Source organism: Spea bombifrons, chromosome 2 (assembly GCF_027358695.1).
Source record: "Spea bombifrons isolate aSpeBom1 chromosome 2, aSpeBom1.2.pri, whole genome shotgun sequence".
NCBI classification, from domain to species: domain Eukaryota; kingdom Metazoa; phylum Chordata; class Amphibia; order Anura; family Pelobatidae; genus Spea; species Spea bombifrons.
Window position 1 is genome coordinate 131,794,789 of NC_071088.1, and position 72,089 is coordinate 131,866,877.

At 44.3% G+C, this 72,089-nt stretch overlaps 3 protein-coding genes across 4 annotated transcripts in view; 1 reads left to right on the top strand and 2 right to left on the bottom strand.

The window, feature by feature from the left end:
* Positions 1–1,173: 1,173 nt before the first annotated feature.
* Positions 1,174–12,879, bottom strand: ENDOD1 (endonuclease domain containing 1). The gene is made up of 2 exons (XM_053456527.1): positions 12,419–12,879; positions 1,174–2,563 (listed from the first exon to the last, which is right to left on the bottom strand). The coding sequence occupies exons 1-2, from the start codon at positions 12,704–12,706 to the stop codon at positions 1,502–1,504; spliced, it is 1,350 nt and encodes a 449-aa protein (XP_053312502.1). The 5' UTR covers positions 12,707–12,879; the 3' UTR covers positions 1,174–1,501.
* Positions 12,880–37,058: 24,179 nt separating this feature from the next.
* Positions 37,059–44,100, top strand: CWC15 (CWC15 spliceosome associated protein homolog). Its single transcript, XM_053457889.1, has 7 exons — positions 37,059–37,290; positions 38,415–38,556; positions 39,425–39,537; positions 39,857–39,939; positions 40,525–40,629; positions 43,067–43,185; positions 43,807–44,100. Exons 2-7 carry the CDS (start codon positions 38,426–38,428, stop codon positions 43,931–43,933), a joined length of 678 nt encoding a protein of 225 aa, XP_053313864.1. The 5' UTR covers positions 37,059–37,290; positions 38,415–38,425; the 3' UTR covers positions 43,934–44,100.
* A 6,069-nt stretch (positions 44,101–50,169) lies between these two features.
* AMOTL1 (angiomotin like 1) overlaps positions 50,170–72,089 on the bottom strand; it is a 32,053-nt gene continuing 10,133 nt past the window's right edge. The window contains exons 1-12 of one of the 2 annotated variants that reach the window (XM_053456530.1): positions 69,691–69,876; positions 64,541–65,453; positions 61,549–61,825; positions 56,705–56,849; positions 55,937–56,026; positions 53,635–53,780; positions 53,312–53,461; positions 52,804–52,994; positions 52,482–52,607; positions 51,409–51,656; positions 50,711–50,983; positions 50,170–50,288 (exon numbers count right to left, since the gene is read on the bottom strand). In XM_053456530.1, coding sequence (XP_053312505.1) covers positions 50,179–50,288; positions 50,711–50,983; positions 51,409–51,656; positions 52,482–52,607; positions 52,804–52,994; positions 53,312–53,461; positions 53,635–53,780; positions 55,937–56,026; positions 56,705–56,849; positions 61,549–61,825; positions 64,541–65,397 — 2,613 coding nt within the window. In that variant the 5' untranslated portion in view covers positions 65,398–65,453; positions 69,691–69,876 and the 3' untranslated portion in view covers positions 50,170–50,178. Of the gene's footprint in view, positions 50,289–50,710; positions 50,984–51,408; positions 51,657–52,481; positions 52,608–52,803; positions 52,995–53,311; positions 53,462–53,634; positions 53,781–55,936; positions 56,027–56,704; positions 56,850–61,548; positions 61,826–64,540; positions 65,454–69,690; positions 69,877–72,089 lie in introns of those variants that run through there. The other variant, XM_053456528.1, reaches the window with a different exon arrangement.

Below are 72,089 nucleotides of genomic sequence, written 5' to 3' on the forward strand. Positions count from 1 at the left end.
TCAATATCCAGTGAAGGTACCCGTGCAGTTGCGCATGCACTATTTCTTTTAACCGTGACCGTTCGATCACAGTCCTGGTTGTGGCCGGCTTAGTAGTCATCAACCCAAAAAGTTCAAATGGCTGGAGATTGGTAACCCCCCCCCCAAAAAAAAAACCCAAAAACAACCAAACTGGTGAAAAAAAAATTAAAATGGCCTTTTCCCATAATAATAAAACACTTCTGAAATCCAATTAAAAAGACACCTTTTAGTTTAGCATTTTGGATGAGACCGGTCCCCAAATTCCTTTATTTCCTATTTTATAGATCACGGTTATGTAGTAAACATTCACAAAAGAGAAAAACCAACAATTTATACATGAAAACCTCAGTTTATTCTACCGTCTCCGCTACGACCTCCAGCATTACTCGTGATTTCCCGATTCCCAGCTGTCCGATGAGACGCGCCGCCGTCACAACACGGAACCGCGTTTCCAACTCCATAATTAAAACCCGTACTTTGTCACCGAACACCTCTAAAAACCCATTAACAAAATACAGCACAAGGTCCGTCATCAACCCCTTCAAAACACACGTCAATGCTACCTAAAAACACCCCCCCCCCAACAATACTGCTCGAGACACAACCGGAACAAAAAATAAGAATGTTTAGACTGGGTGAAAAATTGCACCTTTTGTACATCTCCTGGATATCTACATAATTACGACAGCCAGTACCTAAAACATTAAAATAAAAAAACAAGCGCTTAAGCATACAATAATATAATACATCATTCTGTATTTGATGCCAGGTTCTCTGGAGCTAATGGAACAGGAGCATTCCTTTTCTAGACCATATTATATCCCGTATTACATTTCTTAAGCTATCAACAAATGTACCCGCAAAAGTCGATTATATATACCGCTAAAAAAAAAACCAACAAAACGTATAACATGCTAGATGAAAGCTGGCGACTGCTGGTCATCATGACATCATGATTAAAGATTTTTTTTAGCATTGGTGAATATATCAGATGGTTTATGGGTACTTGCCTTCTTCGCATAGAGCGGTCTAGAAGCACAGGACACGCTCTTATCGGCCTACATTTTCCGACCTTCCATAAGATTTCTTCTCAGTTTTGGAATTCAGCGGTCTTATTATTGCACATTAATTTTAAGTAAAAATTTTTGAAAAAAAGGATGATTTTTCTCAAAAGGCCAAACTTTTAAATGGAAGTCTGCGTGACGTTCTTTGTTCCTCAGGGAATGTGTAAAAAAAATGAGATTGAAAGCCAGTTGGTAGCTCTTGGGCAAAGTTAATTTGAAGCCAGCATTAGTGATGCATCTAAACAAGTCTAATCCCTGTGGATTTTACTAAAAAAAAAACAAACAAAAACCACTCATAGACATGGTAGGAACTGAGGGTATTTTGGTATGGATTCCACTGGAATTATGAATGACTTACTGTAAAGTGCTAGCACATGAAACTCAATCAGCAGTATTGTTACCGTGTATATAGTAATTCAGTCTTCGTATCCTCCTGACTGTCCTACGAACCTCTGGAGGACACTGCTACCGGCAAACGACGCAACAGAGAAAGATCCACCAAAAGCGCCAAAGATGGCATTCAGACCCAATGCCAACACGCCCCAAAGTCCACTTAATATTTCTAAGCCAACATCTGGAATGGCACAAAGTGTGTAGTAAGGAAAACTAGCGATGTCACTGAGAAACCTCAACGGTAGCCTAAGTACGAGACACACAGCAGAGAAGACATTGTTAATTATTCTTACAAAGCCACAGATAACGTTTCCGATAACACGAAGGACATCATAAGGGATACCCAACAAGACTTTGCACAGTGCAAAGATATAGGTGGTAACGGCGGTCCAGATCCAGTACAACCTCCCCAACACCAGGTTACAGACCTGTTTTACGAGGAACCAAACCAGATACAACACACTTTTCAAGATTTCATATACAATACAGATAAGGAACTGAACGAATCTGAAAAAAGGTCCCGTCGCTGCACCGGGGGGTTCTGTGTCGGTCTGAGTTGAGGCGTCGGAGGTTGCTTTTCTCTCCGGATGGGCAGCACCTCCACCGCATTGATTGGAAAACAGCTTGGCGCCACCAAGATACTTGTTCTCCAGCTCTTCCACCGTTATGTCCTCCAGGTTATCCAAATCTCCGGTTCCCTTAACGATTCCAGCAGACCAGGCATTGGGGACGTTACAACAAGCGGCAAGCCACACAAACTCTGGAACGGACACCTTGTCATTTAGTTTAACGCTGGATGGAACGGCACCGGCAATAAGGTGCAGGTTCTCCCCGTTTTCACAATAAGGTAACAAGCTTTCTTTTACAAATCTGTCGGCATCCGACACCCATTTTTCCTTGAAGCTACTTGTTAATGGCACGGCGTTAGTAAGCGTAGAATGGGCTGAATGGAACAGAGACCCTGGTTGGTATTCCGAGGAGGAATAGTCTTCTTCCAAGGCTTGGTTCCCACCAAGACCACTGATCTGATTAGAGATCTCGTTCCCGCTTGTAGCTTCATCCAGACTGCTTCCTGCATCATCCAGCTGAAATAATAAAATAAAGGGGTTTATAAGCATTAAAAAAAACATAATAGATTTTTTTCTTTGAGCAGAGAAAAGTTTATTAATATTGTTTATATTATTTATATTGTTCTAACTTCTTTTATCTGCACGATTAATTGGCTGTAGCAACATTTTGGGTGACTTTCCTTGCTAAAGCTCATTCTTTACGTCAATGAAGTTCTGCTTCTCCAATGAAGTCATTACCCCATCATCTTTCATTATTCAAATTATTAGGCCAGGTTATTAAGACTTTATTTATTTATTTATTTATTAAGTAGCCGTCTAAAATAAGTATGTGAAAAGTAGATTTGGTATAAAACAGAAAAGAATACAATACATTTTGAAATCACCTTTCAAAAATATTCTTTCAACAGACTAATTACACGATAGAAACGTCTAGATCATTTTCTAAAATCTATATGTAATACAAAATATCAGTTATCTTTAGTATCAGAATCTTTTACTTAGTACAATCAATGGTCAATGTATGCAGCGCTCTAGCAGCAGCAAAACCGCCTTTACTAAATTTACTAAAGGACCGGATACAACCAAAAGTGGTGCAAACTTTTCATAAAGGTAAGTGCTCTGTTTTTATAAATCATATTCAACTTAATAAACCTACATTGTGGTGGTTAGAGATTTGTTGGATCATATCCGTTCCTTGAAATGAGGTGCATCCGTACACCCAGGCTGCCCTTGATCTGCGGAGTGTTTATATGCAAAATATTCCACATTAACTTTAATGGGCTTATAGACCACTATGTCCTATGAGCATCTGCCTTCCAGCGTCATTACCTCTTCCCTCTGCCACGTTCAGGATTTCCCCCGCGCTGCGCCCTATCGCTGGAATGCCCGTCCCGTCAGACTTTATCCGCCAGACGCAAGTTTCAAAAGCTTTCTGAAAAACCCGCCTGTTTCGAGAAGCGTACAACTTTTCTTCCTAACACTCTCAGCCATCATCCTATCTTCAACAGATCGCCCGGACCCGATCAACTCACACCCGTTCCAAGCCGTCCTCTCCTACTGTTTCACTTCCTCCTCAACCACAGACTAGATTGCAAGCTCACAAGAGCAGTTTGTTATTGTGTGTGTGTGTGATTTAAAAAAATAATAATTCAGACCCTGTTGTAAGGGCAGAGTTCATCTTACGAGCACTCATCTTATGTAGCCTTTTCAATTATCCTTAGAGTTTATCGTCCCAATCTCAGTATTTGTTACTAGACGATGTTTCTCCTTACGGATCTGGAAGGGATGCGGGCTTCGTTTTGGTTCTTCATTTCCTGCTCTTTTGCATCGTTTTGCTAACGACCTTGGAATATGACTGGCTGTTCTCTGTGGCCAGGAATCGATCAATAATAGCCATTATCACTGGGGAGGACACAAATGAATCCAACGCCAGAATTAGGTTCGCGGATGGAAGCTTTCTAAATCTATTCTCAATTCTTCTCCACAAGGATGTTCCCAACAACAAAAATCCACAATATATATATATAAATAATTGTATAGATTTATACAAGTTTATCACATTTAGATACAAGACTCCTGTGTGTGCGTTCGGCACAATGTCCCGGATAATATTAACCCCTTAATGACAAAGCCTGTAAATGTACGGGCTCAAGATGCATTGTTTTCAATGGGTTTAGGGACAGCCCATTGTCCTTAAGGGGTTAAAAACGAATGTAGTCAAACTACGAAACCAAGCCAACTGCTTGTTGTGAAAATAAATGACTCAATTCAGGGCAACGTGTTCAGGGTTTGGAGCCGCATTTTTTTTTTAGCTGTTGCTTAACTTTTTTTTTTTTTTTTTTGAATACATTATTTTAGAAATTTTATTGCCGTCAAAAACAGGAAGCAGAATTATTTAATAAAAAATATTTGAAAAATGTTCTAAAATAAAAAAAAAAGGAAAAAGCAAAAACACTACAATTTGTAGATATTAAAATATTCACATAAATATTCACATAATTTTCCTTTCTTTATTTTCTAGGTTTAGTTGATTTGGTTAAAGTTTTTTTCCATTATATATAAAACAAAAAATAACCAAACAAATTGGATAAAAGAAATGCTGGCTCTTAGCTTTATTTTAAGAAGCGTTTGAAAGAGGTAGGAGTGACTCGCGAGGTTTCTAGCGACATCTCTGTTGTAAACGCATCTAGTCTTACATTCATCTCAAACTCGATCCCATAATGCTTTTCTACACAGAGATACAAAGCAACTGCACTGCAGAGATAAGACTATTACTGAGAAAAACAGGAATCCGTAACAGAAAGAGAAACACAGAACTTAACGGCAGATCAGACCCATCCGGCCCACCTAGTCTGCCCGTTTTTCCCCATGTGAAGACTCCGACCTTAATCTGTCCTTAGTCTTGTCTTAGATTCTGGAAGGCGATACCATGTATCTACCACTATTTATATTGCATGCTCAGGGTAACTGGTTCTAATGGTGGGCTTCCAGACAGCGTAAGGTAGAATGATTGGGAGCAGGGTCTTCTTTACCTAATGTATCGGTTTGTATTAGTCTGTCAGTTTAAGACCCTTTGAATGTAGGGACTGTAAGAAGTGCTGCGGAAATTGTTGGCGGCATATAAATAAGAGATAATAACAATAATGTGATGTGTGAAAGATTTAAGAATGTAAGAATAAAGGGTGACACGTTCACTTACACCTTGGATTTAAAGGGGTGGAAATGAAGACAATGAAGTCCGGGATGTTTAGTGAATGAATGAATGAATGAACACAAGGTCTTCACATCAGTTCTGCTTTTTCAATCGTACATAAAGGGACATTTTCAGAGCACTTCCAGGAATAGGTTCAGATACTCTTCTGCGCTCCCTTTCCGGCATGACGAATAACTAGAAGTCTCTCGATCAGTGCTGTCTCAGACAGAAAGCATCGCAGAGAAATGAGACCGCTGGCCAAAAACCCACTTATGTACCGTCAGTCTTGCATTGTGATCATACACCAGGAATTATCTCAGCCAACCGGGGGCCTCAATTCAGTTATACATTAGAAGAAGAAAAAAATTAAAAAAAACTCTCTTTATCTACTCATAGGCTGTGTTCTCGCTAGGGTCAGGCAGTGCTGCTGGGTTTTCTGCGCATGCACGCGTTCTCGTGCTCTCAATACATTCTCCTCTACTGGCAAAGTGCCAGAGTATATTAATATAAGCAACAGCCATATCAAAAGCTTTTGTTTAACCAATATGTAGAGTTCAGTCCATTCGGAGATAGGTGTACCGCTGGTCAACAGGCATTCCCTTCCGGTAATCCGGTAACGAGACAATGCAATCCACGGGCGCAGCCGCCCTTCAGAACGCTCAGTTGTTACAAACATCAGAGAGCCCGTAGTTACAATGTTACCAGACGGGTTTTGTAGCGTAAACTCAAGCCGTCTCAGAAAACAGCCAACGGCACAGAAGTTAAGCAAATACGGCAGATAATTGCCGCTCCTAACGACTGGTTCTTTGCCACGGCTTCAGTCCATGAGAATGCGGCTTGTAGATCTGTGGAACCTCGCGATATCCATGGCTGGCTGATTTCACTGCATAGCTGAACACGTTCAGAAAGAAAGCTTTTGCATGTCGGTTTATTATTATTTATTGGTGTATATATCGCCATCATACTGCGCTGTACAAACAAGACATGACGTAGCGCATCATGTAACAATTTGGACGCAAGAAGGGCTCTTATGGTGGAACCAGGGCTGGAGGATTTCTGTATCATTTGGGAGCCACACAAAAAAGTTCATGGGAGATCTTAATATTCAGGTGGAAGGAAGGTATACAAGATGCCCCATAAGGTGAGGACCAGCAGGACCAGGTCCGTGGCCACCTGACCCCTGTGAGTTGTCCAGCTCTAGTTAAAAGTCTTAAGGCACCTAAACATGCCAAATCTTCATTCTGATGGAGATCATTGGATTTAATTCCGTTGGGCTGTAAATTGGTGGGACCTCCATGGATATGGTGTGTCAGGGAACACAAAGGAACACATCTGGAATAGCCGTAGATGATGGAAAAAGGTCCCAGGCTATGTATGACTGGATGGTGCGCAGGCCTCCGGGTCCAGGCTGTGATATAATTCTCAGTCTCAAACTTTACAAGCTCTATAACTGCACAAGAGGCGATTGACCACATTAAAGCGGTTGATGAGACCCATCACAAAACAAGGACTCTCATTCCAGATGCACTACAATGCATATCATGCCTATACATGGGGTGGCTGACAATCATGAAAGTTGTAGTTCATGATCCTCAACTTTACTGAACACCTTCAACAAACATGCGAAACCGGCTACATTCCACAGACGTGCCTTTATTGCATTGAGGGCCAAAGGGAGGTCCTGTGGGAGGCCAGGCTATAGTTATATTTAAATGACAAAAAAAACACCTTTTATTTTACTTTTTTCATGTTTCCATGGATCATGCAGAGGAACTGATCTACCAATAGATCAGCTGCCAGCATGCAGTGTTGTTTTTTAATACTTGCTTACGTGGCTCAGATCATCTTTTAGTCTTCAGAGAAGGTCTCAGGGCATTTGACTTGCTTGTTTGGACACGCGAAGCTCCTGCGTACGAGGAAACTCTTATAGTATAAAACAATGCAGGACTTTCTCTGAGGGTAAGGAGTGCTTCACTACACTACAGAAGTAGAACTGTGTTTAGTGTGTGTTTGCTTTCAGCAATTGCAGAGATGGCCACTTAGACACCTTTGCCCCCCCCCATCTCCTCTTGACCAGCCATGGGTTGCCAAACACCGCTGGCATTTAAATAATGGATGCATTTCAGCATAAGCTATTCATTTAATTTACAGTATGTCTGATTGGGCACAAGTAAGTCCATGGCTGACCTTTTTTCTTTGTTACAAATGCTCCCAATAAAAAATGCAGACTAACCAAGCTAACACATTACGGCTTGAGGTGCCTGCCCTACCCTTTGTCTGGCTCTTGCGCATGCCTCTCCAAGTAAGCAGCCACTAATCAACTACTTTCAATCAAGCCGGACTAGAAAGGCAAGTCAATCAGGCTTTCTGACCAATGATAATTGTCTAGCACCTGATCCCACGATGACCACCAAAGGTCTCACGGCTGTATCCATGGACAATCCCAGTCAACTAAGAAGTCCTCATTTCCCATGTGATTTCTCTCCTATAGAATGTATGGTCTCTGTGGTGCTCTCTATGGTGCTCAAGGGGTCAAACTGAGCATATATGGTCCACACTGCATCAAATTGGCTTCTACAGTAATGAAGAAACCCATAAAGGGCAAGTTCTTACCCCCCTGTGGCCACAACCTCACTGACATGGATCAGCTGTAGACCCTCTTAACCCACCAAGTGATACATTACAAACCTAATTGAATACTGTGTGATTCAATGATCACTAATGGAAGTCTTGAAGTGTCCCATCATCCATTGCCCGGTCTCCTTAAGAAATAGAATAGCTCAATATAATAACCTAAAACATCTGCCCCAATAACATGGATTTCTAGAGCTCTCAGTGAATAGCGATACGGCTCTCCAAACAGGCGATCAATGATGGTGACATCATCTGTAATAGCTGCTGTGCACTTAAGCTTCTGACATACATAAAAAATATGCACTTTCGTTAAAATTACAGCTTCCTTGCGGACTCCTTTGTCTAGCAGAATTCCTAATTGGATTTATGGGACTAAATTAATTATAAGCATATGGTAGACCAATTCGCCCCTGAAGAGTTCCTTACATTATGTAGATACCCAATTTGCACATTAATAAAAAAAAATGACATCTGTATGAAGACCTGAGCCAGTGTTAAAATTAATATAAGAAGGCATTGGTGGAAATAATGAATTTTAATCTATTTTTTATATTGCAGCCATTTTTAGAACGCACAGATGGCATATTGGAAACCGCGAAGGCTCGTAATCATTGGCTTATGGATACAATATGTTAGAATATTATATAATGTATACAAAATATCAAAGTGGTATTAAATTATGTTTGCTCAATGGAAACTTAACCTTAATTAGTGATGGGTAAATGTATAAAAAATATGGAATAAATTCTAAATTTTAAATATTAATACTAATAATAATTATAATATATATTAATATAATATATATTAATATAATATAATAATAATAATTTATTATTAATAATTTTGCTAGTCTTCTTGAAGAAGGCGATGTTGTATATGTTGTAAATGTTGTATAATGTTGGATAAGGGTGATATGTTTACAAGAACAAAAGATCAGCAGATACTGATTCTTGATACAAAAGCGACCCTATAGAACGGAAGACAAAAGCTTTCGGTCCCCGGAGAGTCGATTCCATCACGTCTATAAACTGAGCAAATGCTGACTGTCAGGGTGGGGACAGAGCGTGAAAATCTTAATTTAAGCAGAACAAGCAGATCATTAGAGAGACGACACTCCCGATCTGCTGCCTCTAGAACCCTGGAACCCGTAACACCGCTCGGGAACTCTGATACCGGAGCTGAAAGGGAGTCTGGATGGGAGAAGAACGAGAGGCTGGATCTCACTTGCTGCATCATAACAATAGTGAATAGCACAGGCCTGCGCTGCAAAAAGACCCACAATGCATTGCTGCACCATGAACGTAATCTTAATAATGTAGAGGGACACGGACCAGACCGATGGGATTGTGGCTTCAAATACAGAACACACGAAAAAAAAAACCAATGCATTGTGAGCCTGTACATGTACAGGCTTTGTCATGAAGGGGTTAATATCTGAAAATCTATATTATTGCAGCGGCTCATATAGATATTATACTATTTGATTTGTATAGCACCATCGTACAAAGTAGCACTGTAAAAGTCGCAGCGAGTGGTGTATCACATAACATTTTGGATACAAAAAGGTAAAAAAAGGGTTGTGCTCCAAGGAGCTTACAATCTATTATCTTACGCCGCATTCCCTAGTATATGGAAAAGCACCGCATGGTAGGAGGCATGAAAAAATGTCTATTTTTAGAAACGGGTTATTTGCCGATTTGAAGCCCGTGGAGATTCTTTCTATTTTAGGGCATGATGCAAATGGATGACTCTTATGTTACTGAAACGCCATACAATCATATCCAGCATTTCACGGGGCAGGACGTGCCTGCATTAATTTGGGCGTATTCGTGGGTTAACCCTTTAAATGTTATTTGTTGTCAGGGGTTATAACATGGACAACCATGAAATTCTTCCTCTTCTGGGGCTGCACTTCTCCATGAGAGGATTTGTAGCCCCTTCCTTCTCTCCCTGGAAAGCCAACGGGGCAGCTGGATCTTCGTGGCCTTCTTCTTCGTCCAAAAAAAAGGGGGACCACTTAAGTCTTCGAGAGGATATGGGAACCAAAGGCTTAATCCACATCCCCACCAAAAAGGGGGTCTTCAGGGGGCCAGGCTCCATTTTTTTGCATTTCCGATGCATGCAAGTTCCGCGAACAATTCAAAAAATAAAAAAGGTGGCACAAGTGGACAAAAACAAAAAAGTGCGGTGCGTCTGGAAAAACAGCGTAAAAGGCCCCGGGTCGTTACTAATGACAAATTTTGGTGCCACCAAGTAACCCTCCTTCAGGCAAAACAGTGGCGACAATGCCACTTGTTCTCAGACAGACCTCTTTCATGGAATACAAGGAGTTAATTCAGTGTATGGATCACGTGTACGTCACTGTCTGATACACAGAATTTATCTTATGTGATATGATTCGCTGTCGCTTCGGCTTCCGTCACAGTCCGGGCCTCTAATGATGAGATTTATTAATACACCCTATGAAGGCCTATAAAATCCCAAAATAGCAGCAATTTATATTTTTTATTATGTTGTTAGTTATTACCAACGTGTACCGCCAGAAAGCGTCGTCTGGTAGTCACGCTAATGCCGTGTAGCAGCACAGGATTTTATTCAGTTCCACGTTTATAAATGTAAAATAATGCATTTGGGAAGAAAAAAAAATCAGAAGGGGGACACTGTGCTGACAGCAGTAATATATATATATAATGCTGGGTTGTATGGTCGGTGGCGTTAGTAGTATAAAAAGGGGTTCCGACGCTTTATAGATCTCTGGTCAGACCTCACCTAGAGCACTTGTGCCGTTCTGGAGACCCCATCTTCAGAAGAACATTGACACATTGGAGAGAGATCAGGGGAGAGCTACAAAAAGGTAAAAGATTAGGGGGCAGCACCGGAAGTGTTATTTATCCCAAAATGGAGAAACGCAGCCCCAGAACAGGAAGATCTGATCTCCACTGTGACCACCTGCCCACCTTGGCCGAAGAGCCACCTTGCGATGCTCAGCTTGAGAGTGTCACGAGGTGGCCATGTGGGAGCTGCAATGGAGGTCTATGCTGCAACAGTACAGATTCCATTCAATTTACAGCTCCCTGGACCAATCCGAGGAGATCAGAGGATTCCCCCCCGACTGGCCCATGATCCCCAAAAGTGGGACAGGTAACCGTGACAGCGCCTAAACATTGTGACTGTCTCACAAAAAATTGGGGGTATTGGAAGGTATTAATAGCTATAACTTGAGGAGATGAAAGAAGAGAGAGAGGGGATGGGATCAATATATTTAAACACATAAATTTATTTAACATAAAGTTAACAAAGCATTAGGGAGAATTACGTTTCAAAGGAGGAGAGATGTAAGGACAAAAGGCCATGGTCTTAAACAGAGGGCCATATGCTTAGAAGTAATGTAAGGACGTTTCATGTTACTGAAAGGTTGCAAGATAAGTGGAACAGCCTTCCAGCAGAAGTGGCAGAGGTTATAGTAAGGGAATTTTAAGACAGACATACAGCTACCTGAAGACCAAGGGCTGATTAATCAGGGGCAGAATTAATGGGCAGACCAGATGTGCCAAATGGTACTTATCTCCTTTCTATTAAACACAGTAAATTACCAGGTAAAAAGGACATAACAAGTAGGGCATCACATACCAATTTGGACAGAAACAAAAGGCGAGGAGCCCTGCTCAAATGGGCTTCCGATCTAGAATCAACTATACATAATAACACCCAGCGCTGTCATTTAGTATCTTTACAAAGGGCCAACGCCGAGTTTTCCTCTGCAAGAACGGCCCAAGAAGAAACTAAACTGAGAGGGTGGTAGATACACGGAACCTCCTCCCAGCAGAATCGTTAGAGGCTAATACAGTCAGGGAATTTAAACACATACGGGACAGGGACACGGCTCCTGAATCTACGACGAGACCGAGGACTGATTAAGGGTTAAGTCTTTGCAGCAGGAAAACTAGGCAGACTAGACGGGCCGAATGGGGCCGATCTGCCGTCACGTTCTATGTTTAACCCTGGCACAACCCTCAGTGAATTCAGGCTCTTGGAGATAACAGGGAGGTTGCCCATTAGATGCCACAACAAACACATAACACGTTAGTGCATTCGGTGGACCATCGTGTTTCTCCGTGACAATGGCTGACGTGGGGAGGGGCAGAGCCTATACCTGGGGGGCAATTCCGATAAATCTCGCCCTGCCCGGGTGACTATGTAACAAACAGGCTGAAGTCTTTTCATAATGGCAGCCATTCACCGAAATACCCCGGGCACCTGCCTAACACCCCCAAAATCATACTACAGATTTAACCCCTAATATGCCAGATAACCCTTGACTGGCACAGTATACTGTCATATATATGGTACAGCACTGAGCATTATAAAGGCTGCTAATGCCCCAAATCTAATCACCTAACCCCATTTGTTTTCCCCTCTACCCTACACTCCTCCGCAAAGCATGTTGGCACATCTCCATTTAACCCTCTGATGAGGGCATGGCACTCAGAGGGTTAAATCAGACTTAAATACCCAAATGCCCCATTTCTGATTAAGACACTTACCTGGGGTTCAATCAGCCAGCCCCCCGGGCCACCGGCAGCCCCCTCTCTGTAGGTGAATGCAGAATACACCGGTGTCTTGTCTTGGGTGTTGTACAATGTCGCAAATTGCTTGTCCCCATTGTATTTCTGGCAGATCTTGGCAAAGGAGGGTCCGCTGAAGCCTTGGGGTGGGCTACCCTGGTAAAAGTAGCCATTACACTCCGCAAAGCCATCCTCGCCCTCCGGCACCAGCCTGGCATCCAGCAGGCAGGGCAGCGCAGCCAGGCAGAGAAGCGCAGCAGCCTCCATGCTGTGAGAACACTGCGCACACACACACTCGCACTCACCACCTGCCCCGGGGATGCAGCTACTGGGCGACGGCTGGGGAGGAATTCGGGGAGGGTTTGTTTAGAGGAATGAAATGTTAAAAAGCCTCACCCCTCCCTGGGAGAACGAGGCAGACCTGTGCTGACTGCTGCAGTGTCAGGCTGACTGCAGGGGCGCAAGGGCTGCTGGGAGATTCCTCCCCACTCACTCACTCACCATCAGGGAGTCACCGCTCACACGATCCTCATGCCCACTCATCAGACCCTGTAGTGCCCCCTTCTATACCTGCTCATATTTATAGCCATCCAAGGGTGGGGCAGGGGACAGCCAACAGCAACAACTCCTATGAGGCTCAGCAAGCCTAGGCAGACAGGATGAGACATGTGGGATTTGGAGCTACCTGGTTATACTGGGATTATGTTTATTGTTCTTTTCATGAGCTGGTTATTTTATTAAGTGTATATATCTATAGTAATAACAAATATTATTCATGCACTCTGGTTCACAGTTCCTTTGCTCATCAGGGATGCTGGTGTTGAGCCTGACATCCCAGCCAGGGGACAGCTGGCACCTTCTGGCTCAGGAGGCAGGTGAAGGCAAGCAAACCACCGGCCCCTTGACTTCCCCACCCCTTCCCAGTAAATAATATACGCAATAGCACACACGCTAACACACATATGTCCTAACACACTCACACACACTTACTCTCACACTGTTACACTCAAACTTAAAGAGCCTTATTCTATTATCACACTCTCACAGCCTTACATAAACTTGCCTGGAGCTGTTCGCAGACTTTGGGGTCACATATCATCTCTTAACGTGACCCCGCTGCGCTCCCGTAGCCGCCGAGTCCAATCTGGACCGCTCCTGTTTGAGGGGCCATAGGCAAGCAACAAAAATAAGCAGGCTTTGTAGGCATAGTGCATATAAGAAAGGGTTAGAGAATGGACACGGAATTATAATTACCCGCTCCCAGTTCTATGGCCCCACTGAGTGAGTGAGTGGCTCTCTAGGAGTCTTCCTTACTGGCCTTATGGGAAATCCAGACTTACTCCTTGTGCATCTTTGGCACCTGGGTAGGGCAATTTTCTGCATGTGGAAGCAAGCAGAGGCAAATGGGCCAGTAAAGCCCCCCCTCCCTCACTGAAAATATAGATATAAAAAATGCTTGCAAAGCTCATCAATGGAGCGCAGAGGTGGTTATTCACCAAGGAAGGAGTTAGCAGGAGAGCTGCAGTTTTATCTCAGAGACTTCATGTTACATTATGAATGACCAAGAGTAGCTTAGATGCCCTGTGTAACAAATATTTAAACCGGTAAGAGTTCTCAGCCCTTCTTGCAGATAAAGTTGTCCCTTTCTAATGCATTAAGATTTCAGAAAATTGAAACTACAACTCCCCTGCTAAGTCCTGCTTTAGTGAATAAAGCCCAGAAAGGATCCATTGATTCCTAATAATTCCTTCATGTAGCCCCCTAGTGGCAACATGTGGGCTTGCAAGTAGCCCAAACTCCTAGTAATAGAACAGGGGTTTGGGCTGATCCTAAAGCTTTGCTTGTCATGTTTGCATAACGGGCGCACTTTGTAGACAGTGATATAGCACAATAAAACGACACACATATTTTTAGGATTAATGGAAATCCTTTGTCACAGTGATAGCGACGTCATTGATAATTCACTTGACGCACATATAAAGTCTTCTCTACAGAAGAGCAAACAGGTCATCATCTTAAAACTGTTGTCACGTTGTGATGTGACATCAATTACCAACCAATATTTTGTCATCAAACCAACGTCTCTTATTTGAGATGGATTAACAATGTCATTAGCTGGTTTTAGGAACAAGGATGATCCCACCAGGATGCTCAGGATTCCATAGAAGAAAGATCATCCAACCAGAATGCTCGGGATTCCATGGAAGATCATTCCACCAGGATGCTCGGGATTCTATGGAAGATCGTTCCACCAGGATGCTCGGGATTCCATGGAAGAAAGATCGTTCCACCAGGATGCTCGGGACTCCATGGAAGATCGTTCCAGCAGGATGCTCGGGACTCCATGGAAGAAAGATCGTTCCACCAGGATGCTCGGGACACCATGGAAGATCGTTCCACCAGGATGCTCGGGATTCCATGGAAGATCGTTCCAGCAGGATGCTCGGGACTCCATGGAAGAAAGATCGTTCCACCAGGATGCTCGGGACACCATGGAAGATCGTTCCACCAGGATGCTCGGGACACCATGGAAGATCTTTCGACCAGGATGCTCGGGACTCCATGGAAGATCGTTCCACCAGGATGCTCGGGATTCCATGGAAGAAAGATCGTTCCACCAGGATGCTCGGGACACCATGGAAGATCGTTCCACCAGGATGCTCGGGATTCCATGGAAGATCGTTCCAGCAGGATGCTCGGGACTCCATGGAAGAAAGATCGTTCCACCAGGATGCTCGGGACACCATGGAAGATCGTTCCACCAGGATGCTCGGGACACCATGGAAGATCGTTCCACCAGGATGCTTGGGACTCCATGGAAGATCGTTCCACCAGGATGCTCAAATCTTAATGGTTTTATTTTGCTTAGTATTTTACATTCTGAAATACTTTATACAATATCTCATATAAAACACATAATAGCTACAAACATATCCGGTCTGGAAATGAGGAACGTTCCTTGAATCCATTAGATGAAGGGAGCTCTCAGGGGAAAGACAGCGTACATGCCTCATTCAAGCTAACAAATGGCCAGACGTCTAAAGCATATGTCACAGCTAAGACAAATGCCCTCGGCTACTGGTAAATTGGTCTGCTACAGAAGGCATCAGACAGCGCTAGCATAGGGGAGCATCATCTGCTTACAGTAATAACCACAAGTCATTATACTGAGTATGAATAATGTATGTCCTCGCTGTCCCTCGTGCATGACTCGATTTAATTGGTTATGGAAGTCTATGCTTCTCCTAATATATGCTGCTTTCAGTCGCTAAAGTCAAGCCAAAAACAGCGATTACTTTGTGATATTACAGTTTATAAAATGGACCAAAGTCAACATCAAGATTTCTGTGTATATAGTACATCCATGGCCAGATTAAGGCGTTTGGGGCTCTGGAGCCCCTCTCGTAATGCACCAAGTCAATCAAAAATATCGTAAATATAAAATAAAACAAAAACATTGCAGATTCCTCTACATTTCTTTATGTCACACACTGTTAAGCATTAACATCACATTAAGTCCCACCTTATCTTACGCCTGGCCGCTGCGTAAATCATGTTTCACGGTAAAATCACCTCATAACGCCCGGTCCAGACTGTCCCATTCATTTCAGGACAATAAAATGACAGAACGAGATAAAATGACCCAACGACACTGAAGCTTCTCTATGGACTGATTTCTCTCGGCATACCTGGGAACTCTCCAAGTTTCGCCCCGGAGACTCCGCGTGAAGAGTCGCTTCGGGTCACTAGGCGGAGCAGCCTTGCGGCGCGCCCCACTCCCAGCCCACTTCCCCATTAAAATGGTATGTGTCCCGCGGGGCCGCCTGATGACGTCAGCAGGGCCACCAACCTACATCAGCAAGACCACCTACCTGCCCAAGGTCCGGGTACCCAGAGCCAGAAAGTTCCCAGTTATATCAAAGAGCAAAAAAAGAAACATTAAAAAAACTTTGATAAGGGGGAATGAAAAGGCCGGGATGGAATATTAGAGATTCTAGAATAGAAGTTAAATAACAAGAAGTGAAGCACTAATCCTTAAAGGAGACTTTACAGACCAGGATGAGCTCAGCTCCCAATACAGGAAAATCGCTAATTGGACATTTCCTGACAGTTTATCCTAACAATAAAATTTACTTTACCGGAAGGAAAATCCATACAGCCGCTACCGTCTGCCTTTCTGTCGGGGACGGAATCCTATACGAGAAATATTACGCAAAACCATAAAGAAAGGGGAGAAGATCAATATTGTCTATTAGATATATTATATATGTTTATGTTATGACAGTTATGCAGGGATCCATACCCTACATCCCTACCCCAATGGACCCGTGTTATCTGCTTATTAGTCTTTACCCTTCCTGCTCTTGGGGAATCCACACCGCTCTATCACCACTGGGAATAATCTATGTGAGCTGACTCAGTTCATCAATATTCTATTATTTTGACCCAACGCATGAATTGTCAATTATAGTAACCAAACAAATGGTAACAATGTTTTTTTCCCCCTTATGCGCAAATACAGCAGGCATCACTTGCACCCATAAAATAAATTAATGTTAAAAATGTCGGCAGCGCATGGTAATTTACTATTAATCACTATACTTTAATCACCCCACAATGTCCCTACAATAAATAGCTACTCGGCACAGGTCTCGCTTAGGGTGACCACATCCGCCAATGTTTTCCAGGACACATATCATTTTTACATATTGCTGACCAGCTCAGATAAAATGCTGCCCTGCAGTATGGAGGATGTAGAACCGACTAATGGTTCCCTTCCAAGAGTCTACACATCCGCCTGGAAAACATGGCGGATGTGATCACCCTAGTCTCGCTATCCTGTTCTGCTATCAGATTTGTCACGCAATAAACATAGCCACATACACAAGGCCTTCCTCACCTTTTTGTTTTTGTAAGTCGAATTGTTATGTTATATACTAATTGTTATGACCTGTCTACCCATTGTACAGCGCTATGGAACATGATGGCGCTATATAAAACAATAAATAATAATAATAATGAGTCATACACATAGCTGAGAGCTTCCCACAAAGTCTATCCAGAGATCTCTCTTCTTCTGGTGACACTGGTTGGTGAAGCGGCAGGGACAGCTGTGCGTAGGGGTGGAGCTAGCCCCATACAACCCTTACTTGGTGGTGGAATAGAAGGGAAAGTGGGCAGGGAGTAGGCAGGGAGTGGGGGAGTGGGTGTGGCCAAATGCTACTTCCTGCCCGGTGAAAGGTGAAACTGACCCAGGGAAACAGGGTTTTCAACCAGACGCTCCGGGTGAACCCTGAGAGGTCCCAGGCAACATTTTCTCCAAACAATGGACTCGGGAAGCTTGCTGTGACAACCGATTAGACAATAAACACAGTGAGATTATGTTGAGATTTATGATGAAAATACCTTGGTTTCTGGAGAAATTCCAGATGATAAAAAAAAACATGCATAATGGTTATCCATAACTGGACCATAATTACTTAAATATTTACAGCGTGGATTTGGGACAGGGTGGCCCAACGTAGCCTTATCTACTGGGAACACCATCACTTCCTTAGAGAGATAAATCGCAAATTGAGATTCGGATCACTTAGGAGACTAATAAAATAATAGCAGGGAAAGAGGCCAATCGTGCAGACGGGTTACCAGGGCCTTTTACATGAGACGTGTCCTGACATTCAGTGTGTGTCTGCTAAATACATCAACTCGTGAAGAAGGTTGGCCGGGGTGCGTGCCGAGCAGTCATTAAAAGGACGGTTTTATTCTAGGGAGATGTCAAGAAAACAACGCTAGGATCCTCGCTCATCTAGACCCCCATACTTAATGTCGGCAGTAGCTGCGCATGTGCAATGCCTGCTTAACCCTATTGGCGCTGTGCAATGGGACACTCCCATGCGGTCCTCACACACTGCCTGGATCTGAGCGTTGGGAAGTGACATCATATCTCGGTGGTCAGACTTAGCATGCAGGAATTGAAGGAGCGTGCCTCTCCGACCCTGGGTGGAGAGGGATTTGGCATGGCCTGGGAGGCATTGGGTCCACCTGGATTGACCCCACTGGAATGCAGGGGCTGCGGAAGCCTCTGTTATGCCAGTGCTAAGAGGAAGAACAGATCCCAAAGCTGCCCGTCGTTGCCACCTTCCTCGTACCCTGAGCTGGCTACAGGGGTAAGATATAGCGCCTCTACTGAAAGTTTCCTAGGAACCAGGTCACAAAGAAGAGCACAACATGCCAATCAGGGCATGCAACAGGAACCCTCTTTATCGGGGAAATGGGGGGCTTCTTATGAGCACTAAGAACAATGTTACTGGGGAAACCTTATTCGATGCTTGGTCTTATATTTAGGATAGAGACGTGCCTATCCTGCGCACGTTCAAATTCCCTTCATGTGCCGTTATGAAATCAGACCTCAGCAGCACGTGAAGAAGAAGCGGTCATCCAAGATCAAAGCCTTCTGATGTTGCTGCTCTTTGGGTTTTGCCATTGGCCGTGCTTGTAGCGGCCGATACACGCTGACAGTATAACAGACATGTGCACACAGCTTCCTGACCCTCAGTGACCCCTCCAAAAAAAATTAAACATAATAGATCCCTCTGCTATAGAACGCATTAAGTGAAGTGAAGTTTGGAAACCTGCCAACCTCTGCATTAAGCACAAGGCAAGAAATTGATATCCAGAACCACAGTGATGAAATAACAGAGCAACGGCTGGGAGGTAGTAGCCAGGTCATGCGTGCGACAATCAAGTTATAATGATGAGACAGCACTGAAGAATATGATGGCGGTATATAAATGAATTAATAATAAGCAGAGAACATGCCTCATAGCCCATACGTAAGCTGTAATATAATAAATAAATCACACACGTATAATGGCGACAGTATAGAATAGAAGGTTGAAAAAAAGACTTCAGTCCATCGAGTTCATCCTTCTTCCATGTACCTTCTTCTAAAGTAATAAGGAGAGTATCTAACGCAAGTTCATTTATAAGTTCCAGCTGTTGAAACGATGTCTGCAATACAATACCGAACAAGTGCCCTTTTTTTAGGACATAAATGTTTCTTTCTTTCTCTTTCTTTCTTTTCCTAGAGCTCTATAACTCCAATTATATATAGAAAGAAGTTTTATTAACAGTCATCAACATACCTGGGAACTTCTGGGCTCCGGCTACCCGGAGCCTTCCCTTGCGGGACGCGGCCAGGACTGCCCACTGACGTCAGTAATTAAACTAATCGCTATGTCCTGATTACCCGTTGTACAGCGCCGTGGAATATGATGCTGCTATATAAAACAATAAATAATATGATTTTAAACTAACGATTGTAAGTTCTTGTGTAGCTGAACAGCACCCACAGGTCCGATCTTAGTCTCGATTCATCTGCTGAAACGTGATTTAAAGACAGAGACCCGTCGCCGTGTATATTTATTTACTTGCACAACGTCTCACTACCAGGGCCTGACCGTCTGTGGGCCGGTCGGCAGATCAACATTCATTGCAGCTGCACGGCAAAAACACAGTTCAAACCAGCTGCTGAGCGGCTGCCAGCACCTAATGAAATTAAAGGGGCTGGCGTGCATGCACCTCGCCGCCCAATGGCCGTGCCTCAGCACTTCGCCCCACGTATTAGGTGAGGCATCACATAAATCAATGCTGGGGGGCAATACACAAGGGTGTGGCAGAATAAATGCACAAAGAGGCAATACACACGGTTATGTTGTTGGGGGAAGACAGTAATTAATACTAAAGGGGGACCTGGCTGGGGCATCAATACACAAGGGGACAAAAACACAATAGGGGGAGATAATGACAAAGCAGTGTAGAAAATACATTTTTATGCTTCAGTGTGGCAGAGCCTGTCCTGGGATGTATTTGGTTGTCTGTGAGGAAGAGCCTGTCCTGGTATGTGTGTCTGGGTGTCGGTGTGGCAGAGCCTGTCCTGGTGTCTGTTTGCATGTGTCGGTGTGGTAGAGCCTGTCCTGGTGTGTGTGTGTTTGGGTGTGTCGGTGTGGTAGAGCCTTTCCTGGTGTGTATTTAGGTGTCTGTGTTGCAGAGCCTGTCCTGGTGTGTGTTTTGGTGTCGGTGTGGCAGATCCTGTCCTGGTGTGTGTGTTTGGGTGTCTTTGTGGCAGAGCCTGGTGTGTGTGTGTTGGGTGTTGGTGTGGCAGAACCTGTCCTGATGTGTGTGTCTGGGTGTCAGTGTGGCAAAACCTGTCCTGATGTGTGTGTCTGGGTGTCGGTGTGGCAGAGGCTGTCCTGGTCTGTGTGTCAGTGTGTGCACTGTACTTAACAGTAGTAATAAATTGATTTATTTAATGTTTACTTATCCAGAGATAGAACGCCCTCCTGAATTTGTAGTCACTTCAGAGGACAAAACACTCTAGGCCCAGAAATCAGTGAGAGGGAAAGTAAAGGTATTGTGTTATTTACTCTTATTTCAATCTGCATATCTTATCACAAAGGACTAATCCCAGAAACTTGAATGGTGGTTGGGATCTTCAGAGGGAAACCCAATTTAGTTGCAAGAACCGATTTCATTATTCCTGTTGGTTTCACAGTCCTTCCCCCATAAACACACCGCAGACCACCTTGCACCATGAACTCTGTGCGTTTAAAAAAATTAATGAATAATGTATCTGGGATGAGGTATTCACTGGATGATGCAGCGCTAGAACAGTTGTGGTGGTATTAATAACTGGGAAAAGAAGAAATGTCGGTGCGCTAAGCTAGTCACAGGCTCAAATAATACAAATGTATAATACGAGGCCTACCAAACGGGTGTAATCATGCTGCAAGAAACAGTGTATTGGCTGTACAATGTAAACAAAAAACAAAAACTGTCTGCGCTTCTTACCCTAATAAAGTTGGCAACAAATATATAAACATAATATAAATGAGAGGTTTTGGTTATATGAATTGGCCAAAGCATAATTAAGCTCAACCGTCACGGGTGTTAATAACCAAAAGATTCTTACAAGAATATCGTGAAGAATAATGTGATTATTACTGTTTTGTTCCACTGAATAAAATGGAACTTTTTTATCTAAAAATGTTTGCAGTAGCAAATGTTTTGATTCCATTATATGTAATGTATTTAATTTATTAGGGCCTTTTAACACTTTTGCTTTCTGGCATTTTAATACAAATAATGTGATAAAAAGAATGTTTTATAGTTATTTGTACGGCGAATAGTGTGACTCGGGTATGTATAAGGGGTGCGTGTGAGTATTAGAGCGCGACCGCGAGATAAACTATATGGGGCCGGTCTCCAAATGTTTCCTGCTTTTCAGTCCCAGTCCGGCCCGGCTCACTACGCAGAATGACAAGTGAGAAGACAATGAATGCCTTGTTACCCTATAACAGCGCTAGTTACCCAATGACTCATCTGCGGGTATAAATAAACTGCAAAAGTAACTGGGATATTAATAACAGATCTAATTAGCAGTTATGCAAATTGCCACATTAATTATTACGCTTGCTGATTATTGTTAACGTTTATTTATATGGCGCCAGCAGTCTCTGCAGCGCTTTTTACAGTCCCTATGTAACGATTATGGTGAGGTAGGACCCCAGATGGCAGAGTTAGCCAGGCCAAACAGGAACCAGAAAGTCAGAGAACCAACCGGGTCAGACAGGTAATCAGGATAAGCCAAATCAGAATCCAGAGACGAGGTCAAACAAGCCGAATCAAATACCAGACGAACAGGAATCAGGAGCCAAATCAGGAGACAGGAACGAAGTCAGCAAGCCGGGTCAAACGAAGAAATAGTCACAGCAACTCGTACAGGAAAACCACAGAATACACCAACCAAGGGTGAACCAGAAGAGGAAGTCCAGGTTTAAATAGGGACAGGTGGAGGTGTGTCCTGCATTAAGGAGGTCACCCGAGGCTATAAGAACACGTTATGTATGTAACGTGTAATATTACTTTTTGGCCACACGGTGGCGCTGTGCTACCTGTTTGCCGCGTGGTCGGCCACGCGGTGAAGACGCCGACCGGGTAGCGGTGGTACTAGCTGCCCGGGAAGCCGGCTGAGGAGGCAGCGTCGCGGGACCAGCCACGGCGCGGGACCGGAGAGGCAGGTAAGTCCTTACAGTACCCCTCCCTCGAGAACCGCCCGAAGGGCGACCAGGACCCCTGCCAGGCCTCCCGGGGTATTTGGAATGGAAGAGGCGAACCAGCCGAGGCGCGCGGACTTCGGAGGCGGGCACCCAAGATCTTTCTTCAGGTCCATAGCCCTTCCAGTGAACCAGATATTGCAGAGCACCCCGGAAGATGCGGGAATCGAGGATGGAACGGATCTCGTAGTTCTCCGAGGAAGTGACAGAAACGGGACCAGGGCTGGCCAGAGGACGAGTAAAACGGGAGAACAACACTGGCTTCAGGAGGGAGACATGAAACGTGCGAGGAATACGAAGGTTACGTGGCAGGTTCAGTTCATATGTGACAGGGTTGATACGGCGGATGATGGAGTATGGTCCAATAAAGCACGGTGCTAGTTTTTGCGAAGGACAGCGAAGGCGTATGTGACGGGTAGAGAGCCACACCTTGTCTCCAGGCATATAGGAAGGGGCAGGTAACCTTTTACGGTCATAATACCTCTTTTGTGTCTGAGAAGCAGCTATGGACGCAGAACGGACAGAGGACCAAACAGAAGACAGGTGTTTTAGGTGTGCGTCCAAAGCAGGTACCCCTACCTCTGGGGTGTCTGTAGGCAAAACAACCGGGTGGAAACCGTAGACACAATAAAAGGGAGTGTGTTGGGTGGAGCCTTGCACGGAGTTATTGAGGGCGAACTCCGCAAGCGGGAGGAGGTCAGCCCAGTCGTTCTGGTTGTCGTTAACAAAAGCTCGTAGATATTGTTCAAGGCGCTGATTAGAACGTTCCGCTGCCCCGTTGGTTTGGGGGTGATAAGCCGTGGAAAAGGACAGGGTGATACCTATGGCTTTACAGAAGGACCTCCAGAACCGGGAGATGAACTGGACTCCACGGTCAGATACGATGTCCTGGGGAATTCCGTGGAGTCTAACAACTTCTCTCATGAAGATGTCCGCGAGTTCTCTGGCTGAGGGAAGTTTAACTAGCGGAACAAAATGAACCATCCTGGAAAAGCGGTCCACGATGGTGAGTATGGTGGTGTAGCGGCGGGATAGAGGAAGTTCCACTATGAAGTCCATGGCAATATGGGTCCAGGGACGACAAGGCACTGGAAGGGGCCGTAGGTGACCAGCTGGAGGAGTCCTGGGGGTCTTGGTAGTGGCACATATGCGGCAGGATCTGAGGTAATCAGCCACGTCTTGTCTCCAGGAGGGCCACCAAAAACGGAGGCCTAGGGCCTGGCAGGTGCGTCGAAGACCAAGGTGGCCAGAAAACTTTGTGGAATGGTGTAACTGAAGTATCCTTTCACGGTACACAGGAGGCACAAACAGTTTGCCAGGTGGGGTATGGGCTGGAGCAGATGGTTGGCTGGCTTGAATGCGTTGCAGGAGGGGAGAAGCAACGGCTAGAGATACAGCGGAGATAATACGGTTAGCTGGGACGATGGGTTCCGGGTCTGGTTTCTCCTCTGTGGCTGTGCAGAACATACGGGATAAAGCGTCGGCCTTGGTATTTTTAGACCCCGGGCGATAGGAAATAACATAATTAAAACGGGATAAGAAGAGAGTCCATCGTGCTTGCCTGGGGGTTAAACGTTTGGCATCAGCAATATACTGGAGGTTCTTGTGGTCTGTGAGAATAGTAACAGGTATGCGGGAACCCTCCAGGAGATGACGCCACTCAGTAAGGGCGAGGATGACTGCCAGTAGTTCCCGGTTGCCGATGTCATAGTTCCTCTCCGCATGAGAAAAGCGTTTGGAAAAGAACCCACAAGGATGTAGCGGCCCTTCATATGTTTTCCGCTGAGATAAGACCGCTCCAGCGCCGATTTCTGAAGCGTCTACTTCTATAACGAAGGGTTGAGAGACATCAGGGTGAACGAGGACCGGAGCAGACACAAACAGATTCTTCAATTTCTGGAAGGCCTGAACAGCGGAGGCAGGCCAATTATGACAGTCAGACCCCTTTTTAGTGAGCGCAGTCATGGGAGCCACAACCTTAGAAAAGTCTCGGATAAATCGTCTATAATAGTTAGCAAAGCCGAGGAACCTCTGGAGGGCTTTCAGTCCTTGTGGTTGAGGCCATTGCAGAATGGCATGCAGCTTGTCAGGATCCATTTCAAACCCTGTATCGCTAATGACATAACCAAGGAAGGGTACGCGGGAAACTTCAAATACGCATTTCTCCAATTTAGCGTATAAACGGTTTTCACGAAGGCGTGCCAGGACCTTTTTAACGTGTATCCGATGTGAAATAGGGTCCGGCGAGTGGATAAGTATGTCATCAAGGTAGATGACAACGAATTGGTGAAGATAGTCCCGGAAACAGTCATTAACGAATTCCTGAAATACTGCTGGGGCGTTACAGAGCCCAAATGGCATTACTGTATACTCGTAATGGCCAGAGCGGGTATTAAAAGCTGTCTTCCACTCATCGTTCTGACGGATACGAATGAGGTTGTAAGCACCACGTAAGTCCAATTTAGTGAACACCTTTGATCCCTTCAGGCGGTCGAACAACTCGGTAATGAGTGGCAAGGGGTATGTGTTTTTAATGGTGATTCGATTGAGGCCCCGATAGTCTATGCACGGGCGTAGACCGCCATCTTTTTTAGACACAAAAAAGAAGCCTGCACCGGCGGGAGAAGCGGAGCGGCGGATAAAGCCCTTTTGGAGGTTTTCTTGGACGTAGGCCTCCATGGCCTCAGTCTCGGCCGGGGATAATGGATACACTCTGCCCCTTGGGGGTACGGTGCCAGGAAGCAGGTCAATAGGGCAATCATAGGGACGGTGAGGAGGCAAGGAGTCAGCCTCTTTCTTATCAAACACGTCAGCATATCCCTGGTATTGCGGAGGCAGGGTGGTGGTATCCAAAGAGGCGATTTTCACTAAGCATGGTTGAGGGAACATGCAGGAGGAGCACCGCCAGGAAGTGATCTCACGGGTAGACCAATCGATGTCAGGGTTATGCAGCTGCAGCCAAGGGTAGCCCAAGACAATGGGGGCAGCTGGAGTAGTTATCACATGGAGCGTTATAGTCTCTGTATGGAGAACCCCAACTCTGAGACGAAGCGGGATAGTTTCGTGGGTCACCGCTGCAGGTTGAAGAGGTCGACCGTCAATGGCCTCCACGAAGATCGGGGAGGTTTTCTCCTGCAAGGGTATATTGTGGAGCCTGCAGAAGTCATGGTCAATAAAGTTTCCTGCAGCTCCAGAGTCTATAAGGGCTGGAGCCAGAATGGTGCTTTCCTGAATAGTGAGAGATGTAGGCACAAACATACGAGGCGCCCGGTCATGGGGAAAGGCAGCAGAAAGGCCTAGAGGAGGTACCCCAACCCTCCTTAGGCCTTGTAGTTTCCCTGCTTCACAGGGCAGGAACGCACATAATGTCCTTGTTTGCCACAGTACATACAGAGGTTCTGTTGCCGCCGCAGGGATCTCTCCTCCTCAGAGAGACGTGTGGAGCCGATCTGCATGGGCTCCTCAGGCGGAAGAGAAGCAGAGTCAGAAGAAGCCGGACGTGGAACAAAACGTACTGGAGCCCTCCTTTGGCGATCTCGCTGTACCTGGCGTTCCCGGAGGCGCAGATCAATGTGGCCAATGTAGGCGATGAGTTCTTCCAAATCCGTGGGCAGGTCCCGGGCAGCCACCTCATCTTTTAGGCGGTCAGATAGGCCATTAGTGAAGGCAGCAACCAAGGCATCGTTGTTCCATGCCACTTCTGCAGCCAGGGTACGGAACTCAATGGCATAGTCAGATAAACTGCGTGTACCCTGACGCAGTGAAAAAAGACTTGACGAGGCAATATGGCCGCGACCTGGCCTATCAAACACTTGACGGAAAGTGGTTACAAAGTCAGTATAATCGTTGACCACTGGAGAATTGCGTTCCCAAAGAGGAGTTGCCCAGGCCAGAGCCCTGTCAGTGAGTAGGGAGATGACATACCCCACACGAGCTCTGTCGGAAGGAAACAAGTAGGGAGACATCTCAAAGTTAATGGAGCACTGATTGAGGAATCCACGACAGGTAGCAGGATCTCCTCCATATCTGGGAGGAGGTGGTAAACGGAGGGTATGAAGACCTGGATCAGCAGGCGGTGGAACAGCAACAGGTGCAGCAGCAGGCACAGGAGGAGGACCACGTGCTGGATCGGTCCTCGCCAGGAGTGTTTGCAAAGCCTGCGTAAACTGGTCCATGCGATGATCCAGACTTTCAATACGGGCTTCACAGGTAGACATCTTCTGGCCAATCTCCGCGGGGTCCATGGTGACCCTTGGTACTGTAACGATTATGGTGAGGTAGGACCCCAGATGGCAGAGTTAGCCAGGCCAAACAGGAACCAGAAAGTCAGAGAACCAACCGGGTCAGACAGGTAATCAGGATAAGCCAAATCAGAATCCAGAGACGAGGTCAAACAAGCCGAATCAAATACCAGACGAACAGGAATCAGGAGCCAAATCAGGAGACAGGAACGAAGTCAGCAAGCCGGGTCAAACGAAGAAATAGTCACAGCAACTCGTACAGGAAAACCACAGAATACACCAACCAAGGGTGAACCAGAAGAGGAAGTCCAGGTTTAAATAGGGACAGGTGGAGGTGTGTCCTGCATTAAGGAGGTCACCCGAGGCTATAAGAACACGTTATGTATGTAACGTGTAATATTACTTTTTGGCCACACGGTGGCGCTGTGCTACCTGTTTGCCGCGTGGTCGGCCACGCGGTGAAGACGCCGACCGGGTAGCGGTGGTACTAGCTGCCCGGGAAGCCGGCTGAGGAGGCAGCGTCGCGGGACCAGCCACGGCGCGGGACCGGAGAGGCAGGTAAGTCCTTACACCCTACATTCAAAGGGTCTGACAAAACAAAAGCTGATGGACTAATACAAACTGATAAATTAGGTCAAGAGGACCCGGCTCACAAGCTTACAATCTATATAATTTATGTACATACCTGGGAACTTCTTGTCTCTGGCTACCCGGAGCTACTGGTGGGCGGTCCCACTGACGTCGGTGGGCGGTCCTGCTTACATAGGGGAAACACCCCCATTTCAAGGAAAAAATGGGCGGGGAGTGGGGCATGTCAAGACCCCGCTCCCGCGACCTGGAGGATTCGGGTCTTGACCCGGAGAACGGAGGAGCAGCTCTCACTCAGCAATCTCCAGGTCAAACCCGGAGAGTTCCCAGATATGCTTATTTGAGAGTTTGTTGACTTTGAGGAGCTAAAATTGTCTGGAAGCCACCCCGCAATGTTGTTGTAAAGCTGGCTGAGAGTATTGTGACTTTACGCCGGGAATGACTGGAAAATCAGTAGATGCTGAATCTTAACCCGGATCGCTTCTAAGTTAAACAACAGGGTGTATGGGCTGTGATTGTTTGTTCTTCACCACAGACCTAGCAACGTTGGCCCGATCTGCTCCCAAGGATGCCTTCTGGTTTTGTCCGAAACCCCGTCCTGCACCATAAAAGAAGCCGTGGATCCCTAAAAGCAGCTTGAATCGGCCGACCGCCATCAACGCCTTACAGGGGCACTCAATGTTTTCTTCTTTTCAAGATCTGCATTTATTTTTGCTGGTACAATATATCTTTATTGTGTTTTTATAATGACAAAATTAAAAATAGTCAGGAGAACATCTTGTCCGCTGTAAGGTTTGATGAAGATAAAGAAAACATAGACAGAGAATAGGAGAGAAGGGTTATATACATTGCGGGCATATAGATGACCTCTTTGGTTGTCATTAATTATAAAAGATTGTTAATACGATGAACGGTTCAAACAGAAAGCTTCGACACCAAATGCTGATACAGAATCGTAATACAAATTTACAATTTCGATGCTAATGCAGAATAACATCACTCGGTTCCATCACTTCCCGCAATACAATTATCATCACGTTCCAAATTCACAAAGAGGGTCTAAACTCCACCAACTGATCAGGACCCCATCACACCACAAATTGAGATGTAGAATACCAGACACTGAATAAAATATAACATAGTTACAGTATCTCACAAAAGTCACTAAACCCCTCACATTTTTGTAAATATTTTATTATATCTTTTCATGTGAAACACTGAAGAAATGACTCAGTTACAATGTAAAGTAGTGAGTATACCGCCTGTATAACCGTGTAAATTTGGTTTTCCCATCAAAATAACTCAACACACAGCCATTAATGTCTAAACCTTGGCAACAAAAGTGAGTCCAAAAACCTTTTTACATATTTTCTCTCTTTTGAGATTAAAAAAATATGTATTCATGAATATTCTAGAACTAATTAGCGACGCGGCCGGCGTATGTTCCCAATGACGGTGAATGATAGTTTTAGGGGCAATATAAACTATTGTTTTTTTCCTCACAGATGCGTAGATTTTGGGACAGGGTATTGAGGAGATCCAAAAGTGGAGAAGCGGACATTTCTCCAAATAGTTTGACTATGAAAAAAAAATTGCCATCCGGAGTTTGTTAATGCAGGGGCCGGACCACCATACATGTAGCATGGTACCCACGTTGCCGCATTGTCTCCGGCATAAATTACTAGTGTTTGGATATATCTCGGCCGGTTTGGTGGGAACGAGGTGCCGTCTCATGAGGACTTCAACGAGTGACGCCCCAGGAATCTCTAAGTGATTTTAGCCGTTCTTACTCAGAGATGGGAATCTCAACAAACCCCGACTCATCATATCAGATCATTTATCTGTGTTTGATGTAAAAGAACTGTTAGCTCTTTAGTACAGTGCAGATCTGTTTCAGAATAGGGGTTAGAGGACCCCTGTCACCAACAGACCCCCGTCTAAGGTAACGTTCACCATCCGATCTAATACGAATATAAGTAAAGCGATCGCACCCATTCAGCCGGAATCCAGCGATAAGAAGCGGAAATGGAACAAAAGAATCTTTAATGAATCTGTAATATCAACATCTACATTTTATTGATTAAGAATACAAAGTCTCCGAGGAAAACTTGTGTCTGATGCTCCTGCAGGGGTCCAGCTGCCTCTCGTGCGTCCTGAGAATGAATGATATGCGAGTTCACAAGCGAAATCAAGCGATAACGTCAAATTAAAGTCAATTTAGAAACAAAAAAAGGATTTGATTGATTTTCGGGGCATTTGATTTGTGCGGCCCGACCACCTCCCGTCAGGACACTGGCAGCGCTCTTCTTTCTCCGCTTAGACTCTCCGCGGATCTCTTTCTTTTAAGAATGACGTAGAATAGCATGATGCAGGAAGAAACGAGGTGCAGGATCGCGGTCACTGCGGCCATTCCATATGTCGCGTATAGGACAACTTCATCGGAGATCTTCCCGGTTTTTACTTCCGGATCTCCTAAGGAAAGATTTAAAATTTTTATATTTCATTAATATTAAAACCCAACAAAAAATAGCACATTTATACGGGGAGATAATGTCTGTATAATCATCGCTTACAGAAAAATACATTTCCAAATCCTAGCTGAATAATATTTAGATCAGTCCCGATATTACTTTCCTCATCTGGGCATCAGATATGGATTTCATGTTTTTCTATCAAATAAAAGTAGAAATATCTTTATATATATAATTTGTTTCATTTAAAATACCCAACTAATGTTTATGAGACTTGCTGGGTTTCACTTGGAATCCAAACTTTAAAGATAAAAAAGGTAAAACTGAAAATAAGGTTTATTTAGTTTGAAGAAGGAGGGAAAAGCTATAAAAACATAAAGAAATTCAACGTAAATTAAAAGCCTCTTTACCTTTAGCGCTGGAGCCATCGTGCGATTCTTGCCCTTTGATGGAGGCGCAAACACCGAAAAAGAGAAAACACAGCAATAGGATTTGTGTAGACATCATGCCAACAACACGGGTCTATACTGACTGTCTAACTCACCGTTTACTGCGCTGCTATTGTGACATCACTGTCGTCATGCCGCAAGCTATCCTTGTAGCTGGTAGTTTATGATGTCATGCAGCTGCAGATGTTAAAGTGATATTACCAGCAGTAATAGTTCTCGGTTCATCACTTATTAAATTTTAAATGTCTCTGAGCTTTGACTCCATCTTCTGTTGGACCAACACAGCTTTATCCTTTTCCCAAAGCAGTCCGTGACATTGTAGCGGCTCCCTGACTAATATCACAGAAACATAGAATTTGATGGCAGATCCGGCCCGTTTGGCCCATTTTTCCTGGTGTAAATACTCTGACCTCAATCAGTCCTTGGACTTGTCTTAGAGTCATTTGCCTATCCCATGCATGTTTTAAACCCTTTACCACCACTGATGGATGGCTGTTCCACTCATCTAATCTCAGCAGGGATATAAGTAAGTGGAAGTTTTAAATGAAAAGTATCTCTACAACAAAACCCATATCTGCAAATGCAGTCAAATTAGTCTTTGTAAAATCTACAGCGGTGACATGTTTGGACATTTAAATTGTAAGCTTGTTTGAGCAGGCCCTGTAACAAATTAACTTGTTTTCTGTGATGATGTGAAAACATTCTGAGCTCCTAGTAAAGAGGGGCATCAGGGAAGGAGGGACTGTGCCTCTTAAATAGGGACACTTTAGAGGTATGGTGAACGGATTTCCCATTACCCAGGCTAGACATAAGCCTAGGCTAACACGTTTTAGGGACCATGGAAGGCAAAAGGGATGCAGCTGCTAATCCTGACCGCATTCTATTGCCTAAAATCCATCTAATAAAGCCATTTTTTATGTTTTTTTAATATGCCGCACACGTGCTCCCTGCCTACAGCTGCTATGGGTGTCAATCCAACCACGGCCCTCCTTTTCTCCCCAATATTGCATTTGACCTTTTAGTTTAGCTTTCATTTTTCCCTATGGGACCTGCATTGGATTAGGAAAGGTTGCTTTACTATAACATTATCTAGGTAGAGCCTGATGAGTACACAGACTGTGATATGAACCATAATATGTTGCCCATTGGTTTTATCCACCATTGCTCTGTAAAAATGCCCATGCGTATCAGGGGAGGGCTGGCAAAACTAAAAACTAAAAACACCCAAAAAACACGTGTAAGGTGATGGTAAAAGAATAGGAACCAAAAAATACTTCTCTAATGTATCACTGCCGCAGCCCAACCAAAACGCTCCTCTCCGCGTTCAAACACGTAACCAGCAAAATTCGGGGCGCATGTGTACATAGAAAAAAGAAATAATCTGATAGTGTAATATTGTCAAAAACAATAAGATATGTAGAAGGTGTAAAATGCACTCACAAACAGTGCCAGCACAACAGGCTCGTCTGAGGTATGAAGACTGTTCTTTATTCTTTAAAATCTCTAAGAGCATAAAATAAAGAAAACAACCATATGGTGCAGTATCTTCCTTAATAGTATGTGCGCAAGTTAAAAAAGCACTTACAGGATGGTTGAATTCAAGTCGCTATTCAAAATAAATGTCCATTGAAGTGGATCAGGAACATGCAGATTAAAAACTTCTCAACGCGTTTCGCCGCTCACTGGGCTTCCTCAGGAGAAATAAATATCAATTGATGTCATCCGCTATGATAATCCGCAATCGTGGTGAGTAAAAATAGAATAAAACTTGATTGTCGCCGTCCGCTTTAAATGTCCTCCAGAATGCTTTTAGTCACGGTGCATGTTGGGAAAAAACGTCATCACTTCCTTGAGTCGTATCCTAGCAACGGATCAAGCTCCTCACAGTGTCACGGTGCATGTTGGGAAAAAACGTCATCACTTCCTTGCGTCGTATCCTAGCAACGGATCAAGCTCCTCACAGTGTCACGGTGCATGTTGGGAAAAAACGTCATCACTTCCTTGCGTCGTATCCTAGCAACGGATCAAGCTTCTTCTTTCTTCTTCCCTGGATGGGCGTGGTTTACATTCAGATGTTGATGCGTCAATGGTGGGCGTTTTTCGGTCTTCTGTGTATGACGAGGTGTATCCAGGCAACGTATACGCTGAGGCAGTTCTCGGCTTGATCTCTTTTCAGGAGCTGGATGTCGGAGCTTATGGAAAATGATTCTGTGAGCTATATTGGAGATCCAAGCTCATGAAGGTATAAAGGAGGTAAAGGACGGGAAAAAAATATATAATTATGTTCACAGCTCAAAAAACGAGTGAAAAGATAAATGTGAGAGATATAGGTCATATAAGGTAAGTATGTTAGTGTTAGACAGATGTATGAGAGAGATAGATTATCCATGTATGGATAAATAATTTTTTTTTTTTTTTTTTTTTTTTTTTTTATAAAAAAAAATATATATATAAAAAAATAAAAAATAAAAAAATTCAGTTAACATATGTTAAAAAACTGGAACCAAAAGGATATATATAAGGTACCAAAAAAAATATGTATATAAAGGAGAGTATATATATATATATATATATATATACATGTATAAACATATATCTGAGTGGAAGTGTACAAAACATTAGTAAAAGGACAAAGTCGAAGTACAGGGATTGTTTCTTACTGATGATCCAGTTTGAAATATAGTGGAAATAAAATATAATGTGAAGCAAGGCTAGACTCATATAAAAGTAATGATATCCAGATCTGTATTAAGGCCATCTTTTTTGTATGTTTGGAAATTGAAAATCCATTGTGTTTCTTTTTTTGAAAGTGTAGAAATGATGTTGCCTCCTCTCCAGTGTACCGTTACTGAATCTATCCCTATAATTTGAAAATTCGGTAATGAAAAGGAGCTACATGTATTACAGTGTCTGGGGACACTGTGTTTGATGTTGTTGTTACGGATCCCTCCTAAGTGTTCAAGCGCTCTAACCTTCAGTTCTCTCGTAGTTCTGCCGTAGAAAGCAATATATTGGCAGAACTACGAGAGAACTGAAGGTTAGAGCGCTTGAACACTTAGGAGGGATCCGTAACAACAACATCAAACACAGTGTCCCCAGACACTGTAATACATGTAGCTCCTTTTCATTACCGAATTTTCAAATTATAGGGATAGATTCAGTAACGGTACACTGGAGAGGAGGCAACATCATTTCTACACTTTCAAAAAAAGAAACACAATGGATTTTCAATTTCCAAACATACAAAAAAGATGGCCTTAATACAGATCTGGATATCATTACTTTTATATGAGTCTAGCCTTGCTTCACATTATATTTTATTTCCACTATATTTCAAACTGGATCATCAGTAAGAAACAATCCCTGTACTTCGACTTTGTCCTTTTACTAATGTTTTGTACACTTCCACTCAGATATATGTTTATACATGTATATATATATATATATATATATATACTCTCCTTTATATACATATTTTTTTTGGTACCTTATATATATCCTTTTGGTTCCAGTTTTTTAACATATGTTAACTGAATTTTTTTATTTTTTATTTTTTTATATATATATTTTTTTTTTATAAAAAAAAAAATAAAAAAAAAAAAAAAAAAAAAAAAAAAAAAAAAAAAAAAAAAAATTATTTATCCATACATGGATAATCTATCTCTCTCATACATCTGTCTAACACTAACATACTTACCTTATATGACCTATATCTCTCACATTTATCTTTTCACTCGTTTTTGGAGCTGTGAACATAATTATATATTTTTTTCCCGTCCTTTACCTCCTTTATACCTTCATGAGCTTGGATCTCCAATATAGCTCACAGAATCATTTTCCATAAGCTCCGACATCCAGCTCCTGAAAAGAGATCAAGCCGAGAACTGCCTCAGCGTATACGTTGCCTGGATACACCTCGTCATACACAGAAGACCGAAAAACGCCCACCATTGACGCATCAACATCTGAATGTAAACCACGCCCATCCAGGGAAGAAGAAAGAAGAAGCTTGATCCGTTGCTAGGATACGACGCAAGGAAGTGATGACGTTTTTTCCCAACATGCACCGTGACACTGTGAGGAGCTTGATCCGTTGCTAGGATACGACGCAAGGAAGTGATGACGTTTTTTCCCAACATGCACCGTGACACTGTGAGGAGCTTGATCCGTTGCTAGGATACGACTCAAGGAAGTGATGACGTTTTTTCCCAACATGCACCGTGACTAAAAGCATTCTGGAGGACATTTAAAGCGGACGGCGACAATCAAGTTTTATTCTATTTTTACTCACCACGATTGCGGATTATCATAGCGGATGACATCAATTGATATTTATTTCTCCTGAGGAAGCCCAGTGAGCGGCGAAACGCGTTGAGAAGTTTTTAATCTGCATGTTCCTGATCCACTTCAATGGACATTTATTTTGAATAGCGACTTGAATTCAACCATCCTGTAAGTGCTTTTTTAACTTGCGCACATACTATTAAGGAAGATACTGCACCATATGGTTGTTTTCTTTATTTTATGCTCTTAGAGATTTTAAAGAATAAAGAACAGTCTTCATACCTCAGACGAGCCTGTTGTGCTGGCACTGTTTGTGAGTGCATTTTACACCTTCTACATATCTTATTGTTTTTGACAATATTACACTATCAGATTATTTCTTTTTTCTATGTACACATGCGCCCCGAATTTCGAGGGCTGGCAAATTCTGGCCCAAGGAGAAGATAAAGCTTAGTGCCCTTCTGGCCCCTTCATCCCTTTCTGGTTACATATGCACGTGTACACACTCACACACTAACACCTTCTCGCACAATTCATTAATCCCTCAGAAGGTTTAATCATATATACAAAACACTAAATGTTTTAATATCTTTTCTGTGTCTATGGCAACAGCCTATCGGTATCTGTTTTTGTGTCACGTGACAACAACGTATTCCTAACAAATTTTTACACGATAAAATGATTATTACTGGAAAAAGGTTGTGAACTCCGCAAAGAATGATGTTTCTAATCCTGCATTTAGTTACAAAAGTGTTCAACTCGGCAGAGTAGGTCCAACAGGGGACGGTATAAATTAAGTGATGTGTTTGCTACAAAATAACTTGAGATCAGGACAAAAATGGAGGCATGATGTAAAAGTGATGTAAGTTTATGTCGTTGGTGTGATTCAGTTATCACTTTAATTATTGCGTATAACCTAATTATTAGGTTATGACCCTGGAATATGGTATCATTTGGGTATGGCCAGTGCAGGGTCTAATGTAAAAGATTAGCGGCTAGGACAGAACATTTTAGTTATAAACACGTAAAGACAGATTAACCGTTTGTGTTAAATGGATCTGTAGACATGTCCACAAAAAAAGGTAACAGGGTGCACCTTAGGGTGTACCTTTATGTCCTGACTTTTTTTTTTACTTTTAATGACAGCCTGGACTCAGCTGACAGATCGGGTAGAACTGTGCTCAGTGTAAGCACCGGTATACCGCTACAGTATGAATGACCAATAGTTTCCCTTTCAATAGGTTTCAAGGCTGACACCTGCCGAAAGGACTTTATCGGGAGCTCAGTGATTTCACGAAGGCACCATTGGCCTCCATAAGAGAGCCCCCCCCCAAAAAAAGAATGATAAAAACAATGAAAACATATTTGTTAACATTGCCCCAATATTCTTTAGGGTCATAATCATACACAGAGCCGGCCTTAAGTGTTCTGGCGCCCTGTGCGGACTACTCCTCTGGCGCCCCCCCATCCCCAAAAAAAGAAAGGAAAAAAATCTCCCCCCTCGGCCCCTTCTCACTGCCTTCCCCCCTGCCCCTTCTCACTGCCTTCCCCCCTGCCCCTTCTCACTGCCTCCCCCTGCCCCTTATCACTATCTATCCCCTATCCTTACTTACCTTGTTGCCGGAGTCCTGCGGTGGGAGCGGGAGGCGTCCGTCTTCCCGCTCTGCCGCGGTGCGCGCTTCACAGCTGAGCACCAGAATAATTCTGGCGCTTAGCACAAAACGCCGGCACCGCGACGGAGTCACGGAGAGTGAGGGCCGCCGAGCGGTTGCTGAAAACTTCACGAGCAACCACTCGGCACCCCTGCCTGGGACTTAAATGAAAACCCCGTTTTTTTGTTTGTTTAACTTTATTTAACATCCTCCATGTTAAATAAAGTTTAAAAAAAAACAAACGATGTTATAATTTAAGTTATAAAACTTAAGGCCCTAAGGCCGCCCCTGTTCATAAAAAATAAATTTCAAAGGGCTGCATTGGCTATTTTAGGGGAATAGGGTAAACAAACCTATTAATTGTATTATATATTATAAAAAGTCTAATCCATTGTGCATAGAAAGCATTTTTGCACCCGGACCCAAATTTGATGGAACAGGACCCCCCAAAAAAGGGACTGTTGGCAGGTATGCGCATGGTGTTGAGCAGCGTATCGGGTGAGTATATGTCGGCTGTTGTGTAGCAAATAAAAACTCCACTACGTGTTTATAAAGAGCACGAAAACTCCATTATTTGATAAATAACACGGGGTGACCGATATTATCATATACCGGTATTTTAGGCAGCGCGGGTTTTTGCACTACAAGAGCGCCCACTAGCGGCCACCCATCTACAGTCCTAAATATTTCCTTGGGACCGCCCCTGGCATGCGCAAAGCATATGACTTAAAAACATAGCGACGTACGCTCATTACAACTCCGGCGCAGTGTTTGAAGCTGTATAGAGTTACTCGTTTTGGTCTCACTCGCCGGAGCCATCTTGTTGGAGACAACTGAGTGAACACCAATTAGCTCTGGTCTTCGTAAAAATGGCCGCCCGCCGTAGTGCTCTGTAGCGAGAACACGGAGACGCCGTTTAGAGTCGCTCGGGTTTACGCTCTACGTGGAAACGCGTCGAGCCTGTGACGTAGCTTCATCGGGATACCCGTGTGGCGGGTGCTGTTCCGGGTCGGAGAAGCACGGTTTTGTCGCGGGAGCGGAGGCCTCGGTGGTACGTGGGGCTCTAGGGTAATGGCGGGTTTCACTGAGACACCAGGCCGCAGTGTGTTGATATTGTATACCGTGTGCCTTGTGTTACACGCTGCCATATACCATCGAGTCGCCCTATAATGATATAGACATGATATACGGTATAAAATATACCACGCCGTAGCCTAGTAATTCTGTATACAATACACTTTACTGTACACTAACACGGTGTTGTGTATCACATTATTGTGTTGCTGCTTTATAGACTGTATGTACGTTGTATATAACCATTGGGTTAGTGAATATTGTATATAATCATATACATTATTGTAATTATGCATATTGTATATGAGTAATGTAACACACAAAAACAATATATATGTAACATAAAAGTATGAGGCACAAAAGCCTATAGTGTACAGGGCACTTTACAACGAGGTAACCCAGTATTGTTATACGCAGTGGATAGAACTATATAATGTTACACTCAGCGGGTATAGCTGCGCGATAACGTTACACTCAGCGGGTATAGCTGCCCGATAATGTTACACTCAGCGGGTATAGCTGCGCGATAATGTTACACTCAGCGGGTATAGCTGCGCGATAATGTTACACGCAGCAGGTATAGCTGCGCGATAATGTTATGCACTTTATGCTACAGTAACCCAGTGTCCTGTATATGGTATATAAGGATCCGATACAGAAGGGGAGTCATCTTGTATATAATACTATTGCTTAATAGTGTTGTGTGCCTTACAAATCACAATATGATAAAACATTACCTACTGCGCTGCAGATGACTTTACTCTTATTATTATTATTTATTTACTGGCTTAATGTGTATTCCCAGACTATATATATATATATATATATATATATATATATATATATATATATATATATATATATATATATAGCGAAGGCACGCCTTTCTCCTTTTATCGCGTCACTAAGTGGCAGCGTGTATGTTGCGTAATACATTCGGCCGGCAGGGAAGGTCATGGTCTCGCGGATTAGATGGAGATGAGCGCTCAGTGTTACTGAGACTCCCATTTACGCTCTTCGTTTGTCGCTCTGCTCTGAGTTTTTGTTCTCTGTCCTCCTCCTAACCGGATAACAAAACGCCGATTTCTTTTTTTCATTTAGTTGTTTGAAAGATGACGACCGCGGCTAGGCCAACGTTCGAGCCGGCTAGAGGTGGCAGAGGGAAAGGAGAAGGTGATCTAAGCCAGCTCTCCAAGCAGTATTCTAGCAGAGACCTTCCTTCTCACACCAAGATCAAATACAGGTAAAGAAAACCTAACCCCAATTACCTCTGTGGAGTCTCCTTCACATAAACCTCTTCATAGCTTGCCCGGCATTCACTTCTCTCTACGTCTCGGCAGATCACAAACTGCGTCATCGAAATGAAGTCACTTTGTGATGCTTCCTGTTTTGTGTGAATGTTTTCCCAAGTCAGTGCCATATTCTGTCCTAGGCTGGCAGATCCAGAGGGAATGGCAGCCCCTCTGCCACATAATTGGGGAGCAGGTTGCCCTATTGTGCAGTATGGGCCGGTTGGGGGGGGATCAGATCTATCCCTTTACTCCACGTTGCACGTCTTTACAATGCAGCGCGTCAGAATATGGCGTAATAGAAGACCGCAGAGGGAATTGGCGGAGCGTCTGGGTCAGGCCTAGAGCAGCGCCCGGCCAAGATACGCCACTGACTCCTAAAATCAGAGTTTATTCTCACCAAGTGAAGTAGATGCCGCTTTGGTGCATGTAGCATTAGACCGCGACATATTACATGACATTTGTCACAATTACCGGACTATGTAAAAGCTTACAGCTTTAACGTTATATATATCCTATGGATATACATGGTCCCTGGCTCCCATTAGATAAATCTGCCATTGAATTTTGAAAAATGATCTCTAACCCCCTGCAGGCAGATACAGAGCGATGGTGTCATGCTTTAATGGATTGGAGTTGTCAGTGTTCTCTGCGTTATCACAGACTGTAATATTTCTGCGTGGTTGAAATATTAATGTTTTAAGGACAATATTTGACGTTCAGTAGTCATTGGGCACACTTTCTGTAAGCTAAAATATTAAAACTTTATAACAAAGTGTCCTACGTTGTAAGAGCATAATTTTTATTAACCTTGCTTTATAGACAGGCCACCCAGGATGCCCCTGAGGAGGTGAGAAGCCGCGACTTCAGAAGGGAGCTGGAGGAGAGGGAGCGCACGACTGTGAGAGACAAAAATAGGGACCGACCCACAAGAGGTACGACTCAAAAGCTTAAAGGGATCGATTCACAAGGGGGGGGGGGTTTGCTGGAGATCTGAACATTTCATGTCACTGGTACCAGTATGCGTTATAATCCTCTCCTACAAGATGTTAAACCGGGTTGGTGCATACTGATGTTAGCGAGTATGTAAAGCTGCACTGAATGAAATGGTATTTAATCCTAATTTAAGACAAAAATGTGATTTAAAATGGTTTTAGGAAAATGGAAATCTCTTCCGTGGTATAAAGTAGTGTCTTGTAACAGCAGCCTGTTTACTTTTAATAATAAGTTACCTTATATTTTTTTTCTTTTTAGAGCACGCATCTTCCATATCTAAGAAACCTCGTCTGGATCAGATTCCAGCTGCAAACCTTGATGCGGACGATCCTCTCTCTGATGTACGTTTTCCTCTCCATTGTCGTCGTAATTTGGCTCCCAGTTTTTTGATGCATTAGTTATGGTTACACTCGTTTGTGTCGCACACACCAGCGATGGCTGCATTGTTCTGAACCATATGGTATAAATAAGGCTTTTCTTCTTCTTCTTCAGCCGGTAGTCTTTAGCGGTCTCCATCAGCTTCTGTTTTTCTGTGTGTGGTTTTTTTTCCAATGTCTGGACTGGCAGTGTAACCAGGCACTTGGTCAAATCCACCTCTGCTACCTAAAGTGTAGCCAAGGCTTGACTAGCGGATGGACTGCTCATCTCTACTGATCGGCACGCTAATAAAGCATCTAAATGGACAAAATTCCCTGGGTGTGTTCATGATGAAGACACTACTGAGCTTCATCCTAAGGGTGCATTCATGCTAACATTTTAAACCATGAGGGGATTTGGTTATATAGAGATACAAGCTTTAAATATCTATCCCCTAAGCTGTGAGTAAATTGTGATGTCAATTACCCAAGGTATGGTAAAAGCTGTGAAGCCCCCGTTCCCCTTTAGAAGCATGTCTGAGAATTAATAAACATTACTCTGCTCCCCAGGAAGATGAAGACGACGATTCAGATGAAGACAGTGATGATGATTCTGCTCTCCTAGCAGAGCTGGAGAAAATTAAGAAGGAACGAGCAGAAGAGCAAGCGCGGAAGGTAGGAACCTTTTAATGCTAATGTGGCTGAGACCACCCAAGTGCCTGTTCAGGGATAAGTATGGGTTGGAGAGTCTAGAAAGGGATGTTCCAGCCCTCGTGCGCTTTTAATGCATGTGATACATATGTCGTCTTCTGCAAATGCATGGAGGGATTCATCAAAAAGCATTTGCATTGTTTTGACGCATGCATCTCCTGCTTACCTCCTGCGCATGCATCATATACTCGCTGCCGGCCTGCTCCAGCGCTGGCTTACGCAAGATTTCTAGAGGGTCAGTGGGGGAGCTGCCGCTTCTCTTAAAGATATTTTTATTGATACGTACTAGACATTAGTTACATATAACATATATCTAATGGTTTGTCTTATGGGTATATTAATGTTAGAAACCTTGTTCTCTTATCTGGTACAATATGGGCTCCTTTCTGGTAGGGACCTTATGATTTCTGTGTTCTCTTTTTGGATCTGTTTTTTTTTTTTTTTTAATTTAGACTTCCTTTATCCACAGACCTGGGGGCTGCCATTGTTATTGGTCTTGAGATGTTTTGAGTGACTTTCTTTGCACGCTGAGCTGATTTCTTTATGGCAATTTTACTTTTAAAATTTAAAGTTTAATGAACTTTCATTAAAGTGCCTGGCTGGATGATAAAGACGGAGCCATTCTATTGTTCCCCGCTCCTGGGCAGTGCGATAACGTGTTGGGGTGTTTGTGTAATAGATTGGCATAAATATTGAAAATCTATCCATTGCCTCTGGGACATGTTTTGTGGGTCTTTCTCCACTAGGGGGAGATGTTGTTGCATCTGCAAAATGTACCATCTGAGGACGTTTTGATTGGTAACGCGCATTCCGGTTACTTTTTCTGCAACTAAAGTAACCAATCTGATCACAAGCAGTAATAATTCATAGATTTCACTTTGACAACTATTAAAGTGATTGTCGTTAATTCTTTTTAATGTAGTTTAAGGCAGTTTCTTAATGTCAGTGGTTTCAGAATCTCAAACATCCGAGTTCCTGTTTTTTTTTTTTTTTTGTTTTTGTTGTGTTTTTTTTCCGCTAATGTCTCTAGAGATTATCAACACTTCATTCATCAGAAAGTGTGGGAATGAATGGTAAAACTTATTCAAGGTGACAAAGGACGCCGCGAAATAGAAATAACTGCGCTTAGGGACAGTGATATGCCAAAGGGCATCTGAGCACTCAAAGCAACGAACGTTAAACCGGATGGACATTACTGTATTAGATACATATCTAAGCGTCTATGCCAAATATTAGCTCCGTTTTTGTTAACATGTCACATCTTTTGAGGACCGACACTATTCAGGTAATATAGTATGTGTCTCTGGTGTTGTGGGTCCTTCTGACCGGTGTGGACTTTGTATTCTTAGTTGCTGCCAGGATGAGCTGCAGGATCCCCCTGCTTTCTGCGATTGAGCACCTACGGGACCACGTTAAGCCGGTTAACCGGTCTAAAGGCCATCAAACTGCAGCAAGCGAGTCAAATACAGACAACAAAGTGTAACAATGTTAAAAAAATAACCGGACTATTCCTCATAAGCCTACTGCCCACTTCAGCAGATTACGGGAGGAGAAGAACGAGGCGATGAAACGCATTGGTGGAAATCAGAAACGTGCCGTTTGACAGCAGATAACCGTTCGGCCCGTCTGTTCTTCCCATTTTTTTCTTGCTGTGAAAACCTCTGACTCTATTTGGCCCTCGCTGGACTCCAGTAGGAGTTTTATTAGTACTCGTGGTTGGAGGCTTCCTTGTATGAAGCCCACCACAGGTTCGGCATTCTGGGTGGGACCCCAAGATACCTTCAGAAGGAACTGCTAGTCTGTGGTATGACAGTCACGCGTGGCATATAATGACTGTATGTGGGTCAGGGTGAATGTCGTGTTACTCGCTTTGAGATGTCTGTCGGATGTATCCGCCCGAGGCTGCTGCTTAATTATGTATTGTGCCTCTGTAAAGAGAATAGACGATCAAAGAGCGCGAGTGATCTCCCTCTGACAGCTCGGCATGCCGATCCGAAGCGCTGGCTGACGATTGGGCTGCTGGCAGGTAAAACGCGTTTTATTCTCCGGCTGGGATGGATTCCGGTTGCTTTTGATTCATGTGTTTCTTTTCATTCAATGTAAAAGATAACACTCGGCAGCTTTACTTCCCTCTCGAGTATAAATCTGTTCCCTGCGAACAGGTTAACGGTATCGGCATGTAGAGTTCCAAAACCCTATTGTGTCATGATCAAAGGACGCTTCTTGAGAACAGTTGTTGATGCGTGGTTTCTGAGGCTCTGGGCCATCACCTAAACCCCAGAACAGGCATGGATCTAATTATTAACTAATTGTAGGGATCTGAGAACCCTGCTAGTATCCCGGCTCCCAAAGGGCCGGATGGGACAGCGCTCATTCACACGCGTATCATTTCTGTTAATAGGAGCTGGAGCAGAAGGCCGAAGAGGAACGGATCAGAATGGAGAACATTCTCAGTGGGAACCCTCTGTTGAACCTTGCGGGCCCTGTACAGGCTCAAGCGACTTTTAAAGTGAAGCGGAGGTAATTCATTGTATATTTTAGCGCAGTCCGTTATCGGTGTATCGGGCCATACGCAGCTCTAACGTCACATCGGTCTCTTTCCCGGTCCCACTGTGTAAAGCTGCTTGTGTGTTACCAGCTGAGATTATTGGGGGCAGTCATCTTATCTAACTATTCTTAGAATTCACACCATTATTTCTCTCTGTTAAGGTACTTTTATTAAAACGTCTTACTTTTGCAGCGATGACAGAGGACCTCAGGCTGTTAAATTATGGGAGTTTTGCCTGCTTCGGGTTCCCCTGCTTTAAAACAAACGAAACAATTAAACAAATAGCGATACAAATGAAAATAATCATACAGAGCGTGTGACGTCACCGTAATCGGGGATACCCTGTAGATAAGATTTCTGTGTTGGTAAAATAAACGTGGCAAAGGAGAATCATGGGTGAGCAAAAGTGAGATAATTGGCAAAAGAGCTCTGGCCCTGAGGGTATGAAAAACATTTGGTCATGAAGGAGTTAATCAGAATATCTACTAAACAATTACTTCTTGAATATGAAAGAGTGTAAAGCATAAGCGGTCTCGGTATACGGCGCGTGATGACGTTTGTTGGACGTCCTAACGCGAATCTTCTTCCGGCAGGTGGGACGACGACGTTGTTTTTAAGAACTGCGCTAAAGGCGTCGATGACAAGAAGGACAAACGATTTATAAACGACACTCTACGCTCCGAGTTCCACAAGAAGTTTATGGAAAAGTATATCAAGTAGTGCAGTTTTATGTGCTTCGTCTGTAGGATACTTTTAACTCTGTCCGGACCGTGGAAGGGGATCCTCGCGTCGGCGTCGCCATCTATAAATCGATAATGATGTCAGACTCTACTTTCATCATAGCATGTTTTCCAGGTCATATGTGAATAAACGATTAGTTTTTTCTATTTTGTGTTGAACTATTTTTTTTTCCTTTTTCCCACATTTTCTTTTAATATTTTTGAAAAATACTCAGAAATGGTCAGTGTGTGAATATTATTATTAATGTGCATTAAAGCAGTGATGTCGCTGTTCCCTGTTTATTGTATTTTTTTCTTCAATGACCAGCTTTTACACCGCAGTCAAAACAGACCTTTATCTTTGAAATGCAACCATTTTTTTCCTCTTTTCTTTTCCTTTTCCCATACTGGCTTAAGTAGTTTTTTTTTTTTTTTTTTTTTTTTTTTTTTATTTGAAGCAAAAGAGCAGGAGAAAGATAATGGTTGTGTGTTGCCATTCCTAGCTGGCCTTTAACCCTCAGGGTCCTGTGTCAGCCAGAGCCGACAGCAGAAAGCAGAACCATCGTACCAGAAGGTTCGTCATAATCCAGCAGAAAAGCTGCTGCTGCTATCACTGATGGGCATTCCTAATTTCCATGTAAATATTTTCATGCGACGTGGGATAATGAGTTGGAGATCGGATGTTTTGATGGGGGGTGTTTATTTATTGGGAGTGGAACAGCAGAAGTATCAGAAGATAATATAATAAGAAACGATAACCATGCTGTGTGTCCGGTGCTGAGGAGATCCACAAAGAGACAATCAACTGTCTGGGTGGAACGCTCAGGATCATGCGTATTTAGCTCTGTTCTGAAAGGCTGTCTAAGACAGCAGACATACAAAGGCCTACGTGACCACGGCTAAGGAATCAAGAAGTAACACGCCTTGTGTCTGTGTGTGTCTTGGGCATGTCCACGTTGTGATAATTGCGTTTTTGCTTCCCATGCATGAGATAGGCGTAAGGCGATCCTGGGTATAAGACGAGACCAAACATGTTTAGAGGGTTTGGGACAGGTAGATGCACTGTGTGACCAAAAGTATGTGGAAGCCCTTCTGCGTTATTGACTTTGCTTCAGCCGCACCAGTTGATAACAGCTGTATAAAGGGAGCACATAGGCAGCCGTCTCCATAGACTAATACTGGCTGTAGAATGAGTTGTATTTAAGCGCTCAGTGACTTAAAATGTGTGAATGTCATAGGGTGCCGCCTTTGCTGCAAGTTCATGAGATTTCTGCCCTGCTGGATCTGCCCCGGTCTGCTGTAACGGCCATTACTGTGGAGTGGATGTGTGTAGGAGTTACAGCTCAGCCACAGAGCAGTACCGAGTGGGGCTGCTGAGTGCTGAAGAGCGTAAAGACCACCTGTCCTCTGTAGCATCAATGAGTACACAGATCCAAACTGCCTCTGGGGGCAACATCAGGACAAGCACTGTGCATTGGGGGCTTCATGAAATAAGTTTCCATGGCTGAGCAGCTGCACACAAGCTGAAGATCACTGTGCAGTGTGTGCACAATGATTAGCGAAGGCTGGAGTGGTGTAAAGCCCACCGCCACTGGACTCTGGAGCTGTAGAAATGTCCTCTGGAGTGAGGAATCACACCACTTTTTGGAAGTCTGACGGACTAATCTGGGTTTAGCAGATGCTGAGAAAATGCTAAATACCGTAATGCATGGTGCTTGGTGGAGGAGGGGATAATGGTCTAGGGGTGTTTCTGGGTTTGGGCCCCTTAGTTGCAGTATATAAAGTTGTTTTGGGCAATAGTATGTTCAAACTTTGTTTATGTTCCAGCCTGACTGTGCCCCAGCGCGCAAAGCAAGGGCCGTAAAGACATGGTCAGATGAGTTTGTTGTGGAAGAACTTGGCCGGCCGCACAGAGCCCTGACCTCAACCCCAATGTTCTCATCCAACATCAGCTCCTGACCTCAGAAACGCTCTACTGGACGAATGGGCAAAAATGCTATTATAGCCACAAAGGAGAGGGGGCAATGCCCTATTACTGCCCTTGGTTTTGGAATGGGATGTCCATCAAGCTCACATAGGTGTGATGGTCATACTTTTGATCAAAAAGTGGGCAGATTAGGCGTCTCAAACTATTTGATTCTTAATGTGAAATCTCACATGCATTAGCGGGAGCAACATACGGATGATATTTTTTTGACGTATGTAACTCGATCAGAGTGTTTTTTTTTCCGGGCAGCTTAAATAATTCTGCTTATAAATAAAAGTAGAAAAAATACTTTTTAACGGTTGTCTCTAAAAACCGCCCTGTTCATCTTCAATTGTTACTTATACATACAGACGTATGACTTATATGTGAAGTGCTGCCTCAGGAGATTCCGGATGGACTCAGAGCGATGCGGACTGGCTGTTTTTGAAGATGGGATTCATGAGAATACACGCAGGGATTCATGAGAATACACGCAGGGATATGTAAACCCTTTGAACCGTTCGCTGCGTGAGCCCATCATCAAAAAATGTCTCTGCCAAGAACTCTCGGGGTAATCTTTCCATCTGGTGCGGCAGAAAGCCGGCATCTCGACAATGTCACATAAAGCCAGCCCTTCACATACGCCGTCTACTCCTGTATCAAGCAGAATATCGTAAAGCATTTCAATGCAGATGCTAAAAAAGTTAACTTGACCATAACAAATAAAAATGGGCTTCGTATATTATTTATTAATTATATTCGCTATTTTCTTACCTTTCTTCTATCAATTAAAATCAATTAAATAACACAATTATCAATCAAAATTGTTTTAAGAATATAATGCACCGGTGCAACATATATAGCATGATCAAAGCGTGTAATACGCATGTACCATCTGCTTCCTTTTTCTCTAAAGGCTCAATTGAAAGGTGTTAAGTTGCGGGTCTATTAGGGTATTTCAATTGATACGCCAGCAGGCAGGCTAAAATGATTTCTACCGAGCAACCGTCTGGGGAATTCCGTGCTGACATTTCGCTCTCTCCTTCACGTTCTAAATAAAGAACTTTTCCGCTGTTGGCCGCGTCGCGCATGGAGCTGCATGCCTGCGACATCCATGTAACGACGCACCGCGTATGCGGATTACGATGTCGTCGGATGGGGGACAGGTGCTGTGTGCCGGGAATGTGCCGGCCTCGTTGTGTTTTATGTGTCGGTCCACATCAAAGCCAACCCCGGAATCTTCGCTGCATTCATTCACAATCTACGCAAGGTGCGAAACGCCACATTCACTAAGAAATAGCGACAATCGAGACGTAACAGCTGCTTTAACCCTTTACGTGGGGCTTAAATGTTTTGGGTCAACATCCTCCTTTTCATACTTTACTACTTTTTAATATTTCAAACTTTTTATTTGAGGATATTATTTTTATATTGCTTTGGAGTCTTAGAACCCCCAGAGTTCTCTCTTATAAGCAGACAGTACACCTTATGATGTCATAGTGACCTCACAGAGGGCTGTATATTTATTTGTAATTTTGTTGTATTTGTTAGTCAGGCAGCATGATCTCCTGTGTCCCGACGTTAAAAAAACCATAGTGTAATAGTGCATACTGTGCGTTAAAGGTGCTGTTCCACTTACTACGCTGAATTTAATATTTTCATAAGTTCATTCAGCACTAGAAACACAATTTCCACATCAAATTTTGCCTTTATCATTTGCTGGGAAGAATTAATTGTCATGTGATAGCGTAGCAAGCGTTGATTGGTCGTTGCCAATGTCACAGAAACTGCAAAAGATATCTAACATTCTAAAAAACAGGACCGTACCAATTTACAATTTCGATAAATTTGGAGAGCGTGGGGGCCAAGGAGAGATCTTTTATTAAACGAAAGGCATCATATAGCAGCATTACTTTTAGTGGTCAAACCCATAATATCGAGAAGGCGGCTACATGATGTAAGTCTGAGTCTGCCTTGATGGAACTTGAAACCAGGTCCAAAACGGAGGGATAATGTAAGCGTGAATCGCTGAAAGGTAAATCAATGCAAAGCGAGGATTGGTTTTATAGGAAAATCCATGCAGCTAGTCCTTCCGTCAGTTCAACCACGCTCACTTAACATTGGTAGAGGCTAAGATGAGCCGAATTGCTGTTTCCCGGGTAGCTCGGTGCCAGCTGGCCCGGTGAATGTATCCCTCTCCTGTGTGCACTTCCTCAGTGTCGCTGACAGACGCTTTAATCCTCCCCGTCTTATCTGACACTGAAGGTATGCATGCCTGCCAGGCTTCATTCCAAATAAATCCCTCTCATTCACTCAACAACAATCTCCCCATTCTAAATCAATATTTGCTGGGAGCTCCTACCTTTCATATAAAGCACAGACATTGTCGTGTTATGATGTCATAACTGCCTAACATGGAGAGCAGGAGAAGGGATATCCGGCCCCTGAAATATTTGCAGTCCATGGCCAGAAAAGGTATAATAATGCATGTTGCCGTTAATATGGCAGTTTTGGGTAGCTGCCCTACTGTCATGCCTAGGCAGGCCGGGGGGAGCATGGACCAGTTGGAGTAATCTTTTGATCTCCCCTGACCCTGGCAGGAGACCTCCATCGCAGAACCCGCGAGGTAGTGATGGCACGCTGTGACATCACTAAACACTAAAGGAGCGTCTCCTAATCTGTTGGTGTGGCAAGTGTTTCGGGGGTTTATTGTGGGTTTTTTTTGCAAGTGGAGGGCGGGATTGTATTCCAGGGAGCGTGGGGTGGGTGTCCAGGGTCCAATCAATATTAAAGACGGCCCTGATCGAGCCAAATTGGAAGCTAAACGACCAAGTGAATACAAAATTATGCGAAAAGTAACTTTTTTCCTATTTTTTTTTATTTTCTGGTAAGAAAGTAAGCACCACAAAATATTTTTATTTTATTTTACACAGGGTTCCCGAATGATGGTCCTGACCGCAAAAAATAAAGGCTATAAACATATTTCACAGACAAAATTCAGTTAGCTTAATTGACTCTGCCTCTTGGCATATGGTAATTACCATAATTAAGCTGTCTAGGAGTTGTAGAGATACAGACTCAACCTGCTGACCATGAGACCAATCGAACAAGTGGTATTTATGGCACGTTTTACGTTATCGTTGTATTTTTTGGTTGAGTTAATTTACAAAAATGAGCAGCCAATCAAAATCAAAGGACCGAGTTACCATACATGTTTTAGGGACAAGAATACGGAAATGAAGAAATAAATATTTTATGATATGCGGACACATTTAAACGTTAACTGGCAATTTAACATATTTATCTGGAGACTGGACGGCTAAGAAATAAATAGCAGATAATATAAATCTTTGCGAGTTTCGATTGTCATCAAATATATTGGTTCCCAACAAACTGGAAGCAGAGAAATATTTTTTTTGCCAATGGAAAATTAATTGCTTTGGCAAAATATTACATTTTTTTTTTTTATGCGATTTGACTTTCACTTAATATAAAGCGGACATTTTTTGCAATATTAAAAATTATAACAAAAAAAAGAATAAAAAATTAAACACATTTTGAAATAATAAAGTCAAAAGCTTTTGAAATTTATAAAAAAAAACACATACGCGACAGAAACATTTATTTCAGTGCACCTTTTTTTTTTTTTCTTAAAAAAGAAAATTATATACATTAGAAAAAAAGAATTCCCATAAAAAACCCTTTAGATTAAAAAAAAATCTAAAAAGGTTCAAAAAGAATATATACAAAAAAAACCCCCAAAAAACATTTTTTTCCCTCTACTGCCCAAATAATGTGATCAGTTACATTATCCTATCCTGCACAGGCTCTTCTCCTTTTATTATTTTTTTTTTAATAAATAGTTTGGAATTTAAATTTGCACCATTAAGAAGACATGTATTGTGCTTATTAGGGATGGCAGCTGGGAGCGTGTTTCACGAAAGACAACGCTGAAAATAAATTCCAAAACATATTCCCTTGGGCAGATCGCCAGCGAGTAACGGTCAAGTCTCTAATAATTGGGCCCAGTTTAGAAGAAAACTGGAAATATGGCTGCAAAAAAAACAGAAATGTAAAATACCATCCGAGGAACGAGGTACCCATAATTACTGTAAAAACAAAGTTCTTCTCTTCTTGCTGGATTGCAGCCTTTAAAAAGGTCATCAGAACAAATTCCATCCATAGTCCACTGAAGACATTAGCCGGGAGGTTGGATTTCTCTTTAACCCTTACTTGTCCACCTGGGTAAGACGCGCGGAGCGATTGTGCAGGCGTCCCCTTTAAATAAGCACCTCCATCGTGTTATCTGGTTCGGGGAATTCTGTTTTGGTTGCAGTGTTGCCGATTCTACATTTAAGGTCCAGAGTCTTACCGAGGATAGGGGAGTTATCTGATGAGAGAAAAAAAAATATGGAAAAGGAAGACTTTAGCCAAGCGAGCAAAAAATAAAGAACAGATTTAAAGTCAGTGCCTTTTGTCACTTATAAATAAAAAAAAAAAATGTATCCCCAACGTGAAAATATCACGCATTAGAAAAACGAGCACCAATTAATTAATTTATTGGGGAATTAGCGGCCGATAATCAGAGACAGACCTACGTGCTCCTTGTCTGATCTACTTTTTGCACTTAAGTTATTTAGCATTACATGTAAAACCAGATTCGGAAATGTATAAACCCCGTACAAGTGCTGAGACAAAATTACTAAAGGCAATGTGCTGATTTCACTACACTGTCCCCACCATAAGCGCAGGTGGCTTATATAGAGCTTCCTTTTACTGCATTTGTACGTGTGCTGCGCACCTCACACGTACCTAACTTGTCACACCCCTTGTTGGCGGTGTGCCGTAAGAGGGGGCTGCTGGAGGGCGTCATGTTAACCCGTCCCCTGCCTGGGAAGGAAGCGCTGTTTGGCCAAAAGAGTTCGGGGTTCTTGTCCGTCTGGGTGCTGTTGTCTTTGCTGCCGGTTTTGGCATGCGAGGCAGTCACAGGTGGAGTCGGAGCCGGAGGGGGAAGCAGAAAGGACGGTGGGGGGAGTATTAAGGAAGGAGAGGGGCTTTCATGGTGTTCTCTTCCCTGAAACAGTCCTGGAAAAGATGGAAGGACATCAATCATCTATTTAATCTACGACATACATGAACTGCGGGTGAGCATCAGACGCACGATAAGGACATTTTATGTTAAACGTATCCTTAAACGCCATTCGACATGAAAACTTGCTTTTTAGGTTTTGTTTGTTACATTTCTAACTAGTTTAAATAAATGAATGATACAATATAACTAATCGACATTTTAACATAACGAGAAGAATGCCGGGGTCTATTGAGAACGAGCTGCGATGGTTGCCATGGTAATAAAAACATTTTTAAACTGGATTTTCACATTACGAGTTAAAAATAGAAACACAAAGAAGATTTTGATTGCTCGAAAGGAATTTGTGTATTTTTATAGTATTATTGTATTATATTGCTCCATAAATGCGTCTTTCCGTCGCAGAATCCACACAACCCACCTGCGCTCCCTTTGCGTGGCTTCTCCTCCTTCTTGTCCTCTGGCGCCTGATTGCTGGACACGGAAGTCTGCCGAGAGTGGGACCCCGACGCGGCCGGAACCGCAGCCGCTATCCCCGCTATGGACGGCACGGAGCGCGCGGGACGCAAACTGGAGCCATCGTTCTTCCCCTGATCCTTTCGAGACCGCTGGTGAAGGACCTTGATCATCGCGTCCTGCTCGATTATTTTGGCGTGAAGATTTTTTATCCTATTTTGGCAACAAAAAAAAAAAAGATTAAAAATTGTGTATTTCAAACATAATAGGATACAATTCTGTGATATATGGATCATTCTGCGCCGTTTAATGACATCACAGCACAATCCTATGACACGGTTGATATGGGTGATTTGTGTGCGTGTCGGGATTTGCCTGCGTGTCTTTGGCTTTCACCGTGTATGTGGGTCACACGCTTTATCTTATGGTGACAAACAAGGCATGTGACGCTTCCTTAACGAGGCAATTTAAAAGTGTTTAATTAAGGAAAGCACAATGAGAATTCCCAATTGCAGGCTTCATGGTATAAACACTGATCAGCCCCTAGCCCCCCCCCAACTCATTAGCAGGAACGCCGGGGGCTCTTGGATTCTTCAATCGCAGGTCTCGCCATCGCTCCGCCAATCCTCAAGCAGACTTTCTCGGTGAAAGGTTTCTATGAAAAATTCCCTAACATTCAAAGGATGTTTTTTTAATTACGTTTAATAAAAAAAGAATTATTTATGAGGCTGACGTATTCCGAGCGACGACGAGATAGACGGCTGACCTTCTGCTATCGTTCAGCAACATCTCAAAAATTTCAATCCTGTAACAGATCGATCAAACCAACACGCCGACGTCCCCTGCCTTCTCTCTCCTGGGAGGGAATGGCTGCCAACCGTGTTGCCAACCTAAGAATGCTTACTATCTTACCTAATAATAGGGCTATTCAAAATAAGATCAACATACACCAAGGGGTATTTATTTAATTGGTTTCCAATATTTGAGCTCATCCTGAAGATGGCGGCGTGGCTTCAGACAGGTCATTGTTAACCTTACGTGTGCTCCATATCGTGGAACCTCCGGTTGGCCTGTAAGATCTCCTCCTCGTCATGCCACGAGCGGACCTCCAAGGAGCTATCATTGTGGCTTCCGTTCCGGGAGTGGCTGATAATTGTTGTATCCCTAAGGAGACAGATTAAAAGCACGTAAATATATTTAAAAAAACATACCAAGGCTGTATTCCAGAATATGCTTTGAGAACATATGGATCTTCCATGTTATGGACACCTAAGTGCTCCCAATTAATACAGAGGACCTCAGAGCAGGTGCTTCATCTTTTAGATCTGGAGACAGACATGGTGATACGTAGTTCCCGTACCGTTGTGCGGCTGCCGTCGCGGCAGCGTCCATGGCGAAGTGCCTCATGGCGCTTTCTTCCAGGTACTTCTGCTCCCACTTGGTCACATCGGCTTCCAGGCCCAAGATGGTCTCCTCTTTTTTCCTCAATAAGTCCATCAGAACCGGGGTGTTGTGCTCTGGCATGTTTGATGACTGATAATTTGTTTGCCGCTGCAAGGGAGGAAAATGACCAAGTGTGAGGTGTGTGAACGGGGACAATAACGGGGATGAGAGGACAACGCTTCGTAGGGGAACTCAAATGTCCTCGCCTGGGAGCTTGTGGGGTTTCACCTGGAGCCTCTGGGTGAAGTGTTATTTAGTGTCACTCACTACATGCCCCTCGTGCCCCCTCACAATTAAACTGGGGCCATGACCCCTTATAACAGGTGCCCCCCATTTCCTACCTCGCTGGAAGGAAAGCAGGAGAGTGGGAGTTCGGGCAGCCAATCTTGGAAAGTTCCCAGGTATGGCGGTAACATATACCATACCTGCTGAGCACGAAGGGACTTTAGTTCCGTCTCTAGCCGGGTCCGGAGCCGACGCTCCAGCTGTTCTCTCTTCTCTCCTGCTGCCTGCAGCTGGGTCAGTGCTTGCTGCAGCTTCTCCACCTCTTCTACATACACTTGCTTCATGCGCAACTGGGGTATGAGGGCAACAGAGGAAACAAGTAAGACAAAAGAGTACAGAACGTAAATTTAACTAAAATGTATTAAGTCGGGACATGAGACTGGCGCTGGAGCCCACATCTGCCGAGGGGGACCAGACGCTGGAAAAGCAATGATTCCATATCGTGTCGACGGCCCAATCTCACCTCTTCCTCCAGTTTGACCACCTTGGCCTGCGCATTGTTCAGCGCCTGTTCTAGGATGTCAATGTGTCTCCTCTGATCTTCGTTGGTAGTACGCAGAGCCGACGATTCCCTCTCCAGCCTTTCCTTCTCTCGCAAATGTTCTTTGTCTAGAAACAGAGAAACAAAGCAGTAAGAGAACGCGTTCTATCAGAACCCCTCGCAGGATCTGGGAAAGAGGCCAGCTCCCCTCCGGCTCCAACGAAATTAAATATATATATCCAGATTAAAGAAAAAAAAAAAAAAAGAAAAAAAAAAAGGAGGGCGGCAGATGTTTAGGTGTCCGGGGGGCCTCTGTGTTTCAGTGGCTGCGGTCTGGCAACAATGAGCCCGCAGTGAGACTTGATTACGTACGGCTTTGTTAACCGCATTAAAATCTGGAAAAAAACCCTTAAAACCCAAGAACAGAATAAAAAAAATAAAACACTGGGACAGACACATGGCGGTCCTAGAATATTTTATCCTGAATGAAAAATACTAGGTTTCCTAGAAAAATTTGCTAAAAAAAAGATTTTTTTTTTCTCCCAACATTCCAGAAGCTCCCAAATATCTAAAAATTTAGATTTTCAGTCCTCATCTAGGCCAAAGCACTAGGATGGCACGGCCTGATAATTCCTGAACCGACACCAGTTGCAGTTGCAGTAATTATTTTATTTTGGTTCTACTGAACCAAAGCGGAGTAATGCTTTCCTGTGACCTCGGCATAAAGGGAGTAGAAGAGTCCGGCAGCCCAAAGCCATACAAGTCCAGGAAGGCAACAGCTTTAGAGTATATCGGGCTTTGACCCTCCGATCGAGATGCGCCATCATAACGAAACCCGTTTGGTCGGTGATTAAAGAGCCCCTCTGGCACGGACTCCTTTTTGTCACGTTTAATTAAGTGCCGGCGTTCTTTTCTGCCCGGAGAAACCCATGAAAACTAAAGTAATGAATTAACATTGCTGGTGATGTCTGCATTATTCAACAAAGAAAAAAGAAAGCAAATACTAAAAGTATGAAAAGAAAATCTAACAGAAGCGGTGCAAGCGCGAGTGGCTGGCGGTTTATGCCAATGGATTGTGTGTCATCTGCCTTCTTATTTGTAAATCGTATCACACTGTATATGTGGCGTTTCTCCTTCCAACGTTCCTGTGTTGGTTCACCGTTGGCTCATCTGGATTTAATTGGGGGGGGGGGATTTCTTCCGTGAGCGTTTTATACACGCAGGAGGCCATCTGCGGCAGCTGTTTCTGGGACGGACCCTCGGTTACTAATTCCGAAGAATGTGCACAAGGTAATTCTATCTGCACACGTCTGCTCCCGACCGGTATAACCCCTTCACGACAGAGCCTGCACATGTACGGGCTCATCATGCATTGTCCTTCATGGGTTAAGGGGATAACCCGGCCTCCGGCAAATCCTTTAGAATGTAAGACGCGATGGTTACTACCCCGGAAATATAGGAACTTTGTGGATTCTGGATATTTGTGACCAGAAAGAGACAACAAAAACGAGAAAAGAGAGCTGGGGTTAACCAGCTCCTTAACCCTTTAAGCAATAGTCTGCCTGCCTCCCTGAGACACGAAGGGTTAATATCACACAGCTGTGTGCAGACTCAGCGGGAAACGAGCAGGGGATATGGAGACATTTAGTGCAGAAAGAGAGAAATTACCCACTTAAGTACACTCAGCCAGACTGACGCAACACTCAAACTCACTCCACACGGACGGTTCTTACACCCACTCTCAGACAAGTGTACATTCAAACACACACACACCTCTCCCGGCCAAACGAATACATACACATATCTGAACATACACATTCTCTAACATACACACATCACACTTCTCAACCACACCTACCACTCTCAGCCACATATATACACATACATATAAGGTGCCTTAACACAGTTACTCCTTCCATTCAGAGACAGCGTTCCTGCGTCTGGCATAGAGTCACATGACTCTGCGTCACATGATCCTGCCAAACACTGCCTTGCCAGAAACAAATCTCCCTTTGATGCCGGACCTGGCATCGTGCACACGTTGTGCTTCCCTTTATCCCGACAGCAAAATTAGAGCCATAATTAAGAGATTCTTGCAATCATGACTCAGATTCCGGGACATGGAACGGCCCCTTTAACATTAGCAGAGTGGCTTAAAATTACATTCTAAAGAGAAAGTACAGCGAGAGGATTCTGATGGAAACATGCAGCGTTCGTATGCTTTAATGTGCGTGTTACGGGAGGAGCGTACCTTTAACAAACAATATCCATTACAAATACTCACTTTTTGGTGAAAAATGCCCCTCTTCTGATGAGTCCTCGTGTCCGTTATAATCCCTGTTGGCCAGCTGCCTATTGGCCGTTTCCAGGCGATCTGGACAAACAGAGGAAACCTTGCTTTAAAACGAGATAAGATAATTCAATGCTGAAAATAAATAATGATTGACAGAAGGGAGTCCGTATTTGTTTGCTATGTTGAGAAAGGGCGATCTCTTAGCAGGAGGTACCATCAGTGAATTCCATTTGGACCAAATCAGGAATAAAACCAGGTGGTCATGTTTTTCACAAATTAATTAAAATGAAGCCTGTGCTGGCTCGCCTTAGACAGGCTGAACAAAACAGTATCTGCTATAAGCCTAAACCAAGTCCGCATACGGTGTAACGCGATCTGTAACCTGTTAACACGCGCAACGCATTAATCCACAACCAGACTACGCCGTCTAAACCGAACCGGGACATAGACAATCTTATCGAAGGCTGGCGGCTCGTGCACAGTCTACAGAAACAATGTAGGTCGAGAAAGTATTTTAAAACTTCCGATTTGGGTAACAGAATTCCAAGATATCTTTGCGGAAGGATAGTGGGGAGAGAGGAACATTTACACGAGCTGCTGTGTCTGGGGGAGAAATACTGGAAAAGTTAGGAAAACCAAAGGCGAACAATCTAAAAACCAAATATTATGTTACAGTAACACTAATGACTCGAGGCTTTCAGTGCTGGAGTCAACGGCTTCTCTTTAACGAATGGCTAATAGCCCATCGTCGTCACTTGCCTCTCAGGTCTCGATTGAAGTCGTGCAGTCTCCGAATCTCCCCCTCCAGCTTGGTTTTCATTGCTTTGTCTAGAGTCTCTCTCTTTGCAGAAGACTTGACCAGGCTCTCGTAAGCGTCGGAAATCTTTTCAATCTCGGCTTCAAACTACATGGAAAAAAGAAAACGGTGCACAATTTAATAAAACGTCAACAGCGCATGGCGTTCATATCCAACGTATGGGTTTCAAAAAGCTTTCCGATGCCCCCTCGCCAGTCATAACCCCAGACAGGTCAAAAACTACGGCGTGGGTAAAATCCAGGATACACGAAAGAGAGAAGAGAAAGAGAGGAAAAGAGAGGAAAGGAGAGCGGAAAAGAGAAAAAGAGGGAAAAAGAAAGAGAGGGAAAAAGAGCGGAAAAAAGAAAGATGAAAAGAGAAAAAAAGAAAGACAGAAAACGAGCGGAAAAGAGAAAAGGGAAGGGAAAAAGATAGGAAAAAGAGAAAGAGAGGGAAAAAGATAGGAAAAGAGAAAGAAGTCAGCTAGTGGAGTATTCAGAGATGAGAGCAGAGATATACGGGGTGCAGAGTTAAGGGCTCTGTAGATAAGGGTGGAAGGGTTGGAATTTTGTCCTGGAGGCTATGGGGAGCCGGTGGGACCGGCACGGCGGGGCAGCAGATGAGATAAGAGAATTAGTCTGGCAGAGGTGTCCAGGATGGACCGGAGCTCTGAAAGACTTTATTTCTGTTTATTTCGCTGAAACCAGTCCTATCTCAGAGTGAAATTACTCGTACACGCGACGCTCCGAAGGAGAATTCAGCGCAGCCTGTAAGGGAATCTCTCCTGACCGCAGAACACCGTAGACAACAAAACCTCCCCCATTAACGTGGAAGCTGTGATTGTATCATTAGGGATTCATTAACAACATTCGCTTGAATGAACACTTCGGCCGAGCGCAGTGTCTCTAACTCACTGAATAACTCGCATGAACGTGGGAGCAGCCGGTGAACAAGTAATGACCTCCACCGTTTCTAACACGTGGAAGATGTCAAACTTGACTTCTACCATTCCTTCATCTGTGGTTCCCCGGCTCAAGAAAGGGGTGGCATAAAACAAATAGTTAATGAAGGGGATGCCCTACCTGATTTATTTATTTTTTTAAGAAAATTCCTTTCATCAATTAAATAAATGTAAGCAAAAACCTGATAAACACTCAACTCATTCTTTCAAATGTAAACCCTTGGAATGATGAGAACCAAAAATGCCATTGGGGTCTGTAGCTGCTTAACCTATAATTAGTTTAATATAGATTCCTACAGAATGAATAAACCCAGAGCTGATGCAGAAATGCAGACAAGCGTTTAGAGTGAAAAATCCATACATTATTAGACTCAAGGGACACCGAGTACTGTAAAACCTGGCACAGGATGAATGCCTGAAACGTATTAAAAGGCTGATTCACCTCAGTGTTCAAAAGCCCAACCTTGTGACACCAGCGACCGGATCGGGGTCCCCTCGGCTGGCATATCCGTGAACCAAACTTTTCAGCACAGCGACAAACCGGGAAAGTCATGCAATTCCTCTGACGTAACGTCGTGGGTTCTCTAGCCATGGGGTCCAAGTTCTATAAAGTGATTGTTGAGTATCGCGGACGAGTGCTGTAAGGTTATCCATGATAATAATAACATATAAGGTACATGCGATTGAGGGGATAGAGGGTTTTGACCAAAAAGTCGTTATAGCTCCTAGTGCTATTTGGCATAATAATTTATTTTCATGGTTGGGGGGGTGAGACATGGCACGGGCCAAAAGAACAAAAACAAGGATACCTAGTATACGTAAGCACAATGGGCCCAAACGCGCTCCCGAAGAGGTCTCAGAGCTGGGCAAGACCACCAGACATGTAGGTAGGAGGCCTTTTTTCAGCACAAATCTGAAGACCTGAGACGGATCTGGAAGAGTTGGAAAGGAGTAGCATGCCACCTACGTAGGGTTTCAACAGCTGGCACCTTGTGAGTGACATAGATTGAGGACTTGGAGGTGGCCTCCCATACGGCCAATCCCCACTCTGTAGTGTGCGGGAAAGCTCTTTCTCCCATGTAAAAATATATGCCGATTCTCCTATAGGTGACTTTGGAGTCCACCAATAGAACCTGCTCGCTCCAAAAAAATAAAAAAAACACCACTGGAGTACATATATCTCTATAACAAAGCGTCATCAAATCAACTAAGCTGGAGACGGGGGCAAACTCCACGGAGGATCGCCCCTTTTAATGCATAGCCAGGTCAAACGGCCATTCTTGTGCAGTTCAGCAAATAAGACCCTGTGTGCCAGAAAGCTGCGGGGGGCTAATTTCTTATTTCTCCGGCACGGAGCGTGTGCTACGTGAGCGTGTCCGCGTGCTTCGGGAAGCAGGCTCGATCCGTGCAAATACGCCTCTGAAAGCCTCCTTTGTTAGGCGCACGCAGTCGGAACACGTTCGGCTTTCTCCGCGGATCTGCAATTTCCTTTCAGAGCGCTTCTGTTCATTGATGGATCGCGGCTCCAGCCCACTCACGCCGCCTACGCTGCCAATCGCTTCGGGAAACGGGGCCAAAAAGTATTAATTATGCTTTACGGGGAACGTCAGCCAGAAAACACACACAAAAAAAAAAAAAGAAATGGCATTTTGTGATTTATCTTTGGCGGCGCCGTCTTCTGCGAGATTGAACTTGCAAACACGGCATTTTTCTGAGCTTTGAATAAATAAGCGGAAGGAATTTTTTAAATACCGTTCTGAGGTTAAAATTGTCCTTCTCTGTCATTTTATTGGCTGCCATAATTTATTCATTATAAATGATAACGGTATATACATACTCACAACCCTATCCACCAACAAGAATCGCCACCAGCCTGCCTCCTCTCTACCTGTCGTCGGCGCCCTGAGTCTACCCCTATTGTTTTGTAGGACACTTGTCCAGCAGCTCCATATCACCGACATGTCTTCTCACCGGGACAGCCTAGTACCCTATTAAGCCCTGATAATGAAGAATACGGATTTTGTTAGTAGTTTAATTAAGTTTCCATTAAAACTGCAGTAAATAAAATAATAATTCACATGATGTCAAACATGAGGCTGAAGCTCGTTGACCACCGTTGGCTTCTCCTGAGCTTTCCTCTAATGCTCTGGATCACAGGTGGACCCGCGTTCCTCAAAGTTCCACCGAGTTTTAGCTCATCCAAAATCTCGTCCATTAACATGGAGACTCTTAATGTGACTCTGCCAATCCAGGAGAGAATGTAAATCCTTGCCCCGACATCTGTGCATGCGCAGAAGACACACTTCATTCAACATCTCTTCCAGAAGGTGGATCCTGGCTGCGCCTAAAAGCTAAATCAGTGAAACACATGAACAGTCCTCTGAAAGAGTGAGCACGGATACGTAAATCCTCTTCACGGGTGAAGATGGTCACATGTGGTGCACACGAGACATTTTCACTAGCTGGTGATGCCCGGCAGATATGTGACAATCGCCGCTTTTTCCTTCAAAGTTGGGTAGACTCAGAACCTTCTCCATCCCGACTTCCAACGTTTCTCTTATGGTATCCTTAACCGTTCCTCGTCCCACAAGCCTGCCGGTTTGTCTCTAATAGTTAAGCTCCGACCAACGGAGCTGGATGGATGGATCTGGACGAGGACCTGTTCTCCTTCCGGTCAGGGTGAGAAGACGCAGGAAGCCAAAACCTCACACCCGACCGGCGTTCCTCCACACAGACACGCTTTTCCCAGCAGCGCTCCGTGCCAAGTCCTGACAACCCCTGCTTTACGGAAAAATTCTGAGGAATTGCCAAAGCAAACCGAGCAGCGTTCGGGAATAATCTGCGGCTTTCGCTATCCGCGGACGTCCTGGGAACTTTCTCCCTCTCTCTCTCTCTCTCTCTCTCTCTCTCCGGTGAGATTTGGGTTTGTTTGTTGCAGGGAAGCTGTGAAGGGATTCGGTGGAACAGCAAACAGAACAAAAGCCGGCGGCGAAGACCTCCAGTAAGTGTGAAAGCGTATCCCGCGGACAAAAAAAATATCATTCTTTTACTGCCGCTTCCGTATTTTGAATAGTTTCCCAAACCTGCTAATATTTGGTTTTTAACTCTTCGCAGCATCAGCAACAAAAACCATATACCGTCACAAACGCAGAAACAAATAAACACCTAATCTGCCCCCGATGTAAAGACCAGTTCTCAGTCTTGTCTTAGATTCAGGAGCCATATGTTTAAATTCCCTCGCTGTACTAGCTTCTACCACTTCTACAGGGAGGCTGTTCCACTTATCTACCACCTTTCTAGTTCTTGATGCAGTCACCGGTATGTGTGTTTATTGCTATAACCGACCAATCCCCTCCTGTATGGGTTGCCGAGGAGTAGAACAAATATATGTATGAATATGGGAAATATTATCCCGCCTGATACCGAACGCGGATAGACCGGAAACAGAGAGACAGAAGAGATAAAAAGAACAAAAAGGTCAAGAATATATTACACTGTTTTGTATTACATTACGTTTGTTTCTAGGCTAAATCCTATAACCCTCAGCCAACACAGCATAAGACCTAACCCTCCCTTATAACAACCACCTGAAGACCACCTAGCGGAGGTCTTCTGATCCACTGACTGGTATCGGCCTGGGGGCCCGTCCCGCCAGCTTGGAATGTCTTGTATGAATCACAAATCCCGTCAGTGCATGCACGAAGCGAACAGAATGCCAGCGGGCACAGCCGGGGGGCTCATGGACAAACCCACGCAGTGACTTCAGCTTCTGATTTAGAATTGTTGGCAGCTATGCAACTCTCAAGACACTCAGCCGGAGGAAGTGGAAGGCCGTGCTGCACAAACCTTTTGAAGCTTGTCGGCCTTCTGGCAGCAGGTCTGCAGGTGAAGGCGCAGGGCGCTGTTTTCCTGGGTTAGCAGCTCCACGATCTGCTGCGCATGGTCCACGTGCGAGAAGGCGTCCGGCGGGGGCTGCGGGCTCGGCGAAGGGGACGCGACGGGGTACGAGGACACGGCCGCCGGAGCCGCGTGGAAAGAGCCGCTGGCCGAGGAGGCTTGGGAAGACATGGGGCTGTGGTGCCTCTGCGGTGCCGAGGAGTACGGGAGGGCCTGGCATTGTCGGCTGCAAATAAATAAAGAGAAAAGGGCATGAAACACAAAAATATAAATATAAGCCGTCCCGAGAGCAACAAAGCAAGTTCATTTATAATCGCTGCGTGACGCATGCGCCGGAGCGAGCTGTCCGTCTCTCCTGCTGCCTACGCGGGTGGAGGTCTACTGAAGCTGCAGCTCTGCAGCTGCATTTTCTCCCTAAGACAACTACCTTTTTACAATGTGGACAATGCCCGAGCGCTTTCCCACGCCTCGTTTGTTTAGGGGGCTCCCTGGGACACCGGAGAGTCCCTTTAAAATCAGCAAAATATAGAAATTCCCCTCCAATTTGGGAAAACTCCCATATAAATATTAACGACGGCGTCTACGATCCAATGATTCGTTTGCAGACCCCAGCTGGGATCTTTTCTGCTTTATTTCCTGGGAATAGACGAAGTTTGACCCCCCCGTCTCCGTTTACAGAATCCCGCGATGGTAGTTAAATGCCCCGGAGGGGTTACACGCTACCAGCGTGCTGCAGACTGCTTGGTTTAAAGGGGCAGTAACAGATTCAGAATGAATCCCAGTTATACTCTGTAATTGCACAGCGTCATTCGGAGAAAAACACATCTCTGCTGTGCCACCGATCAATGGGGTAGTTACAAAGATTTCTGATCTTCCCAACTGACCCATTTACACTATGGAGGGCTGCGCAGAGCCTGCGCGCCGTTAAGACATGAAGTGCCGGGGTATGACATCATACCCCAGTGCTCCGCAGTAAGAATGACACAGAGAGGGTGGATGATGTCATATCCCACCACTTCATGTGCCCAGGTAAGTATGCCGCTGCTCCTTTCTCCTCCCCAGATGCCCCTCTTTTCGAGGAGCTCAGACGGTTTGCCGGGTATGAGGGCATCGCAGGGTTCTCAGTAATGTGCATAGAAACAGCAGGAAATGGGTTAATAAAGTAAATTGGGCAAAAGACACGTTTCTTCTTATTTATATACATTATATCTATTATATCGCTATCAATAGGTTGCATGAAAGGTTTTGTTAAATGAGCCACATCACCTAAACAATGCGTCCCTATTTAACCATTTAAATGCCGGGAGGCGTGCAGCGTACACCGTCTCAGCCGGTTCCTGGGCGCGGTGGGACTCGCTCGGAGGGGGTTATTTCACCCGCATTGCGCTGGGTTTTAGAAGTCATTGTACGGAGTCGTGGATCGGCACGCGGGTTGCTGAAAACTGTGCCGGGTTTGGATTTGTTTTTTGGAACCCCTTCAGCAGTGAGGCGGTACCCCCAAATACCGTACGCTTCAAAAAGTACAAATAGCGTTACCGGCCGAGTATCCCTTATCCGAAATGACCTAAAATGACCCGGAATGATTTCTCAGATAAGGTGTACTCACTACTAAAAGGGTGCAGGAAAGAGTCCGGCCTATAATATAGATTTTTATTAATTATAATGTATACATCTCAAAAACAGCATCTATGCGTGTATATGTATATGTATGTATGTGCGTATGTGTGTATGTATGTGTGTGTGTGTATGTATATGTATGTATGTGTGTATGTATGTGTGTGTGTGTATGTATGTATGTGCGTTCATGTATATGTATATGTATGTGTATATGTATGTATGTATGTATGTATGTGTATATATATGTATGTATGTATGTATATGTATGTGTGTATATGTATGTATGTATGTATGTATGTATGTGTGTGTATATGTATGTATGTATGTATGTATGTATATGTATGTGTGTGTATGTATGTATGTATATGTGTGTATATATGTATGTATGTATGTATGTATGTATGTGTGTGTGTGTATGTGTGTGTGTGTGTATGTCCTCTTTACCTAATGTATCGGTTTTTAACACTTCATATTTATTTTAAATTAAAAACATGTAGACTACCCTCTCCCCCTCATTCTGTTAGGAGGATAACGTGTTCCGGTACGCACCGGCTGGGCGGAGAGAAAGTCGACCGTTTCCAAATTTTCTAACCTAATTATGAACTGCGGTGGGAACAGCATGGGAAAGAGCGACTCTCTGGAGTTTTTCCAATACAGAAAATTACTGAAAACATTGAAGGTTTTTTTTTTCCCCTTCTGAATTTTACAAATTTTTTACTCTAAATGGGGTCAGGCGGCCAAGAAAGCGAGTGACCCCGGAACATGTCTGAGTTCAGCAAACGAACGCAAGCTTTCTTTTCTCACGGCATATTTTCCCAGATCCGGCTCACATCTTAAACATTAATCATTTCTAACTTATTAATTTATCTTTTATTGGTGTCTACAACGGGAATCTCCTGACAATCTATAACGCAGGGAAAGAAAACGTCACGATCAAAGAATTACTTCCGGAAAGTTGGGGTCATTCGGCAGGAACTTTCTCACGCTGCATTTAGTAGGTGGGACAGCACCTTAAAATCACGCCTTTTATTCTGGCAAGCGTATCGGCAACGACATACAAACATGGTGGGCCGTGAGTGCCAGCAATGCTCTCCTTGGAGCCAGAGTGCCCAGCGCACAACAAAGACTGCGGGCATGCGCCAACTCCGAAATAGGCAGCCCACCAAAGAGAAGCACAAGCCTAACACCAGGGGGTCAATAAGACGGATGCAACCGTGGTGCATGCATAGATTATATATATATATATATATATATATATATATATACATATATAGCGAAGGCTAAGACAAAGCATTCATTAGAGGGAAGAGAAGCGTGAAGTTACCTGCTTCCGCTGTAGTCCGGCGGAGTTTGGTACCGAAGAGCTGACGCTTCGCTCCTGGTCAGTGTCGGGACCTGGTAGGTTCTCGCGGCCTCCTGGACCGCCGCCGTGTGCTGCTGCTGCTGCTCTCTGTAGAAGTGCTCGCGATCCGGGGTTTTGTTCACAGGAGCTGCCGCCTGTTTCACTTTGTAGGGATAGTCCGGAGGAGGCCCTCTCAGCTCCGCTCCTTTCCCGGAGGACGGAGAAGGAGAGGGCGAGCTGCTCTTCAGCCCCCTGACGCTGCCCGAGGTAGGTGGGTTCTGCTTGGCTCCGTTTCTCTCCAGCGACAGCATTATCCTCTCACTCATGGAGCGAACGTGGCCCTGCTTAAGTTCTTTAAGAGCTTCGTCTTGATGCGCTTGTCCGCTGTTCGCCCGGCTCACCGTCGGCCTGCCCTCGGTTTTTGACTTGTGATTGGCCACCGCCTCCGCGACCAAAAACCCTGGGCTTACAGGTCCCGGCTGATGACCCCTAAAAAACTGAGACTGAGCTTTTGCCTCTTCGTAGGTTGGCAGCTCCTCGTTATTTTGTTGGGGCTGAGCAGCCCTCAGAGTCTTCTCCATCGCCGCGTTGTCCACCTGATGCTCTTGCCCCTGAGGTTCTTGCCTTGCCGACTGGTTGACCATTTGTGGGTCTTCTTGGGCGAGGTTCTCCGTAGACGAAGCAGTAGTCGCAGCGCCGTTGGCGGGTCCCGCACTCCCGGTAGCCTGGTGCTGGATGGCCAGGAGGTTCATGTTCTCGTTGGGACCTCCATATCTCAGCCGCTCTTGGATCAGTCTCCGCAGCACCGTTCCCGATGAAACATCTTCAGAACCTCGCATTTCCACCTCCGGTATCCTGAGGAGCTCCTGAGGCAGGAAGCTGGGCGGCTGGTCTTCTGCGACACAGAACAAGACACAAAAAGATCAACATAGGGTTTTAGTCCATTCGGACACGTCGGCAACATGCGCGAAACACAGAATCAATCTGAGAAAAGAATGTTTCACAGACGGGAAATCTCCGGAACGTAACGGCGTCTACGAGAATAAATAAATAGACCGATACTCGGACATCGCTGAACACGCGGAGAGGGAGAGATGATACCCGGGCAGGGGTATTCTGGATTACACTGTAGAACAAGGCTGCCTCTTGCTGGTTATAAACAGCAACACTCAGAATGCTCAGCCAGCAAACGGCTTCCCGATGATTTGACGCATGTCCGCAAACATTCGGCTGAGAGTTCTTCTAACACCCCATGCTATTAACGGAAATACACACTGAGAAACCCTGGTGATCTAGAACACCCACCATCGGCTGACTCTGCCTAATGGGAGTTTGTCTGGCACATAAGCATGCAGTAGAAAGCTGTATATTACTATATATATAATATAATATATATATATATATGACCCAAAACAGACGGGGACGGACGGACGGATGGCCAGCACGTGTCATCGCGCAGCAAGCACTGAATGATTTATTATAGAATTCACGCATTTTAGCTCTTTTTTTGCTCCAAGGTTTCGGTTCGCCCGGATCCCAAGGACGCCGCTGTGTGTTCCTTCCAGACTCTCCGGTGCCGACCTCGAGATATTACCCCCAAACAGCGACAATAACAGTCTAAACTCCCCGGTTCAGTGCCAGAGAGTGCCGCGCTTCCAACATACTCCAAGAAGCAAGGCCTCACCTGCAACTAAGGGTTAAATTAAACGTATATCAAAGCGAAGGAGTGTTTTTAGAGTATAAGCAGCCCCCCACCCCCACGCAGGTGCAGAAAGCTGTCCCATTCATTTCAATGACGGCGCTTTGCTGCTGCTTCAATAGGAGAGCTGCACTGCAGCTCTGGCGCTGCAGCTTCTCCTAAAGGTCAGCGCAAAGAAGGCGGCTCTCAGTTACTGTACCGGCTACCGGCCCGCGCTTTGTTTCCAGCAACTCCCGGGTTACTATAAATATCTGTCAAAATATTTCTCCCCCGCGCTCGCCAGGCATCTCGAAAGGAGCAGCAGCCAAGCTGCAGACAGAAGGAGAGAAGGAACCACAGAAGCGATGCTCTCAGAATGGGTCGCTAACATGCAGTATATATATATATAGATCATCCGGGTCTTCTTGGCCGTTTCCCCTTAACGCCCCCGGGCCGTTTCTCATCGTTGTCGATTCGTGAGGGCTGGTGAGAAGCGAGAGAAATTGGTTAGTGCTAGTTCTGCCACGCGCTGCCACCGATCGCGGAGTAAGGAGACGGGAGAGATATTGATTGATTGTCACTCGCTTTTAAGCCAAAACAAATTCCACTGCGGAAATTGTTGGCGCCGTATAAATAAAATAAAATGATCATAATAATATATATAAATCTATATTTCTGCTAAAAGCTGCGATGGTCCTATTTATATTCTTTCACCAAATTCTTAGCTCCTCGAGAAGAGGAGAGGAAAGGGGCTCCAAAAAGGGAGGCAAGAAGGGTATAGTTCAATCCGTGGGGCGATTCAAAGCCCACCAATTTAGCCACGCCTTGTAAAGGGGCATCGTGGAGCAACTGCCTGAAAACCCCTTAGTGAATAAACCCCCAATGTCCACCATTGGTAACCAATCACATTTCACCCTGGGGGGTGCCATTGCTGTCAGTCATGTGATATAGGAGTCACTTCCTACATATACTGTCATTAGTCAGTGTGTCTGGTGGGTGATTAAGACTGAGCAATTCTACTGTTGACCACAGACGTTATGATAAGGAGTCGGGGGGGTCTGTCTGGTAGATTGGGGGTCAGATAACAGAGCGAGAGCCGAAAAAATATCTTATATTATGAAAAAAAACTAGAACGGTTTAAAAACAAAAGAAAAAAAGAAAATTAGCAAAATATTTATAAAAACTGGGTTTTTAATCTGATGGCAGTAATAAAAAGTTCCGCGCTCAGTCCTTCCATGGCTTTACTGTCCCTGTCCGGGCATCAAGCATCACAAAAGAAACTAAGAATGAGACCGAGGAGACCTGCGCTCTGCACTAATCAAAAGACGCCCTCAGGTTACAGACCCCAGCGGCGACTACAGACAGCGGCAGCTCAGGGCAAAGCGGCCCGGAACATAGAAAATCGGGTTTCACGATGTAAAGAGTCGGACGTTAATCCGCCGCCGGTCTCGTCTTAGTTTACGTCTATCCTGACGCGTGTTTACATTCCATCACTGCCAACCTCTGCCATCTCTGCTGGGAGGCTGTTCCGTTTATCCTCTCAGTAAAGGTACTTTACCTACAATCCTCTGACGCTCTAGTTCTAGATCTTGCCCTATTGTTCTAGCTCTCCTCCCGCGCTTCACGTGTTTAGACGTTCCTGTTTATCTCCTTCCATCCCGATCCTTTGTTACTTTTTCCTCCTTCGAGGTGTTTGACTTCAAACTGTAACTTAACTCCTGCCACTGACTTCCTAAACACAATCCCACCGATACCGAGATCCACACGTGCCGAGACACCCGGGATCAGCAGTTCTCTCTGCAGCGAAGGGTTAATTCCTCACTTTCCCCCCACATCCTGTCCCTCCTTCACTTCTCCCTCTCCTCTCCCCTCTTCCTTCCTCTTTCCTACACAAATATACGGCTCAGAAACACCAACCCCCCCATCCAACGCAGCTTCTGGAGAGCAGCCAGCAGGCCTTTATTATTATTATTATATTTTTTTTGGGGGGGTCTGGGAACTGCTGGGAGGGGCATGGAAATTAAGTTAAATTTATAAAAAAAAAGAAAAAAAAATAAGAAAAGAAAAAAAAAAAAAGAAAACGCAGAAAGAAAAGCAGGCTTTGTCTAGAAAGAGCGCAGGACGATGCCACCGATTCACCCGCAGACGGGGCGAAATAAATTCATTAAATACCAACCCCCCTAAAAAAAGAAAAAATAATAATAATAATAAAAATAATAATTAACCCGTTCACTGCCACCAGAACCTTGAACTTCCTCCAGTTATAAAAGATACAATTTTTTATTATTATTATTAATTTATTTTAAGAAAATGGATGAAATTTCAGTTTTTTTGTTGTGAATTTGAGAGGCCGGTCACGCGTCACGCAGCTCCGGATATTATGAGTTATCGATCGAGCGCGTCGGATTCCGCAGCCGCGTGGAAACGATAGTCACAGCTTTTAAAAAGAGGACAGAATTATGGAAATAATTGTATAGAAAGGTGTAAGGGGGGGGCGCTCATCACCAGCATCCAAGGGGTTAAAAAGGAATCTCTTCTCCATTAGTATGTGGCCCCCGCTTTAGACTGCTCTATACCCCCTCCAATAAGTGGGTACTTTAGACTGCTCTATACCCCCCCATTAGTGGGTACTTTAGACTGCTCTATACCCCCCCATTAGTGGGTACTTTAGACTGCTCTATACCCCCCCATTAGTGGGTACTTTAGACTGCTCTATACCCCCCCCATTAGTGGGTACTTTAGACTGCTCTATACCCCCCCATTAGTGGGTACTTTAGACTGCTCTACCCCGCATTAGTGGGTACCTTAGACTGTTCTATATCCCCCCCATTAGTAGAAAAGTACACCAAGCTAATAATCACTGCAAACCTGTGCCATTTTTTCCGCCCCAGCAGCGGTTAGAGCGGCGTCAGATTCCAGATGCTTTGATGTTGTGTATTATAATGCAGCAGACGGGGCCGGAGAATGACCCGGGATCAGAGATATGTAAATGACGCCAGCAATCAATAGCTTTGATATGCATGATAGTGTATACAGATCTACCGACTCAACGATCCCTGCGGTCTGTATGAGGGCATAACCTGCATGCACGGATACCGGGAGATTTACGGCAATTACTGTTAATCACATCCAGTAAATGTAACTTTGTCTATCCCCGCACCCCTAGGATTTAGGGCTGAATACGGAACCCTTCAGTAGGCATTTCTTATATGTTGCAGACATGATGGGGGGGGCTGTAGCTCACATCCAGGCAAATAGGTGCCGGGGGGGGGCACCCGGCATGCTTAATGCATCTATCAGGGTGCCGGGATGGCATTGCTGGCTAAGGGTAGTGAGAGTTGGACTCCACAGAGCTTTGCCTGCAGTAAAGGCTTAGCCCCGGTAAGGTATAGTCCTAGCGGTCTGCGGCATTACCCACACCCGACCCCAGCACGGGGAGGCCCCCTGAGCCTACCTCTCGGACGGGTCCTATGGATAAAGTTTGCAGGCGGAGGGGCTGCAGGGCCCGGGTGGGTGAGGCATGGCTCCCCGTGTCACACGCACGCAGGGTTGTCAGTAGTAGTGGGAGCGGTGCACCGCCTGCAGGGCATGATGTGCAGCGAGAAGCGGCCGCAGCGCGCAGCCCCGTGCGGGAGGAATGAGAGGAATGCGCCAAGCGCTCTACCTACAGGAGCCGCCGGCCGCCTCCCCCGGGTCCTACCGCCGGGATGCACACCGCCTCCCCCGGGTCCTACCGCCGGGACGCACACCGCATCCCCCGGGTCCCAGCGCCTGGCAACAGCCTGCAGGGAGGGAGCTCAGCTCTCCTGGGTCCTGCTGCCCAGCCACTCTTGTACATGCCGCCAAAATATACATTTATATGATTAAATAGCTATATACCACATATATATATATATATATATATATACTGTATGTATATCATAGCAGCCACTGAAATGTGTGATTAACATCTATAGTGAGGCCTATGTTGGAGCTTGATAAATAATCTCAATTAGACGGATTAAATTGACTTTAATTGACTGACTGAAGGATATAGATCGGCCCGACATATAAAAGTCTTTAGTCGAAGCTGAATTGGCCGCCACAGAAAAATACATAAAATCACGCAATCTTTGGGAGCTTTCTGGGGAGGCTAAAATACTTAAATATGGGTCTTTATGTATTTATGCCTCTGACCTCCAGTGGTTATTACAAGCCGGTATATCAATCACCCAACTGACCGCGATCAACGAGAGTCCAAAGCCGAGGTCCCCAAAAATGTAACGTTCGTCATTCACATCGGCAGACCTCGGCGCTCTCGGGCTGACCTGGAGTCTCAGGATGAAGGGCAGATTATCTGGATCTGATGCCTTCGTATTCTTCACCGCTGTGATCACATATGAGACTCCCAATGGGTGCTCTTGCCACCAGGGTGTTATGGCTGATATCCCTACTTGAATGCAGGTGACTCACTTAAGTGTATCTTTAAACAATGACAAGTCGGGGTTTCCATGAGTAACATATTTGGCGAGCCAGTACATAGAAGGGTATTAAAGGGTTAATAGTTGAAGAGTCTCGGGGTCGGCTCATTTAGAAAGTTTTCAGGTATGCAAATTAAGGAGAAGGAGACCGAAGACCTAAGATGCTATGTCGGGAGGGTCTAATGAAGACCACTAGGTTGAAGCGTCGGTACACGCGTTAAATATAATAGTTCATGTATTTTCACGCCTGGCTCATCACGGATGATAAGTATCTGCACTCATGGACACAAGCAGCTTTAGTGTTTTTTGCTGTGTGTTTCATACATTCACACAAACTATATATGGATATGTTTCAGGTGAAGTAGGGATTTCTTTGCAATCGTTCACATTTTTACAAATATTCAGTTTTTTATGAAAATTTTTTTTTTTTTCAAAAATAGGAAAAAATTGGGAATTTAAAAAATATTTTAGCTATGGTTAATGGTACGCCACTAATGTTAATAACCGGAAAAAAAACACAAAAAAATATATTAAAGGGGCCGTCTAATATCCCTGACACGCCCTCTAAAGAAGAATGTACAGTACTTTATAGTACACATCTCCTGCAGGGTATTTATGGGGGGAGGGGCAAATGTATATGGGGGGGGATTCTGCGGAAGGACCACACATGTATTAAAGTAGATATGATGGCTGGAGTGTCCTCTTAGTTTACTCGTCTTGACTTTGTAAAGGTAACACATGCTGGGATTTGCACCTATCTTTGAAGTTTACAGACAGCTTTTTCTAAAAAAAATTATGCAAAACAATCATGAAACATAATTTAAAAGATCTAAAATATATAAATCATAACAAAAGATACGATTCCCCCCAAATCCTTATCTTAGATGTGTGGTTCAACCCACTCCTTATCATAATATATATTAAAAGAAGAAAAAAACTCAAGATGAGCTGACGCTTCACGGTATCAACAAGAGACAAACAACACAAAACGGTGTCGAGAACGATATTCCGAAAACGATCATCCTAAACTACATGAGAACGTTCTTCGCTCCTGTCCGGGAACTTCAGCAACCATGGATTCCAAATTCTAAGATAGGAATCAAATCTTACGGTAGCCTTTTCTTTACACGCAGCTTTAATGCTGCTCTCTACACTAGGCCCCAAAAAGAGTAGCTACCCTGGTGGTTTTTCCACTCCTGGGATCCAGCCAAGTTTCAACAAATAAAATGGGGGATTTTTTAAAAAAAATTTGGCCCTTCTTTTTTTTTTTCATCATAGCCAGATATCGAGAGACAGGTCAGACCTCGAGCATGTGCGCTTAGTGTTTCTTTAATGTATATCCGAGGCCTATTATTGTACCATTCTCAACAGTAGTCTCTCAATTAAAACAGCC

Bases quoted from the DNA above. Each gene is read 5' to 3' on its own strand.
- CWC15 (XM_053457889.1), top strand. From the start codon at position 38,426: ATGACGACCGCGGCTAGGCCAACGTTCGAGCCGGCTAGAGGTGGCAGA. The intron at 39,538-39,856 runs GTACGACTCAAA...TTTTCTTTTTAG, and splicing joins TAGGGACCGACCCACAAGAG to AGCACGCATCTTCCATATCT. The intron at 40,630-43,066 runs GTAGGAACCTTT...TTCTGTTAATAG, and splicing joins CAGAAGAGCAAGCGCGGAAG to GAGCTGGAGCAGAAGGCCGA.
- ENDOD1 (XM_053456527.1), bottom strand. From the start codon at position 12,706: ATGGAGGCTGCTGCGCTTCTCTGCCTGGCTGCGCTGCCCTGCCTGCTG. The intron at 2,564-12,418 runs GTAAGTGTCTTA...TTATTATTTCAG, and splicing joins GCTGGCTGATTGAACCCCAG to CTGGATGATGCAGGAAGCAG.